This window comes from Colossoma macropomum, unplaced genomic scaffold (assembly GCF_904425465.1).
Source record: "Colossoma macropomum unplaced genomic scaffold, Colossoma_macropomum, whole genome shotgun sequence".
Classification (NCBI taxonomy): Eukaryota; Metazoa; Chordata; class Actinopteri; order Characiformes; family Serrasalmidae; genus Colossoma; species Colossoma macropomum.
This window is the reverse complement of record NW_023494786.1, coordinates 6180072-6252160: the sequence shown is the minus strand read 5'-3', so window position 1 is coordinate 6252160 and position 72089 is coordinate 6180072. Positions and strand designations below refer to the sequence as shown.

Below are 72089 nucleotides of genomic sequence, written 5' to 3'. Positions count from 1 at the left end.
GACACGATAGAGCAACATCATGATGGGTGAAAAAGTCAAAAAGTTTTTGATGATTATTTACCTAGAGAGACAGAGTATTTCTAGACCAACTTCGAAAGGTTTGCTTCAAAATCCAGAGACTAGTTTGAAAAGCATGGTTTTCAAACAGTTAACAATTACCAAAAAACTATGCATTTTTAAAATAAAATTGTAATTGCACATTTGTTTGGCACACTGTTCTACATTTGATTCATATAGATTTTTAGATGAACTTGTAATTATTTCTTAATAACATGTAATAATTAAGTTATTTTCATGACTAGCGCAGTGGCCAAATCTGTTGAAACTTGACTGGTTGTTAGAAAGTGGCTACATACAGACACCAAGTTTCATGATGATTGGTCGACGTTAAGCCTGTCAAAAGCCTACTAAATGCTGATTGGCTGATGGCGGCCATTAATTTCAATGTATCAAATTGTCCTTAGAGATTCATTTATAGTCTGTCTATTACATGCTACTTGCCAAGTTTCACTTCAATTAGATGCACGGATGCTGAGAAACAGTTAATTGGCAATTGCCACGCCCCCTAATGAGATATGCCCACCAAATGATACACTATCACAGAATCTTATCTTGAATAATCATGTGAAGTTTCATTGTTTTTGGCTGAAGCATTCTCCAGTTATAGAGTCTTAAAAGAATTTAGAATTTTGTCAGAAGGGTTAATTAGCATATGGCAGGCATACTATTTGGATTTTTTAATGAATATTAATAAACAGATTTGCAAAAAATCAAAGTGGGCAGAGCTAAATGTTCCAAATGTTGCAAATTGCTTGACCGGAGGAATCAGAATCAAGAAGAATTTTATCTCTACACAGCATGCTGTAGGAGTTAGGAAGCAAAACGTGTTTTTATGCTCTATAGCGCCCCCCTTTGGCCAATCGGGGTCATTGTTGCCTGGCGAGATGCACACAAACTACACCTACCCACCAAATTTGGTGTCTCTAGGACTTACGGTCTCTTCTCCATAACACGTTTTTAAGGAGAAAAAGAATAATAAGAAAAATCCGAGTAAATCCAAAAGGGTCCTATGCACATGCGTGCTCGGACCCTAATAATAATAATGAGAAGACGGAAAGTCCACGAGCAAAAAATCATACAAGAGATGGAGGACGAAAGGCAAGTCACAGACGTTCAACAGGATCCAACACAAAGCCTTTGAAAGACAATCAAAAATACGAGGGCTATTTCTGCAGCCGAAAGTAAGCCGGACAGCAAAATAAAACCTAGACTCCCACTTAACGCTAAAGAGAGGCCAATCCGGTGGGTTAATAGGCAGTATTTTAAATTATTCTGTAATATCTGCTTCAGCCAGCAGAGCGCCACGACCTGTAACCTTAATAAACCGGATGGCATCATTAACAGTGGCATAATACAGGAAGAATGGCACTATAGAAATGCACTCGTTAACACTAGCAACGAGATCTGAATGAGAAGAAGACATATAAAAAATAAGCCGCTTCTTGCCAGTATACTTGCGAGTAGCAACACCAGTTGAATTAACATGAAAAGGAACAAAAGGAGGGGATTTAAAAGGACCGACCAAATAACCCTTTTCAAGTTCCCTGGCCAGGAGAGCAGAAACCACACCAGGTTCATCTAACGCAGACCGGAGGTTCCGAGAAACGTAGGAAGAGGACAGTGGAGAGAGGACACCGACCCAAAACCCCTGCAAGAGCCCCGTGAACAAATAATTAACAAAACATCAGTCAGGGTGAGAAGAAAGAAAGGAGGACAGAGTAGGCACGTCAATGGGAGTGGACGGATGGCCACTCAAAATTTCTTTGACGGAGGGGCCTTCAAACAGGACAAACAGACTTCGGATGGGGCTCCTTGCATAAGCTACAAACATGCAAAAACTTGCAATGAGTATAAGAGCAGACTGATTCGTTAAAATTATTGCATAAAACACTCCCATTAAAATTAACAAGGGGGCGGCCCAGCCTATCGCGTGGAGCGCTTACAGTTTGAAAGATAAGATAAGAAAAAATGTATTGTCCATTAAATTTACATGAAATGCAAATTTGTCTTTGGCAAATCTGGCACATAAATGCATAGACACATAAAACACTGAAAAACACTCACAACAGCAATGCACATGAACTATGTAGGGGATTATTTATTATGTCCTTATTCAGAATGCTCACAGCAGTGGGCACAAATGATTTTTTGTACTCATTCTTTCTAGCTAGTGGGACCTTAAGTCTCCTGCCTGATGGCAGCAACCGGAATGATAAACGAAGTGGGTGGGTAGGGTCCTTGTAGACCTGGGTTGCCTTGTTGGTTATGGATCGGATGTATAAGTTCTGGAGTGACAGTTGTTTATCTCCAATAATCTTACTGGCCTGGTTGACCAGCTGGGCCAGTTTATTTCTTTGCTTAATTGAGAGGTTCCCATACCATGACAGAATATTGAAACTGAGAACACTCTTTATAAGTGACCTGTAGACCATGATCAGAGTATGTTTGCTGGTGTTAAAACCCCTTAGTTTCAGCACCATAGACAGCAGGCGCAGCCGCAGCAGCGTAGGTCCTAGGGCAGAGGGCAGAAGAATGACCGTGAGAGCGCGCGGTGGCCGCCAAAGTGGCGAACCAGCAGTTCGGTGTCCGTGACGGACCAGTCCATCCTGGAGTTATAAAGGGAAATATACGAGGCAGCTTTAGGCGAAAAAGCCTCGTGATATTCATAAAAAAGCATGCCGCCGTAACGCTGGCTAAAGTCCGCCATCATAGATAAGTACAGGTCCAGCTCCTGCTCAGTCAATTGAATTGAGCGGTGATCACCACACTCATCAACCACGGCAATTTTCCCATCAAAACCTCCGTTGACATTTTTACATTTTTAATGAATGATCCACACTGATGACACCTCGTCATCAGTGTTGCTGGGTTTACCCCAGTCAGGACATGCCTTCTGGGGCAATAATATTCTAGAACCACATCGGCGCTGAAAATTTCTCCAGATACCAGTTCAGCATCATCCCTCACTGCTTCTGCAGCAGGTCTAGCATCTGGTACAGGTTGAATTGTCGTTTGCGCTGAAGTGCTCAAGGTGGCTTTTCCAATGAACATCCTAATAGACAGGTTTTTGAGAAGATACCATTTGCCAATTGACAAATGGTGATCTCCCCATACTGTTAGACAAATAGACCCGCTTTTATCAGAAGCAGCATACAAAACTTTGTTCAGTGTTTTGTTTTGTTCTAACAACTTTTAACTATCCATTCACATATTGACACATCTCCAAGAAGTATCTTTGCTTATCTTTCAGTTACTGCAATTCCATTGTAAATCACATTACACTTTTCCTGTTAGGTTTTTTCTTATAAAAGTTTCATGCAAAGGACAACTACCAGCAAATTTTAAAACCCAGAACAACCATATGAAAACTTTAACAAAATTGGACTCTACTGAACAAGTTTTCAACTGTGGACTTTGGTTCAACTTTCCAGTCCTGCATTTTGTGGTCACTGGCAGGTCCAGGCAGTTGCAACAACAAATACCCACCAGTAATCACAAAATCCAGGGCTGGAAACTGGAACTAACGACCAGAGCTGAAGACCTCTGCAGAGTGCATACTCTACACAAAGTAAAGGCTCACATCAGCATAAGGTTATCTATCACTCTGCCTCCAATATTTAGCTGTACAATCACAACTTTTCAAAATGAAAGTAAAAATTTCTATATACTTACTCGCTGATATTCAACAGGATTTGCAAGTATGTCAGCCACTGTCTTTTGTTCAATTTCCTGTAGCCTTTTGGTGGCATCGAACGGAAAAGGCAAGTTGCGCAAGGAAGACAGCTTGGACTGAACCCCAGCAACAATATCATTTTCGCCCATCTGCTGACGGGATGGTCGGAAGGTGACATTTTCTATTTTCACAGGAGTTCTGAAAAATGACACATACACACCAAACACTCACAAAAATATCAATCATTGAAATTAATTTGCCTTTGAATAATAGTACACTTGGCATGTACAAATCTTACTTATTTGTAATGCTGTCATTTAACACTTAAGGTCTTTAACATAGATATTTCACATCACACTGCTTTTAACTTATACTTTAGCTCTGTCCTTTACCGGACAAGCGTGAACAATGTCCCACTTGCCCGCACCAGAAACACTTCATGGCAGTATCAGAAGAAACATAAACAGCATAGTCAAAACCATCTACATTGAATTTCAGAACCAAGTCCAAATCCTCACCATCCTTCAGAACCATGAACACAAGCCTCCTGAAGGACACCAGGTGTTTAATCAAGGCGTTCTTACAGCCGAGGGGGATCTTCCGAATGGGAGAAACAAGTTTTCCATACCGGGACAGTTCGCGAGCAATAAGCTCGTCCTTCATGAAGGGCGGCACATTAGACAGAATAATCTTTTTAGAGGGGGTGCTAAGGGGCAAGACCGGAGTCAGCTGACCGTTAATAACGACACCACTCTGAACCAGATCATTAGCGAGTTCCACCGTTTTCAGAAACAGCACAACAGCGCTGTTCATACGGGAGGCACAGACGATATTGGAGTGGCCCACTGCGTTCCCTGCAGCCAGGCAGCACTCCTCCACACTCACCCTGCACACCACCTTCACCCCGTGCCTGCGAGTCAGGCTCTCATACACTCTGCTCAGAGACGCCACTCCCGGTGAAAACACCGACAGCAGACCCTCCACACGCTCACTCACCACGCAGCTACACCTCACACACGCACTCGCACTCTCACTCACTCACTCACTCACACACACACACACACACACACACACACACACAACCTCAGAAACACAACGAATACTAACAGAAAAAAAGTTTTGGCAGAACGAGAGAGAGAGAGAGAGAGAGAGAGAGAGAGAGAGAGAGAGACAGAGAAGAAAGAGACAGAGAGAGACAGAGAGAGAGAGAGAGAGAGAGAGAGACAGACAGACAGAGAGGGAGAGAAAGAGAGAGAGAAAAGAGAGAGAGAGAGAGAGAGATAGAGGGTGCTCATGGGAAACGCTGCTGGGAGAACCAGCTTGAAGACTCTTTAAAAATCCTGGTTAGTCAGTTTGCAGATGTTGTTATTGTTTTAAGTTAATGCGACTCTGAATTCATGTGTACAGACTTTATATGGTGTAATTCCCTGAACGCTGTTCAGCCATGACGTCGTACATTAGCCAGTTATCTTAACTACCTTTCTGCAGCGGCGAGTCCTGATAATCAAATTAGTTAATTAGACACAATTATTGTTTAATGAGACACAAATTAGACTCTATTCTAGCTGACATGAAGCTGAAGTCGCTTCTTACTCACCCGCTTCTTTTTCTAATTTTCCCGTTCCACCTTAAATGGTGCAGCAGTTATTATTATAACACTTGGGCCCAATCCCATTTCACCCCTTGCCCCTACCACTTAGCCCTTAGCCCTCTTTTTTGCGCGTTCACGTCCAGGGTAAGGGTGTCCCAATTTTTGTTGAGATAGAGGGGTAGGGTGAAGTGTTAGGGCTTCATGGCCCTCCAAACGGAGATTTTTCAGAGGCTCACTCCAAACGGAGTGTTATGAGGAAAAAAGAATAACCGGCAAGATGGCTGCGCAAGCGACCGAAGAAACCCACAAATGTGAGAATTTTCTCCATTAAAAAATTATGATAACTATTGTATTATCTTAGTTTAATGTAATTTCAATGTATTATGGTCGTTTTCTTCATAACAATCACAAAAAAAAATCGCTAATAGCATGCTAATTTCTCAGTAGCTAGCTAACTTTCCCATTCCACCTTAAATAGTCCGGCACTATTGACGCCAGGAGCGCCAGAATGTAACTGCTGCACCATTTAAGGTGGAATGGGAAAATTCGAACAAGAAGCTAGTGAATAGATGACTTCAGCTTCGTATCACCAAACAATTGGAGTGGGTGATAATAAATGAATGTCTTATCTCCCTCTTTGAAAGCATTTGATGCGCTAAATGTAACTAAAGCCCAGCAGCGAGGTTGCTGAACTTCTCCCTTCTCTGCTATCACTGAAGACGCGCTGGGTCGCCTGCAGAGCAGCGCTAGTAGCCTGTTAATGAAGTGATGTTTGTTTTGTTTTGTTTTTTTTTATTTGAGGGTTGTCCCATTTTGTAGGGCAAGTTTTTAACCACTATCCCTTGTAACTCAGTTCCAAGGGGTTAGGGTGACACTCGAAAACAAGGGGTAGGGGTAAAAAGAAGAAGTGGGATTGGGCCTTGGAGCGCCAGAGTGTAACAGCTGTACCATTTAAGGTGGAACAGGAAAATTCAAATAGGAAGCCAACTTCAGCTTCATGCAGCTGATGGAAGAAGTGTGAGTGCTAAAGGAGACACACTTGCTTTATTAAAGTGATTATTATTTGAAGATTTGGGTCTCCGAGATGGACAGCGCTGTCTGACCCATCAGAAGCACAAACATTAAAGGTAAATATGATAAAAATGATTCCACATCGTTTCTCAGTTAATTTTGGGATGTTTTATTGGTAAAACTCTTTTTTGGACCCCCAACCCCAAAATATTTTCCCTTTGCCTAAAGCTGCCTTTATGTCATTGTGTAGTTTCAGCTCTGAGCTGCCCAGACGGACGTCGCACTACACTGACCAAAGCACCAAAGGTTTTGGAGGGAAACACAGAACTTTACAGTAACGATATTATTTTTGGAAATTAAATGTCTTCACTGTCATCATAATAGTTAATCATGAAGAGCAAATATGTTTATATGAATGTCTTATTAACATGTTGCATAAATCGTTCATTTTTCAGCTGTTCATTTCTCAGAATACACATTTAATAAAGTCCTTGTGAAATAACTGTAACCATGGAAACAGTGTTTATATTCTACACTTTTTAAAGGTGCTAATATTATCAGATATTACAGAATTGGTAATGATTGTTTACACAGCGACCACAGCAGGACTGTCAGATTGGATCTGTCATACGGTCGGATTCGAATTTCTTCACACTGCACTCGTTCAGACCCGTTTACATGCGGCCTGTGATTCACATAGGAAATGTGTTACTTTCAGTCATTTCAGAGCTGAAACTACAGCGTCAATGTAAAGGCGGCTTGAGGGGATCGTTGTGTGAGGATGGTGTTTATTATGAATCCACAGATCATTAAATGCAGTACACAGTGTGATTGTAAATATCTGAAATGAGAGTTGCAGTACACAGTGTGATTGTAAATATGTGAAATGAGAATTTTCTTATGAATATCTGTAATATATATTGAGTCTAGATATTAGATGTTAAAAGGCTGCCATAGTGTGATTTTAGACACTAACATATTACTGTGTCCACAGTCCAGCAGCTGCTATTCTTATGAAACTGTTTCATCATTAATCGAGTAAGGAATTTTATGTGTTTTCTTAAGGAGCGTCCTAATCACCCAAATTAGATTTTGTGATATTATGGGGGAAATATTTGATGATTGCTAGAGCATGTAAAGTTCAGTTTTTTTGGTAAAGCATGTTAAATATTTTTTAGTATCTGTTTCACAGCACTAACAGCCTTTTGGAGAAAAGCTGAACAAGGATAACATAGAAGGTAAATGGCCATTTATTATAGAGTTCCAAGGCAATTAAATGTGTAAACACTGAAACAAGAATCCAAACACAAACATAGAACAGGTCATCATGTTTACACACAGAAATTTTATTTAATTAAATCACAGCCTTTTGTGGTTATATAATCCCACTGGCTGACATCTCGATTGCGATCATGATTAATCATGCAGTGCTAGTGTCATTTTAGTTTTTTTAGACATATTATGTATTTACATATAAGGATGTACATGAATAGAAATAGTGCTTTACCAGTCTTTTAGTGCCTCATGGTAACATTATCATCCCTTTTTTAGGGGGCAGTGTTTGGGACGGCAGGGTAAGCTCTGCACATTTGCGGCATCATCAACAGCAGCACTTCTCAGGCACTATGGATTGAAGCACGGTAATTTAGGTCATGGATGTTCAGAATCCTGTCTTCATTTAAACTGTACTTACTCCTTTAAGACATGGGGTGGCCTGTGCTCACACTTACACTATATTTCCAAAAGTATTCGGTCGTTTGCCTTCACATGCATATGAACTTGAGTGACATCCCATTCTTAAGTCGTAGGGTTTAATATGATGTAGGCCCACCCTTTGCAGCTATAACAGCTTCAACTCCTCTGGGAAGGCTTTTTGACCATTCTTCCAGAAGCGCATTTGTGAAGTCAGACACTGATATTGGACGAGAAGGCCTGGCTTGCAGTCTCCGCTCTGATTCATCCCAAAGGTGTTCTATCGGGTTAAGGTCAGGACTCTGTGCAGGCCAGTCAAGCTCTTCCACACCAAACTCACTCATCCATGTCTTTATGGACCTTGCTTTGTGCACTGGTGCACAGTCATGTTGGAACAGGAAGTGGCCATCCCCAAACTGTTCCCACAAAGTTGGGAGCATGAAATTGTCCAAAATCTCTTGGTCTGCTGAAGCATTAAGAGTTCCTTTCACTGGAACTAAGGGGCTGAGCCCAACTCCTGAAAAACAACCCCACACCATAATTCCCCCCCGCCAAACTTTACACTTGGCACAATGCAGTCAGACAAGTACCATTCTCCTGGCAACCGCCAAACCCAGACTCGTCCATCGGATTGCCAGACGGAGAAGTGTGATTCGTCACTCCATCCACTGCTCTAGAGTCCAGTGATGGTGCTTTACACTACTGCGTTCGACGCTTTGCATTGCGCTTGGTGATGTAAGGCTTGGGTGGAGCTGCTCAGCCATGGAAACTCATTCCATGAAGCTCTCTACGCTGTTCTTGAGCTAATCTGCAAGCCACATGAAGTTTGGAGGTCTGTAGCGATTGACTCTGCAGAAAGTTGATGACCTCTGCGCACTATGCGCCTCAGCATCCACTGACCCCGCTCTGTCATTTTACGTGGCCGACCACTTCATGGCTGAGTTGCCATTTGTTTCACAAATGTTTGTAAAAGCAGTCTGCATGCATAGGTGCTTGGTTTTATACACCTGTGGCCATGGAAGTGACTGGAACACCTGAATTCAATCATTTGGATGGGTGACTGAATACTTTCGGAAATATAGTGTATATAGATCACACAGTTCACAGGGAAGTGAAGCCTGTGAAGTTTGCGGTCTTTGAGATGTCAAATTTGTGACTCGTTTGATCATGAAGGCTTAAATTTCTATTTAAAGCCATGAAAATTAAGCAAGGTTGAACTGCAGTGATGTGTTCTGTCCCTCCTTGGCTTCGTCTGGTACCGGGGGCAGTGGCGCACGGCCCTATGCAGACAGCTCAAACGTGTCTGTGTCTGACATGTTGAACCAGCAGAGAAATAAAGCAGCTGGACTCTGTCGAACATCATCAGCACAGTTATAGCTGCTTGTTTGTGTGTTGAGCTTCCTGAGCTTGCAGATTAAGATCGGGCTCAGCGATATCACCGCTGCTGCTGGGGCTACTGCACTGTCCACTTCATTTAGTTCACTTTAATGGAAAGATCATGGAGATTTATTACCTCCAAACAATTCAGTACAATTACTGAACAGGTTGGAGCTTAAATAACTTTATATATGAGTTATAGTGATCCACACTTCTGCAGTGAGTTCACAGCCTGGTCAGTATAAATTCCCCTGAGCTGCAGTCTCCATGTAAGGGTTCAGCCGGCCCCGCCTGCTGCCGGCAGAGGGCAACGGCGGCAGGGTGTCCAGCCTACGCCGCCAGCTGCCAGCAGAGGGCGACGGCGGCACAGGGCCATAACTTCAGGGAACTCCAATTCCCAGAAGTCCGCGGGCTGATTGGGCCCAACGCGACACACCTGCGGACTCCTCTACTTAAGGTCAAGGCAAACAGTGGTGTTTGTCACACCTTTGTAGAGGGGTGACCGGTACGGTACTTAGTGTCAGAAAAGAAACGAAACTGCCCCAAAACTAAAAAAGAAAAAGAAAAGAGGGCTGAGAGAAGAAACTGCCCCAAAACTAAAAAAGAAAAAGAAAAGAGGGCTGAGAAAAGAAATTGCCCCAAAACTAAAAAAGAAAAGAAAAGAGGGCTGAGAAAAGAAACTGTCCTAAAGCTACTTAAAGGGAAAAAAAGTCTGCCTTCCCTTCGTTCTTGGAGTGGAAGTGTTTTTTGTTTTCCTTTTATCTGTCCTTTCGCCTTTCTAGTTCAGCCTTTGTTTGAGCATGCTGCTCTCAGCGTCTCTTTTGTCTGCCGTTCGTCGTTTTCCCGCCTTTTCTTTTCCCCCTTCCTTGAGGTGTTTTTGCCAACAGTCACCTGTGCTCCTCAGTGGCACAGTGGTAACGCCACGAGGTGCCGATCAGTACATCGCAGGTTCGAACCTGGCTTTGGGTCACCTCATATGTATGTGTCAGGCTCACAACCCAGTGCCATAATAAACTCATTTTTCCATTTTTTCTGTTTCCATTTCTGCACTTGGGTCCGCCTCCCCACCGTCCCGTAACACTCCACTTTTACACACTCTGATTGATCTTTAATTAGTCAGATTAACTTTAATCAAACACTCTTCACTGTGTAATGCATCAACATCAGTTAAAACACCTCCATTGCATTAACTGGTCTGTGTTGTAACATATTGAATAAATGTGTTAGATCTGATTAGAATCAGTCATTTCTGAGACTCTAATAGTTTAATGCATGGCTCTGGCACTCTTGGTCTCTGGCACTAAAATAACATTTAACACAGAGAATTATATCCATAAATTAGAAAAATAAGAGTTAATGAACAGAAAACAACAGAACTACTGTCACGCATTCACCAGCATCACGAGACACTATGGACTTCATTTCCCAAAACCCTCAGGAAGATCACGTGACTCAACAACTTCCTTCTGACTCGGAAACCTTAACGGACTCCATTACCCACAATACCGTGGGGAATCACATGACTCCGGATGGACTATCACGCTCCTATCAGCGCTCGCGCTCCCCAGAGTACTAACTGTTTACACCTGAGTCCTATGTCATATGATCTAGGCAGTATATTTTATAAGCCCGGGCTTTAGTGAGGTTCAGTGCGAGGTATTGTTTCGTTTCGAACTTGCTGAGCATTTTCATATGATCTAAGATAAGATAAGATAAGATAATCCTTTATTAATCCCACAACGGGGAAATTTGCGGTGTTACAGCAGCACAGAAGACAGAGCAGCAGGAAATATACAAACAATATATAAAATAGAATAAACAATAAAAGTATAAAGATATATATGCACAAAGATTACAAGAAAAATATACAAGTATTAAATTTTAATTTAGAAATGTAGATATGTATTGTAGTGAGTATTGCACAGTGAATAAAATAGCAAATAAATAAACAGTAAATAAATGGAGAAATATTGCACTTGACATAATTGCACATAATGGTGGTAAACATATAGTTTGCTGTGTATTTGACCTTTGCTTTGTTTACGTGACTCTGCCTTTTTTGCCTATCCCTTTTTTGTACTTTTGCTTGTCGTTTTGATCTCTGGTTTTGACCTTTGCTTCGTTTACTTGACTCTGCCTTTTTGCCTAGCCCCTTGGTGTTTGTCCACACGCTGATATTATCATCGTTGTGTTTTGCCTTTGTCTTTTGGATTTGACCCACACCTGTTTTTTGACTAAGCCTTTGCCTAACTCTATTAAAACAACTTTAGCCCTTTTTTCTCCGCGAGCATCTGGATTCTGTTGATGTGTCACAACTACTAAGAATTCTGGGAAGCTTTTTCAGTAAAAGACTCTTCAGTGTGTAGGACTGATCCAGATTAGCTCATCTGAACAAGATTAATTTAGTAACTCAGGATTAGACAAGAAAAGGTAAATTACTCGATTTGAATCATTAATTTCAACAGATTAGTAAATAAACACAAAAAACTGAGTGAGGTCAGTTATGACGTTTTACAGGGATCCTCGGTGGGGGTCGCTACAGTGTTTAGTTTATTCTTGCAAAGCCCTGTTCTGATATCCATCCTTATTCCCAAACTGCATTCTGGATGAATAAACAAGCTCCGTATCATTTATTATTTTATTTATTAACATTTATTTAAACTCTGAGTAAATTGAGGGAGACCATCATTTACACTGTAGCCAAGCCAATACAAAAATCAGGGATTGAAAAGTTAAATAGTAGAAACATAACAAATGCTACAAAGTAATAATAGTCATAGCAGTTAAAATACAGCATACAATTACATAAAATTACAACAATATAGTAACTTCCTAAATAAGATAAAAAGATAAAATGAAATAAATAAATAAAATATAGAAGATGTAAAATAATAGCTTGTCAACATTCAAATAAATAAAAACACAGTAATAAAAATGAAACAATAACTAAAAACATACAAAAATCATCAATTTAAAACTTAACTAACATCAAGTAAAACAGTGTCAGGCTGATTGGAGGTGGTTAGAGACTAAAAGTTTAAAATGGTCATGTGACACCAGAAAGCGAAGTTTTAGAGTTTCCTGTAATAAATTCCAGCTCACTGGTGCTGCAGCTAAGGGCAGATTTTCCCAGTTCAGTAAAAGCCCTCAGCACCTGACGGGTGATCCAATTACTGAATGAGTCTGATAACACATTATTTACACAGAGCATTTCTGTGATGTATGATGGCAAACGGTCAGTGAGAGCTTTATAGATAAAAACAAATCAGTGAGTCTCCTGATATACAGACAGAGATGACCTGCTGACCTTTTTTATACAGTACGCAGTGATAGACACTGTATGGGATAGCAGTAATGAATCTTAAAGCAGAGTGGATACAGAGTCTCCTGATACACAGACAGAGATGACCTGCTGACCTTTTCATACAGTACACAGTGATGGACACTGTATGGGTCAGCAGTAATGAATCTTAAAGTAGAGTGGAGTACAGAGTCTCCTGACACACAGACAGAAATGACCAGCCAACCTTTTCATACAGTACACAGTGATGGACATTGAATAGGTCAGCAGTAATAAATTTTAAAGCAGAGTGGATACAGAGTCTCCTGAAACACAGACAGAGAAGATCAGCTGACCTTTTCATACGGTACGCAGTGATGGACACTGTATGGGTCAGCAGTAATGAATCTTAAGGTAGAGTGGATACAGAGTCTCCTGATACACAGACAGAGATGACCAGCTGACCTTTTCGTACAGTACACAGTGGACACTGTATGGTACTACAGGCGCTTTGTGCATGGTTTAGCTGACAAAACTACACTGTTACATAGGTTCATGGATAAGGGTGCTGCATTCCAACTGGATGAGGAGGCTGCATGTTTGTTTGCTAGTCTACATGCCTGTCTATTTGGGGGCCAGTACTGGCATTCCTCTGAGCAGGAGGTGAGTCTGTTGTGGACACAGGCATTAGTGATAAGGGCATTGGCGCTGTCCTCTTGCAGGTACATGATGGAAATAGGAGAGTCATTGCATACTACAGCCGGTGCTTATGCAAGCCCAACAGCAAATGAGTGACACAAAGGGAGTTGTTGGCCATCGTGGTGAGGCTGCGCCATTTCTGCCCATACCTGTATGGCGTCCCCTTCTTTATGTGTACTGATCCCATCTCATTGACCTGGCTCATGCAGTTTAAAGGGTCAGGCTGTGGGGAGGATTGTGGCACTACAGGTGTACAAGTTGACCATCAGACAGCATGCTGGACGCCTGCACAGTAATGGCAGTCCTATCCTGCTGCTTGTGTGCTGCTGATGAGTGTGGGTACTGTGTGTCTCGAAGAGAAAATGGAGACCATTGAGAAGAGCTCTGCTGCCATTGCCTTTGCTTCAGAAGACAATGGACTTGACACGATGAGTTCTGTGTTCAGCAAAAGGACTCCTGACCATACCTAAGCACCTTAGGTATTTAATGTGGGTGTAGTGTTTACTGTAGAATGAAGTTCTATGATTAGAGGTCATCCTCCATGCTATTCTAGCAGTTTTTCAGTGCCCTTTTCTGCTTTGTTCAATGAAAAAAGCATTTTTTCATAAGCAGAAATAATAGCCATCTCTGGCTGTTCTTCACCACTGATGCCACAGCATAATTTAAGTAAAAGTAGATGTTTTCTACTTAGATAAAAACTTATTTACTTATACGTAAGTATAAAAAGTTATAAAAAAGTTGGGACGCTGTGTAAAATGTAAATAAATGTAAATAAAAACAGAATGCAATGATTTGCAAATCTCAAAGACCTTTTTTTTATTCACAATAGAATATAGAACACATATCAGATGTTGAAAGTGAGACATTTTACCATTTTATGAAAAACATTAGCCCATTTAGAACTTGATGGGAGCAACACATCTCAAAAAGGGGCAACAAAAGGCTGGAAAAGTGATGTGATATGTGGTACTAATAAAAAAAACTGGAGGAGCAATTTGCAACTAACACACTGAGACTGAGTTTGAAAAGATCATTTTAGAGAGTCTCTCAGAGGCAAAGATGGGCAGAGGTTCACCAATCTGCGAAAAACTGCGTCTAAAAATTGTGGAACAGTTTCAGAAAAATGTCCCTCAATGTAAATTTGCAAAGACTTCGTTTGCTCTTTAAAAGATGGCAGTGGGACAGGCATCCAGCTTATGTGTCTCAGAACATGATGTCTTCCTCTCCCCCCACTCTTTAATAAGTACATGTGAAGTACGTTTTCCTGAGTCTGCCATAATTTTAAAGAAATTAAAAGCACAAGCACTGCTCACTGCTGTTCGTCTCACTCTGACAGGACTCATGCGATACTCATTGAGGAGGGCCCACTGAAATATCCAACTGTGTATGTGTCCTGCCTTCAAATTCCCTTGGTTCTAAATATTACGTGATTATGTAATTACTGTCTGTTAGATAATGAAGGAGGTGTTGCTGTTCTTCATTAGGAGCTAATGATGATCAGGAACAATATTATAAAGTGAAACACATGGTAACTCATAACTGTGAAATAGGGGGTAATGATCTGGAACAGTATTATAAAGCGAAACACATGGTAACTTACTATTAATTAACAAGGAGCTCATTATAGCAGAGCTATTAGTAATTTTTGAAAAAAGAAATCAATAGTAAATAAGTTGTGAAAACATCCCTGAGTTAGCTAGCTATATCATTGAAAATAATACACCAAACAAATGAAATCAAAATCTGCCGTTACTACTGAAGGAGAAAGACTGAGAGCTGAGACTGATCAGAGTATGTGCTGCTAGTACATTAATTACACATCTTTCTCTTTCATATCTGAGGCACAAAGTTTTACTGCCTATTAGCTTAGCTCATGTTAGCGAAATAAACTAGCTAGCTACCATGTACTCATAACAGAACATCAGCAGTATAACAGTACAACAGTAGTATAAAGTGAAACACGTTAACATGAGTTAACATGTGTTTCACTTTCTACTAACATGTGTAACTAACATTATACTAACATGTGTTTCACTTTAAACACAACTCCTAATGAAGTAAAGCAACACCTCCTTCATTATCTAACAGACAGTAAAAAAAATGATATATATAAAATATAATCCATTATATTGCAGAGACTGCACACTGTGTAGTGCATTTCACTACTGTTAGAAGTGTTGGAATGCACTACACCAGTTAGTAGTTCAGCAGGAACCTTGGAACACTCAGCTACTGAGCAATTAAGGTTGAACTGATAATTTCTCAGTAATTATTCTAAGAAACCATAGTTACTAAGTAATTCTATATGAGACTCTGTAGTTATTGTTTAGTTAATAGTGAACTACCCTAATCATTAGTTCACTATTACCTACTGAGTAGTTATCTAGTAGTCCTTGGTAGTTAAGAGTAGTTAAGTGTTAATGTAGTACTATTCATTTGTTCCTGATTGGTTACTTATTAACTATGAAACAGTATTGTAAAGTGTTAACAAGCATGGGTCTATGAGATTTGCAAATCATTGCATTCTGTTTTGATTTACATTTATTTACTTTTTACAAGGCGTCCCAACTTTTTTTGGAATTGGGGTTGTATTTCTGCTTAAGTTAAAGGACAAAAGTAATTGCTATTGAATGCTCTTAAATATGAAAAGTAAACATACCGTGGTATTATATTTATAATGTGGTAGTATTTTGATGAGCAGTTTCTTTTTAGGTGATCTGCGTAGCTTCAGGTAGGTTGAACTCAGTTTCTTGGGTCTGCTGCAACACAGCTGTGCTTAATAGAATTTATAAGATAATATAACATAATTGTACTAACTCTGTACTTTTTGGTGGTGTAACAGTACATGATTTGATTCATGATTTTGAGTTCAAGGTTCAGTTTTCTCACAATATCTCACTGAAGAAAACTAATCAGTTTCCATGTTGCATAATCTACTAATGAGACAATAGTTCAAAGCAGGAGGAGTCTTGCACATGATATGAACATACTAGGCTGTTGATTGGTGATGGTTTGCAAATTGTGGTGCTAAACACTGTTTGATAATTACCAAACATCATAATATAAAAACATTATAATAAACAATAGTAGCAAACAGAGATGGTTTAAAATCTTGTGAGCCCAAAGAGAAAATGGCAGCAACAATATCAGCAAAAAGATAAAAACTGAGGTGACTGAACACATAACATTTATTTGCCGTTTATTTCATTTATTTTAATAGATTTTATTATAGCTAATAGTAGACAATCCTATATCCTTCATCGCATAATATGTAGATAACAGTAGACTGTTCTATATCATTCATCAGGTAACGTGTAGATAACAATAGATGGTCCTATATAGTAAATCAGGTAATGTGTGGATGACAGTAGACAGTCCTACATCCTCCATCAGGTAACATTTGGATGATGGTAGACAGTGGTAGACAGTTCTGTATCCTCTGTCAGGTAACAGGTGGCTGGTCCTTTATCCTCCATCAGGTAATGTGCATCTTTATATCTAGGTATCAACTCGTATCATACCCGGTTTCTTACAGTATTTTGGGCTCTTTGATGTATATTTGATGTGTATTTGATGTATTTAATGTATATATCAAATATGTTTGCTAAATTATATGAAAAAAAAGTATCTGTCACACTCTCTGTGTAGAGATTATTCTATCTCACACAGTAATACTGAGGAGCTATTACAATAAAACCAGAATCCAGCATAAAGCGATTCAGTGAACGTGGCGTAGAGTGTGTGTAGGTGGTTCAGTGTGTGTGTGTTAGGGGAGATGGTGTAGAAGGACAGAGTGCCGGACCCCCAGTCCAGATACACTCCTATTCTGTTAGAGGGGGAGGGGGAAGCTGGTAGGACAGTTTTCTCATTATTGTGTTTAACAGAGAACCTGTTATCAGAGTAGATCAGACTCCAGGAGTGATTATTGTTTCCAAACACACAATCAGCACTGTCTCCTTTCCTCCTGATTCCTCTGTATGATACTGATATATGAGCTCTATCTCCACTCCACTGAACCTCCCAGTAACAGCGTCCAGTCAGACTCTCCACACTCAGAACCTGAGCATAGACATCAAATCTGTCTGGATGATCTGGATAATGCTGATCCTTCCACACCCGCTCCACCTTTTTGTTCCCCTCAGACAGAACGAGTTCTTTGTACACTGTGTTTGGATCTAGAGTGAGATCACACACATCTGTAAACAAATACACACACAGATTAGAAAAGACAAAAAACAGAGAGAATTTTAATCAGAGTATGTGTTTGTGTGTGTTACATTTCTTCAGTCCTCGTTTAATTCTGATCTTCCCTCCATGATCCACCCTGAAGAACAAACACACACATTTGTACGTCATACATATTTATATGTTATCATTAATTACATAATACATATTCACATACATATTACCATATTACTACTCCCTTTATTCACCACCTGCTCATTCAGAATGTGTTCAGATATTCAAGCTCATGTTTCATTCCAAAAACACCATCACTGTGTGTTGTTAGCAATAAAATGGAATGACCATGGACCGCTACATACTATAAGGGCAGTTTCCTGAATAAGAATAAAACCTAGTCCTAGACTACACCGGATTCTAAATTGAGATTTTCTATTGAAAGGAAAGTATAGTCTGAGACTTGCCATAATCCCTGTTTCTGAAACTGGTCCTGTAGGTAATAAAATTGGCTTATCACAATAACATGACTTTAAATAACATTAAACAGATGTGTGTGTTGTTGCAAAATATATTGCCTAACAGATCTGTTTTCTAGTGGAATTGTGACAAATGAGATTTAGGGAATCAAGACAGATCCATAAGCAGCAATCCAGAATCATAGTCAAAAAGCAGAGCAAAAAGGTCTACACAGTGAAGCAGTCCAAAAAGTTTCTGCGTATCTGTCTTGCAAGCTACTGGTGGAACATAAGCAGCACCAAAATTAAATAAGAAAGCTCTCTTGGAGGGTAGAATGGTTTGCAGTTGATGAAATGTGACTCTAGATGAGTCATATACTGTGTTATTTGACACACAGCGGTATTGACAGTTTAACAGCAGGTAAATTCAGCTCTAAATCCCTCAATCAAAAAGCAGAACACTGAGTTTAGCACATCTGTACACTGAAAACAGTGATGCACTCAACTTTACTGATTCAAATGTGTATGTGGTAATCAGGGGCAGACTTTTGGCCACCCCCTCAAATAGTGATTGCCATCCCAATTCTGCAGTCCTAAAATATGATGCAAAATTATGATAAGCAAAATATATCTAAACATACAATAATACACCTAAACACACAAAGAATGGACATGAACATACAGTAAAAAATCTAAATTTACTATTTAAGAGCTGTTCATTTGAACAAAAATACAATCAGATGCATAAAATCTACACAAGCCTCCATAAAGTTGCTCTGAACACTACATTGCCATTAGAGGAGAGATTGAGTACAGATGGAAACAGTAGCCTTTCTGTGTAAGGTTTCACCTGAAAAAAGTATACTGGATTAAACTCCACATTAGTGCCACCACACAACTACATACATGGCAGTTTAGCAGTAATTTAGTGATGAACATACACACAAGTGTGTGTTGTTAGCTAGACATATGTAGCCACCTTCTCAGCAAGCAAACTAAAAAGAATTACAATAGCTACACTGGTTTCAGTTTGTGACTACACTGGCTACAATTTGGTGCTCTTTACTGCAAAGGCTAAAATGGCTATCTTTAAATATCAAATCAAATGTCTACTTCTGCATATAAAGTCATCAAAGTTAAGATCTAAACAAACTAACAATTTCCATCCTCACAGCGGCAATATACTTTAGCCTACAATAGTTAGTATTAGGTTTTTAAGTCTGCTGTGTTGTCGTTCCTTGACATCTCAGCTGTCTGATGTTGTGTCTGTGGCGAATAGATACATGCTTAGCAGTTAAGGGTGTTGGTCAAATTTACACATTGGCTATTGTTGGCAGAAGTGTTGAAATGGTGACTGCACTGATGGGAGGCTGTAGCCTGGTGTTATGTGGACATAACACATAAATAAAATGTAACTACATTTTCACAGAGCTGAAGCTTCTGATCCATCTTGCAGAGAGGACTTACTGAAGGGCCTGCCTAAACTGGGGATGGAACAAATTAAAGTAGTAGACTCAGACACTGAAATGAAGAAGCTGCTGTTTAGCTGCTCTCGTTTCAGTGTGCACTAAGTTTAGATGGGCTACCAGCTGAATTTTAAAAGTGTTTCTGAAAAATACTTGGAATGGACTTATGAGTATTTTTACATGCTCTCTCGACAATGGAAGGTTACTGATTAGTTGCAGTATTGTCTCTTATTCCAAAAAGAGGATTTGCATCTTTTGAAGACCAGGAGAACTGTGTCACTGTTATGTACCAATTACAAACACTGTGGTAGCATGCCCTAGGAGGAGGAAGGATGCTTGAGGCAGGAGTGACAGTTGCAGCAGACATCTTTTATTTCTAACAACACAAAATCAACAGAAACCTAAATCAAAACCAGCTTCTTAGTGGCCCTTTATTCTTTGACTTTGCAGTTCTCCCATCAAAAACTTTTCTTCTTCCATCTGTTGGCCATTTTTACTCTTTTGGTGTTTCTCTTTTTCTTCCTTATCTGCTCTTTTTAAAGATGTCTGAACATGGAAACCCAGTATCAGCTGGCTCTTGTTAATGGTGTTACTTGTTGCCCCACCTCCCCATTACCTTCTGTGCTCCACAACATAGCAAACAGGGTCAAAAGCCAAGTGTAGTGCAGTGGCTATGTCACAGAACAAGAGGCGGGGCCAAGGACGCAGTGCTTTGTGGCATTCGGGCACTATTCTCACACTTCCTCTTATTTTTGGGGTTCGGACACTGTATGCTTTTACTCTGATTTATGTGTTGCTGGAGGATTGGCTCAGTATTATTTAGAGCTGTTGTTTCAGCTAGATCAACAGAAAAGTCAATGATGTATTAACTATTCTTAAGGTCATTGAAGCTGTATATCAACTTTGATGGTCTACATCTGTTCTTTCTCAAGATTTTTTGGGGTCTTACTGCGAGAGATGCATGCTTTTTTCTCTCTTCTGCCAAACTGATTTCCTGATTATGAGTACCTGTTTAATGTTGTTTATTAAATTTCTGGGTATAGCAGACGAGTTCTGGTTGGCAATGACCTCACAGCATTAGCACTGTGGCATATGTTATCTGGGCTCATTCCACCTGAAGGACTGATTAATAATGTTTAGAGAGCTATTTTTTTCCTGAGTTGGCTCCACTCGTCGACTTCTTCACTGTTGTGACGACAGGCTAGTTGAAGTTTTTGCCCGTGTGTTGGAACAACATGAACATGATTGTAGTCGGAATGTCTGAGAGTCACGCACATTTTTAACATTGGTGTAGCAATGATCAAAAATATTCCCTTCTTTTTTGCCACACATGACATGCTGTCTCTATTTGGACATTTTCCTCATTATATTTATGTGGTTAAAATTATCCAGAATGATGAGTAATAAGTTTAGATTTTCTCTTTCTACTTTCATTATCTGATTGACCAGCAGTTTCTGCGCATCTGTCTTGCAAGCTTCTAGTGGAACATAAACAGCACAAAAATGAAATAAGAAAACTCTCTTGGAGAGTAGAATGGTTTGCAGTTGATGAAATGTGACTCTAGATGATGACTTTAACAGAACCATGATGTCTTTACACCAGCATTCACTGACATGAAATCAGACTCCTTCTCTCCTAGTTTTGTTAGTAAGCTCTGCATTTCTGTCCACTCTGTACAGCTGGAAGCTGGGAAAGTGTAGTATACTATCTGAGGTTAGCACAGAAAGCCATGTCTCTGTAAAGCAGAGGGTAGATGAGGTTGAAAAGTCCCTGTCAATTTTGTTGAAGTACTTCTTCTGTTTTGTTGCATATAGATTGCAGTTCTTCTGTTTTGTTGCATATAGATTCCAATAAAGGTGTTCAAAATCTATGCAGTCTCAGGCACATGAGTGCGCCCATGTGACTGCCTCTCCTTCACCTCATCACAAGGCTGAGCAGAGCCAGCGCATCAGCTGTCAGAACTTAAAAAATATGGAACTTTTTTTCAAACTCTGGAATGATTTCAGGTGAAACATTTTTCCTGACGGTCAAAAACTCTTCCCTGCTCCAACAGACTGAGTTTGATGTATAATAGGTAACATTAACAAACAAAAACAAACACAAAACATAAGAGGCACCATCCACAGCATCAATCAATCAATGTAGTGGTTTCTGACAAAGAAGTTTATTACTGAACAGTAAAATATTTGTTAGTGTCTTGAGAAACTGTTAACAGTGAGGAACCAACAAATCATTACTGAACAGTAAATATTTTGACTTTGTATAAATTTGTATGAATGCAAACAAAAATGCATTCACAAAACAAAAACAAAGATAAGTTTAAAAAATGGAACTAAGAAGTATTCAGACACCACAAATTAGTTTTTAGTCATAAAGCCATTGCTGAACATTACAGCTTTGAGGAGACTACAGTAAGAAATAATTAATTTTTCACAGCATTCTGGTTGAATTTTGGTGCAGTCCTTTTGGCAAACCATCTTTGGTTCCCCTTTATATTAAGTGCCATTTAATGTTATTTATTAATAATATTAATGGAAGTTACTCTTACTATTTAATGAATGAGAATAACAATTCACCACCTCAACATAAAGACACACACATCTACAGGAAAACATTAATCAGTGATGTGTATAATGTATATAATTACAAGTCAGTCTGTGTCTAGAGACAATTAGAAACTTACTGCAGTTTCTCCAGTGTGCAATGTGGATCCTCCAGTAGATCAGAGAGTAGCTTCATGCCAGACTCTCCTGGATGATTATAGGTCATATCCAGTTCTCGTAGGTGGGAGGGGTTTGATGTCAGAGCTGAAGCCAGAGAACAACAGCCTTTATCTGTAACCATGCAACCAGACAATCTGCAGAAAGGAAGGAAAAAGAGGGAAAGATGATATTTATATACAGCATATAGAACAATACAGAATGAACAAAGCAATGTTGTTCATTCTGCAATGTAATTTGCCTACATATGAAGAAATTAAATAGTAATTATAGCATGGGCAAAAGTGTGAAAATCCTTTTATTTTTAAAGTCTCAAAGTGCAAAATCAATTTTACAATTTTGCTAATGAACTCAAACAAGGGATGGATGATGCAAGTATTGTGGAAAAAAATTTATTTAAAAGAGAAAACTCAAAAGGTGATAGTAAATGGATCCACTGGATCTCCACAGAGCTGTGTACTTTCAACTCTGTTGTATGTGTGGTAGCACTTTATGGTACTGTAAATAACCAGTATTTAATAGGTTTTAATAGGTTACTTTAATAATAATAATAATTTTCTGGTACATACTTTACATATAGTTATTTAAATAAAAAACTACTATGTACTTTCAGCTGTACTTATTTAGAATTTAGGTAAATTATGAAGTATTTACAAAAAAATGTTTGCATATGTACTTTGTACATACACTATATTGCCAAAAGTATTCACTTGTCTGCCTTCACACACATATGAACTTGAGTGACATCCCATTCTTAATCCATAGGGTTTAATATGATGTCGGCTTACCCTTTGCAGCTATAACAGCTTCAACTCTTTTGGGACGGCTTTCCACAAGGAGTGTGTTTATGGGAATTTTTGACCATTCTTCTAGAAGGGCATTTGATGACAGTCTCTTTGCACTGATGTTTATGACAGTCTCTTTGCACTGATGTTCTTACCCAGAGCAAGGAATGGGTGTTTTGAGGTAGCCATGATGAGTGGTGTTAGCAGAGAGCATGTGGGCAGCAACACAGACATTGGTGTGTGCACTCCAAAGGTCTTGTTTATGCACTGCTGAACCATATCAAGCCAGGTCTCATGGATACTAATGCTCCATTTATAAATAAACTGTGTAAGATGCACCATGGTAGCATTACTTTAAAAGTTGAGAAGAACAGAAAGTAAAAGGTTGTGTGGTTTACCACATGCAACCCACTTTGTCCCCCCAACTCAGCTTTCTACTTCTACAGTGATTAAGATCCCATATAGCAAATGAACATGCAAATGAAACTATATTTTAAAGGCACAGCATACTTTGTCACAATGTGTCTCCACCAATTGAAATGGACAAGTTGAACCTGGAGAAAATTACAGTAGATTCTCTGTCAGATTTGGCATTTGTTAGTGTGCAGTCCATCTAACCTAAAAATAGGCTGAAGTTGTCAATAAAGTTCAGTCAGTTTGACCTGAGTTTTTATTTTTCAAGTGCATAATCCAAGTAGCCTTGAGAACATGCAGGCAGAGGACCACTGATCATTGCACATCGAGCTTGCAAAGTATGTTAAAGAAATCACTAAAGTTTCTTTTTAATACTTTAGACTGCTGTTTCCTCATGTCATTTTTACCAACATGAACAATGATCAACTTCACTGTTGTGTATTCAGTCAGTAATGTAGGAAGCTTTACATTCAGTTTGGAGAAGTGGTGTTTGGCTCACATCAACCTATGAGATCTTGTTTTTTCATGCCACTAATAGAGTCATCCCCAAAAACAAAGTTATCTACTGTGGACACAGACTGGGGCTCTGTGGTCCTACTGGAGCCCCTACTCCTTTTCAATGTGTGTTAGGATATCAGCCCCCACTAGCACCTTGGACTGCAACCCCCTCGGACATCCCAGCCGTGGATGACTGGATGAGACGCAGCAAGGAGGTCTGGGAATAGACTCATTGTAACATCGAGGTGGCTTTCCAGTGTGCCAAGGAGCAAGCAGACAAGCATTGTGGGGAGACCCTCGCCTATTAGCCGAGAGACTGGGTTTGGCTGACGACACGGGATCTCAGGTTTGGGAAGGGTAGTCGTAAGTTGCAAGTAAGTTGTCCATTTCAAGTAGTCAAAAGAATCAGTGATGTTACTTACACACTCAATTTGCCCATCCAGTTCTGTATTCCATTCTCATTTCATGTTTCCCACCTGAAGCCAGTGGTCCCTGGGCTCTTGGACGAGGCATCACCAGATGGAGTGCCACCTGAGCCTCTGAAGATAGAGGGCACGCTGGTCTATGCCGTCCATCAGGTGCTGGACTCCCAGCGACATGGTGGAACCCTACAATACCTCATTGACTGGGAGGGATATGGACCAGAGGAAAGGAGCTAGGTACCGGGTAAAGATGTCCTGGACCCTGGGCTGGTGGCGGACTTCCACACTAGGCATCCAGAGGCAGCCCCTCATCCTAGAGGACATGCCAGGAGAAAGATCTCCAGTTCCTGTCCGGTTCATCCCAGTGAGCCGGTACACCCCCGTAGTCCGGGTCATCCCAATAATCCAGTTATTCCCAGTGATCCAGTTCCTGTCCAGCATCAGGAGGCTTCCGGGGTCTCGCCCTCTGATGCCTCCAGTCGGGTAGGTGGTGGTTATTGCGGGTGCCCTCATTCCTCAGCAGTCCTGGACTCCTTGTGGGGGGGTACACCTCCCTCTGGCACGTCTGGAACTGTAGCCAACTCTGCCACATCAGACTACCCCTTTTGCTGTCTCTTGTGACTCATGACTCCATCAGACCAATCTATCAGCGCTTAGCTTCACCAGACTACTGATCACACACACACCTGTTCCTCATTTCATGCCTGTGTTAGTTTAATATTTATGCACGGGCTTTAGTTTAGGTTATTGCAAAGTATCATCTCAGAATGAGCATACTGAGTGTTCTCTCCTGTTTGTTTACCAACTTCCGTGTATGACCTGTTTTTCTGTTTTAACCATGATTTTTGCCTTGCCCTTTTGTCTTGTTGTGGATCTCTGGTTTATAACGTTTTGCTCTGGCTTTTCAACTGTGTTTTTGAATCATCCTATTGTTATTAAAGATCTTAACAGCAGCCTTTTCTGCAAGCGTCTGTTTCTGTCTGCCACCATTATAGTTGTTGTCAAAGTGTAACGCTGGGTTTGCAAATCAGACACGTGCGGATAAAAACGAACCCGGAAGATTTATTTAAAAGGATATAAACAGGGTTAACACCAGACCAGGTCAAAAACCAGAAGAGCCAGCTACAACACATAGGAGTAGGCGAAAACGGAGTTGAAAAAACAGGCGAGGGTCGTAACCGTAGAAGAATCATACACAAAGCAACAAAGCCAAAAACAGGAGCGAGAATCGGAAACCGGAGAAAACAAAGCGAGGTCGAAACACAGAACAGCAATCAGGAATATAAACGGCTTGGTACGCACTGACGGAACAATGGCAATACTTCGCAAAGATAAGGTTCAAACAGACAGGTATATATACAGATCAAAACAGGTGGTGAGGATTAGTATTCAGGTGACTGTGATCTACTGGGTGGTTTGTGATTGGCTGGAAGAGTCTCATGACTGACAGAAGGATTCTGGGAAGTGGAGTCCTTGATGGTACGAGTGTTCGACTGAGGACCAGGAAGCGTGACACAAAGATCTTGGTTTCCTTACTATTTTGTGACTTTTTCAATATTGTAACTTCTCCAGCAGTTCAAACTAGGTCTGTCCATGTAAAGAAAACGTTTCCAACTGAGAATACTAGGTAGCTGTTTATGAAGGCTATGGATAATATGCCATGCATAATACTGTATTTTACTGCCAAATTTAATTCTAAAATTGCAAATGTTATTGATGCTTTGGCACTTGGGAAAACCAAAACAATTTCTGGAAGGCAGAAAGTGCCATTGTGATGTAGTCTGGTAGTAAAAACCCAGAAAACTGAATGCAGGAACGGGGATGCACTAAACTTCAAATTGACTAAGTTTTAAGAAGAGAGACTAAATAACTGCAACTTAGAAATATGGAAAGTCAGGCAGTCTTGCTCCTCTACCAGCATTCCCACACTCTGATACTCCTTGTGCAGTGAATACCAGTTTTGAAACTCCAATAACAAGCTCCAAAAACTTTTTTTTCCAAAACTGTAATGGGGCCTGGCTTATGCAAGAATTGAACTGGTGACTTTCTAGTTGTTAGACTAGAATACTAAGGAGTAAATCACTGGCCAACTGCAGGGATAGCTTCAAGCGCAGAGCAGTAGTGGCTTAAAGCATGATAGCAAACAGCTTAAGTAAAAAAACCAGCCCATAACAGACTGATTCTTAAGGTGACCACCTAACACGAAAAAAAATGTCTAAACTCCAAAAAGCTTGAGGTGGTTCTAGACTAGAACGAGAACTGAACCACTGACTGCTGAGATGAAAGACCAGCATGCAATACAGCATGCCACTGACAAGAGAGTGGGGGCAAGGAAACAAAGGGCGATAAATGAAAGAAGCCAAAACCTCAAATGTTTTTGAGCACTATATTATGTAATATATATATGTATATGTAGTGTAAATTTTATAATATATATTATATTCTTTTTTTTACCTTTCACGAGAGAGACCTTCTAGAAGGACATAAATACACTGAGTGTCTATCTCACCAGCTGACATATTTGTTCTTGTTTGTGACAAGAATAAAAAAAGTATATGTTCTATTAAATAATCAATTACTACAATGATCTTGTTCAGTAAATCACATAGATGTAAATATGGTGATGCATCTGCTTTTGTAGAGCTAGAATACCTAGGAAAAAAATCCAGTATACTGGATTTTGGAATGAGGAGATTAAATGATATCTTGAAATAATTATGATTACACAGTTTTGATAAAAGTCAATCTAATTGTGTAACACAGCGTGATGTAAGATTCCTTATTTTCTTTTAGGTTACTGGTTGTTATTGTATTTAAAAAGTTATTCTATAGTTCTTTTCTTAACATTTTAATCCATGATGTGCCCATTTTTAACTTTCAGCAACTGCCCCTTTATGGGCCTCCTCATGGTTTTGCATTCAAGCATGGTGTTTATGATGAGCAGCCAACCACATGAAACAGGAAGAGGAGTCACTAAAGAAGGAAAATGAAATCATACTTAAATATGTAGCATATATAAAGTATATTAAGTATATAAAAACTTAAATATGTAGCAAATAAAGTTTTTTATAACTAAAAAAGCAATGTTGTCCCCACTGCCACCAAGGTTAGATCTAACTAAGCTTAAAGTTAACTGAGTAAGCAAGAAATGCAAAAATAGACCCCAGGATCCAAAATGCTAACATAGTAGCTAACATAGTATTGGAAATCTAATTCCCTTTTATAAATGCAGTTTTATTTGTTCGCCAGTGCAGCACATTACATTGGTGGGGAATAACCTAGAGGAAGGCTAAAAAAAAAACAGGGCTGAGAGTTAACACAGCATGGTGTGATGCACAGTTGTTTTAGCGGAGCACTGTAGTGCAGAGTTTATATATAGTTATACATGTTTGTGTATATTGGGTGAAATATCACCACCATTTCTCCAACAAGGAGATGGACTAAGCTTAAGAGATGGTCACTGCCGACCTCCACTGGTAAATGAAACAATAGCCAGCGAAATTGCTTAATTTCCTTCTGCTTGTGCTAAACAGCAAAATGAAAAGGATGAACGTTTTACATACACTGGTATTTTATCTCAGTCAATATCAAGTGTAACATTTTGGAGGTCTCACTGAGATATAACGTTATTTTGCTGTGAAGCATTGGGTGAACAGACGAAAAAAACTTGGTCTTTGGATTAACCTGGAGCAGTGAGTTAAATGTTGCTTCTGGAAAAGCGCAACTACATTTGACCAGAAACTGCCAAGGAACATTTTATTGTCAGTGTTAGCATCCAAGATAAAACCAAAATGTCAGAGGAACGAGATGAACCGATTATTGAAATTGAGCAACAACTGTGTGGGTTATTGGTGGAGGAATTACACTGAGTGTGTGAGTACTGCAAAATCAATGGCAAAGATAACAGGGATATTGTGGGGAAAGGGCGACGTGCCTTGGCAAAACAAGTAGTGCAGTATTGGGAGTCCAAGGACTTAGAAGACAGAGAAGATGAGGGCATGTCGACCCTTTTGGATTTGAATGATGTACTAAAAGGAATATGCGAGGCTGCATTTGCGACTTTTGCCACAAGTGAACAAGCAGCCATGGCCGTGTCTCAGTCTCCCACTTGATGGTGATCTTGCACGGCCTCCATCACTGCCAAAAGAAGCCAAGAGAGCAAGGGCTCTTGCAGATAATCATGAGAGAGACTATCAGGCTAGCAATGCTGTACATTGGCAGGCAGCTACAGGAAAGACTTCAAGATCAGTGGACAAATTGGTGAGGCAAGTCAAAAAGAGAAACTCTTTTAGTCTAGAACACCAAATTGAAAATAGACTAAGAAAAGGATATCCTGAACTAGAAATTGTAGAGGCTGTAATTTGTGCTGTAGTCCTGGAGTAAAACTGAGGAGCTATTTAGAGGGAAAAACAGATCTAAATCTGCAGACCCTTAGGCAGGTCTTAAGAGCTAACTATGCAGAAGAAGATGCAACCAACTGTTACCAGCAACTAGCAAAGGCTGTGCAGGGACCTAGTGAAACAGCACCTGATTTCCTTGTCTGAGTATTAGGTCTAGGCCAAAAGGTGCTGTTTGCATCTGAACGTGCACAGTCTGGCATAAAATACAACAGAGGATTGGTGCAGAGCCAATGTTTTCAGTCTATAATCACAGATCTGCCCAATGACGACATAAGAGCAGAAATGAGAGTATATCTGCAGAATGTGGACAGTACTGATGAAATGCTGCTGGAAAAAATGCAAAATCGCACAATGCAATGAAAATGAGTGAGTACTGAATACAAAAGCTTCTACACGAACTTCACATAGAGTGGGGCTCAATTTGGTTGAGACACTTGAAAATACATATGCTTCCTTACAGTCAGTGTCAGTCTAGGTTCCTAAGCAAGTGAAAGTGAATCCTTTGTTTTCTAAGTTTGAAGAGAGCAGTGAAGCTATTAGAGAGCTTACAGGCCTTATAGCATTTTTAATGCAAATAATTCAGAGAGAGAGCACCAACACATCGTTGAATCAAAATTCACCCCAGGAAGACACAGGAGACAAAGGAGGTGATGCGAACAATGCCATCAGGACAATACACTTACCTGTAATTATTGTTTCAAGTGTGGGAGTGATATTCACTGGTCAAAGGGGCGCAGAGCAGGGAACACTGGAGGCTCTTTGGGAAACGGACAGTGGTCATGACTACAGGACAAGTCATGACTTCCCCAAAAACAGTGTTCCTCTGCAATGTAGACTAACCAGGAAAGACCACACAGTCCCAGCCAAACCATGGCAGGCCTGAAAAATTTACCCTCACCGATCATAATCTTTTTCCACAACAGCAAGAATCAAAACTCATCAATGCCAGCTCCAATTTGAAGAACCCACTATCCAAACATAAAGGCGTTGCTCAGCTAATTGGTAAAAAATAATATAATATGGTGTTTGTCAAACAAAGTTAAAACTACTGCTTTGTGGGATACGGGAGCACAGGTGTCCATTGTGAGTGAGGATTGGAAGTCTTGCCACATGTAAAAAAGTATTTAGCTCTTAAGTGGGCAATCACGGAATGATTTAGGGATTATTTGTTTTACGCACCAACAGTGACAGTTTATAGTGACAATAATCCACTTTTTGACAACTGTCAAAACATAGGACAATAATCCAATGTTTTGACGACTGCAAAGTTGAATGTGACTGCCCACTGCTGGGTGCCTGAGATAACAGAACATAACCCTGAAGTATCATCCTAGGAAAGTAAACACAGATGCAGACTTCTTGTCCTGTACACCACAGAATATGGAAGAAAACGTGAAGGAGTGCACGCAGCAGTCTTCCCCTGAAGTGATTAGCACAATTGTCAGTGCAGTTGAACCACATAGCAAATATAATGTGGACTGGATTTCACCCATGACATGGAACCCTGCTGTTACAGAAGTACTACCAAATCAAGATGACAGTACAGAAAGGACTGTGTTCCTACAAGAAATAAAACAAGCAGGCCCAGCCATTTCTTGGGTGTTACATCTCAAAAGGAGCAATGAAAAACCAGACAGAAAACACTGACTCAAGAACCAGCACAAGTAAGGCAGCTGCTAAACCAGTGGGAAAAGTTGCAGGTATCAGAGAAGGCCTGCTGCAGCGCAAAACAGCAAACTGTACCCAAATAGTGCTCCTGAAAAGTTGTTTATCAACATCTACATTCGGAGATGGGTTACTTGGGGGTAAAGTGAGTCTTGAATCTCAGTAGGTGGTCTGATTGCCTTGGAATACAAATCAATGAGGATCTCTCAAAGACTTTCAGTACATCCCACCTCATTAAAAAGTAATAATTCTTGTACTATCTGAGGAGCTAGAAAACTCCATGTAAATCATTAAGCACATCCCCTTCCACCTCCTGAAAATGTTCAGTGTTCAAAATTTTATATCATATTAATTCAATTGGGCTTTTTCATTTTTTCATTTTTTTTTGTTCTTCCCGCACTGCTCAAGGAGGCTGCCTGTTCAGGTAGCTCTGTGTCTGTGTGTTCTGTTTCTTTTGTTTGTGTCTTTTTACCCATTTTCTTTATTTTCTTGATAATGAGGCCTGTTCTAAAGTTGAAGTTATTTTTAAAAACTTTCATTGACTTTTTAATGGAACATTCAACGGAACTTTCAGACTACGACTGTGCTGCATGTCCTCGCTTTGTCTTCACGAGGAATCAGCTGATCGTGCTGACGAAGCCGATGGCTTTGTTTACATTGCAGCGGCCAGTGATTCCAGCAGAGCTGAGATGTCCTTACTGGGGCTGATGCTATCCCAACAACAAACCCTGGGTCACCAGTGACTTAAAGTCACTGAACCAGAATAAAAGCATTTATGGCAGGAGACAGGGAGGAAATGAAGAGGGTACAAAAAGAGTTTAAAACCTCAATTAAGAAGGCCAAAGAGGAGTACAAGTCCAAGCTGTAAAACAAACTAGAGCTGAGCAACACTTGTGATGTCTGGAGATGCCTAAAACACATCACTAGCTTCAACCAATTCCAGAAGAGGGTAAGCATGAATGGACGAATGAGTTAAACCAATTCTTTGTGCGGTTTGACAATGGCTCCTCTCCTGCTCCATTGCATCTGTCTCCTACGCAGATTAACACACCCACACAACTATGCCATGGGCTATCCACAGCCTCTCCTTCCGCCACCACAGCCATTCACACCTGTGACCATCAGCAACCACTGACTTCAATGGCTGCCTCTCAGCCACCCCCCAAAATTGGAATGTCCAGTGATAGTACATTCACTGCTAATCATGTGAAGAAGGAACTGACAAAACAGAGCAAAGACAGCAAAGCAGTGGGACCTGATGGCATTGAACCTAGGGTGCTGAAACTGTGTGCAGAGCAGCTGTGTGGAATTCTTCAGCATCTTTAATCTGAGCTGCAGCCTGAAGAGAGTCCCAGTTATGTGGAAAACATCTTGTGTGGTTCCTCTCCCCAAGAAAAGGCAACCGATAGCACTGAATGACAATCAACCTGTTGCACGGACATCTCACTTAATGAAGACACTTGAAAGGCTGATGCTAGCTCATTTGAGACCTTTGGTCAGAACAGCTCTCTATCCTCTGCAGTTTACATATCAGGATGGCATTGGAGTGGATGATGCAGTTATCTACCTGGACAGAATGTACTCTCACCTGGACACATCAGGCAACACTGTGAGGATCATGTTCTTCAATTTCTTCAGTGCATTCAACACCATACAGCCTGTGCTGTTAGGGTAGAAGCTACGGCTGATGAAGGTGCATGAATCTATCAACTTATGGATAATGGACTATCTGACTGGATGACCTCAGTATGTGCGACTGCAGAGCTGTGTCTCAGATAAGGCTGTGTGCAGTGTTGGGGCACCCTAGGGGACTGTGTTAGCTCCATTCCTGTTCAACCTGTACACCTCTGACTTCAGGTACAACACAGAGTCGTGTCATCTGCAGAAATTCTCAGACGGCACGGCCATTGTGGTCTGCATGGGGAACGGACAGGAGGAGAAATACAGGAAGCTGGTGAAGGACTTTGTTGACTGGTGTAAGCTGAACCAGCTGCAGCTAAACATCAGTAAGACTAAGGAGATGGTACTGGACTTAAGGAAGTCCAAACCTGCCTTGTCACCAGTCACCATTGATGGAGTTGATGTGGAGGTGATGGGGGCATACAAGTATCTGCATGTGCACTTGGACAACAAGTTGGACTGGAGGTGTAACACTCTCATGGTGTACAAGAGAGGCCAAAGCCATCTATAGCCATCTTTTGGTGCACTAAGGTTCTATGGACATGCTACACTGGATAAAGAGAGAAGCTAATTCAGTGCAGACTGTTACAGCTGTAATGTGTTGAAGAGCGCCATGTGAGATCTTTCTTACCCTCTGCTGTAAGGATCGAGTCTCCTTACTGCAGAGATCTTCAGATCAATAAAAATCTATCTATCTATCTATCTATCTATCTATCTATCTATCTATCTATCTACAGTATCTATCTATTTCATAAATTGTTTTTACTTTTCACAAAATATACAAATACTTAAACATTTAGATTTCCTGGGTAAAGTTTCACTGTAACTGATAACACAATAGTAGTGTGCTGATCTAATATCTGTTCAGTCACTAAAATGTATCCACTATGCTCTTACAAAAGTTCCAGAGTGGACTTTATGAAGTTAGCTATTTAAAGCATTTCTTGCATGTTCTAGGCTAAATAGTGGAGATTTATGGAGAAAAATTATACCTACTGCTGTTAGATCAAGTATGGGGTCAATGTCAAATGGGTTTGCATGATCATATATAACAAGTTATGTTCACGATGTGCTAGGGCCGCAAAGATCAACACAACACTGTGATAATAGCATGCTGATCGATGTTGGGATGTTGGTGTGTGTGTCATGTCATTACAAAATTCTGCCACCTTAATTTTTTAGACATAAATGCATATCCTGCTTGTAGCAATAAAACTGCCCTGCTCAGTATTTATCCTCAATCAAACTGTTCCCTCCCACACTCACACTAGCTGAACTTTATAAGTTTATCTCTACATAAGTGAAAAACACTGGACTAAAGGTCTAAAGACCTAATTTACAGAAATCTCACCTGAGTGTCTCTAGTTTACAGTGTGAACTCTTCACTCCAGCAGAGAGCAGCTCCACTCCTGAATCCTGCAGTTCGTTGTCACTGAGGTCCAGCTCTATCAGGCAGGAGTTTACTGATTGTAGCGTTGATCCCAGATTTTTACAGGCTTTCTCACTAAGATTACATGTAGCTAGCCTGCAAACAGAGATTGCAGTGTACTCAATGAAGAGTTTCTGAATAGACATAAAAGTACATCATATTGTTTAGATAACACACTAAAAAAGGTATCTGGGCATTTTTATTTTACCAGTAGGGTTAGAGAGTCACAACAGTATTCTAAAGCCACAGGAAGTGATAAATAAAGCTGTTAGTATTTCATGTTAGTCAAGTCAAAATTTATTTATATAGTGATTTTTACAACAGTTGTTGTCACAAAGGAGCTTTACAGAAAAATCTAGGTCCAAGCCCACATGAGCAAGTCATTAGTGACAGTGACATGGAAAAACTCCCTAAGAGCAAGAAGAAGAAACCTTGAGAGTAACCAAGACTCAAAATGGGGACCCATCCTCTTCTGGGTGACATCAGATAGCAAACAGCATTAGTATAAAATATTAAAATACAAAAAGTGAAAAACAGGTGGAGCAATGGTTAATTAGATAGTTTGAGTTTATGTAGCAGCAGCAGCATCATCAAGAGAGTCAGTTCATGAAGGTGAGGTTTGCACAGCTTTGTACTGCGTGAATCTCAAAGGTGGTCAAACTGGTCCAGAGGGCTGAATCAGTCCACAAGGCTGGCAAGCAGTGGGCACCCGATCAAGGCAGAAGAAGCAACAGCATCAGACTGCACAGGATGGGGAACTGTTCAAGTTGGCAAAGAAAAGGAAACAGAGTTAGTTCTGTAAAGAGTGACTGATCACAGATTACAGTATTAACAGCAGCACAGACTCTGGCAGGTCTAGTTATTGCAGCCCAAATAAAAGGGACATACCAGAAAGGTAACAGACACATGAGGCTCCCTGAGATGTCAGCACCCCTCTGCTCCACTGTCAGCAAACTTGAGTGAATGCATAGAGCAGTGGGACGACAGCACCAGCACTCCCAGTTTACCATAATACTCTATGTCCATGAACCCCCAGATCTGCATCTTTTATCTAACAGGGAAAGCTAATTACCAATTACCAGGCTTGACTAAACAAGTAAGTTTTAAGCCTAGACTTAAAAACTGAGGCTGTGTCTGAGTCTCAAACACTGATTGGAAGATTATTCCAAAGCTGGGGGGCTTTGTATGAAAAGGCTCTCCACCCTGATGTAACTTTATTAATTCTAGGTACTAATAGTAAGCCAGCACCCTGTGAACTAAGTAGGCATAATGGTTCATAGTGTGAGAGAATTGCACTCAGTTACTGAGGGGGTTCAAGTACGTTTAGAGCTTTATATGTCAGTAAAAGAATTTTGTGATGTGAAATTTAACTGGCAACCAGTGTAGGTTTGGTAAAATTGGGCTGATATGGTCCAACTTTCTGGTTCTTGTGAGACTCTGACTGCAGCGTTCTGGACTAGATGAAGGTTGTTAAGGCTTTTGCTGGAACATCCAGACAGCAGGGCATTACAGTAATCTAGACTTGAGGAAATAAATGCATGAACTAGCTTTTCTGTATCCTGTAGGCACAAAGCATTTCTTAATTTAGCAATATTGCAGAGATGCACGAAAGCTATTCTAGTAATATTTGTTATATGTACATGAAAAGACAGATCAGGATCTATTGTGATGACAAGTTTTTTTTTTTTTACAAATGAACCTAATGCAACTGAGAAATTGTTAAGTTTTAGTGTTAAATTAGACAGTTTGTTTCTATCAGCATTTGGACCAAGAAGCAGAACCTCTGTTTTATCTGAGTAGGAGAAAGTTACTTGACCTCCAGTCTTTTATGTCTTTTACACAGTCCTCAATCTTGCTAAGTTGAATTTTATCATCTGGTTTGCTTGATATATGTAACTGTGTGTCATCAGCATAGCAGTGGAAATTGATGCCATGTTTACTGATAATGGTGCCCAGTGTTAACACATATAATGTGAATAATATAGGTGTCCTTGGTGAATATGTATGTTAACAGTTTGTGTCTTACTAGCTTTATTTATTTTCCAATCAAGAAAAAAAACAGAAAGCTCACCTGAGTGTCTTGATTTTACAGTGTGAACTCTTCAGCCCAGCAGAGAGCAGCTCCACTCCTGAATCCTGGAGGTCATTGTTACTAAGGTCCAGCTCCTTCAGACAGGAGCTTGAAGATTGTAGAGCTGATCCTAGATTTTCACAAGCTTTCTCCCCAAGATTACAGATAGTTAGTCTGCAAAAAAGATATTAAAATTTAGTAAAAGAAAGATTTCTGAATACACTGACAGCACAATTATATCATATTCTTTAGACAACACACTAGATAAATGTGTTTGCATGTTTTATATTACTGGTAATTTAGTATTGAGATACAGTATAATTTTAATAACACAGAAAATCCTAAATAATACTGTTAGTACATCACATTAACAGTTTATTGCATATTTCCATCTTATTTTCCACTTAAGAACAAATTTCCAGAAATTTCACCTGAGTGTCTCCAGTTTACAGTGTGAACTCCTTAGTCCAGTAGACAACAGCTTTATTCCTGAATCCTGCAAGTCATTCTTACTGAGGTCCAGCTCTAACAGTGAGGAGGTTGCTGATTGTAGAGCTGATCCCAGACTTTCACAAGCTTTTTCACCAAGATTACAGATAGCTAATCTGCAAACAGATATTACACTGTGCTCAAAGAACGAATAGTGTAAAAGAATAAGAAAAGTATCGTATTGAATACAATAGCATTCTAACATTTCAATCAGAAAATCTTCAAATTTGCTGTTAGTACATCATGTTGACAATTCATGCTGAAACTTGTTTGAAGTTTGCTACAGAAGATCAAGATTCACCAGCAGGTTCCGTGAAGTCTTAAAGATTTAAAGACTTTGAGTAAAAAGATGGGCCACAATTTATTGTGCCTTATTAGCTCATCTTATTTCTATTCAGGAAGGAATTCTGAGAAAGTTCACCTTAGTGACACCAGTTTACAGTGTGAACTCTTCAGTCCTGATGAGAGCAGCTCCACTCCTAAATCCTGCAGGTCATTGCTACTGAGGTCCAGCTCTTTCAGAGAGGAATTTACATATTGTAGAGCAGAACAGAGAGTTTCACATGAATCCTTGGAAAGATTACACCCAGCTAGTCTGCAAATAAATAATTAAAACAAAATACAGGACAGTTAAAACAAGGCATATGAAACCAATTTTCACAGGAATTATGTGTTATGAATGCTGAATGAGTTGATCAAAGTGTACCCATTTTTAATGAATAACACAACAACCATAATTATTGTTATTCCAAACTACCACAGTACTGCACATCTCACTAGTTTGCTTCATAAACTACACTCTATCCAAACAGAAAGACATTGAACCTTTAAATATTCTCCCAATTGCTCTACATGAAGCAAGACATATAGTGCCCTTCAAAATTGTGACGAGTCAAACAGAATCAGACGCTCGCAGATAAAAACTACAAAGGAGGCTTTACTAGAAAAAGCGCAGTACACTTTCGTGGTCAAGAAACAGGCAGGGATCAATTCCAGAAAGCCGACAAAACACAAAACAAACATACACCAGGCAAACAGTCCGAACAGGAGAAGGCAAAAACGTGGTCAAAAACACAAGCAGAGGGTCTGAGTCCAAAATCCAGAATCAGGTAAACAATCCAAAGGGCAGGGCAAAAGACAAAGTCAAAAAACAAGGCAAAGGTCATACATGATAATCAGATATAGAAATAAACGCTCAGTAGATCACAAAAGACAGACACAATACTTTGCAACTGGCCTAGTCTAAAGCCCGGGCTTAAATACTACACTAAGTAGACATATGATCAAACACAGGTGACATTGATTAGTATTCCGGAGATTGTGAACGCGGATATGAGTTTGGGGTCAGGTGGGGAGTCATGTGACCTTCCTGAGTGTTCTGGGAGTTTGAGTCCGGCTGTCTATCTTCATCGGTTGGCTGTGGGGAAGTCAGGTGATCTCCCAGAGGACTCTGGGAGATCGAGTCCGAATCCAACAAGGCACTCGGCGGATGCGTGACAAAAATGCTGACACTTCTGGTGTAAGTTGGTTGTAAAAAAAACATTCTTCATTGTTTAACTTTGATCTTTAATTCAAAACATTGAAAAAATCTTCATTTGAAGTACAATGACTGAAACAAACAATTTATGAAATGTTTTGTTTTTTTTTTAATCTGGAAACTGAAGTATATCCCCGAGCAAACTAGATAATACAGCAATGATGTGCAAAATAAGGTTATTGAGCTGCACAAATCAGGAAATGGCCACACAAAATATCTAAGCAGATGAAAAAGCCCATTTTTACTGTCAGGCCAATATAAAAGAAATGTAAAGCAACTACAGATGTGTCTTTTCCCAGCAGATTCTTTATAGGTCTATATTGACCACACACAGAGTAAGGAGACACCAGCAGATATTGGCTACCTCTGAAAGGCTTTAACTGGGACATTCCAGTAAATCAATAATCCAAATAACACCACAAAATCAACACAAACCTCAATTTCCAAGAACTTTGAATGCTGTGCAAAATATACATAAAAACATAATGCAGTAATGTGCAAAATATGTAAACCTTATATTTATTTAAAATTGTACAAAGACAATATCATAAAATAGTCTGAAAAATGTATGTTTTGAAAAATGTATGCCCATTTTGAATTTGATGAAGTGAAATATTTTCCAATTCTTGCTTGATATAGGATTTCAGCTGCTCAACAGTTCAATATCTCCTTTGTCATACTTTTTGTTTCATGAGTGCCACATGTTTTCAATAGGTGACAGAACTGTGCTGTGATTAGAAGCTGGATGGTACCTCTCCTCTTTAGCCTGGAGGACGCAGCATCCATGATTTCCAAAAATAATTTCAAACTTTGATTCTTTGGACCACAAGGCACTTTTTCACTTTGTCTTTATCCATCTTGCATACACTCAGGCTCAGAGAAGTCAGTGGAGTTTCTGGATCCTGTTTATATATGGTTTCTTCTTTGCATGGTAGAGTTTTAACTAGTATTTGTGGATGCAGTGATGAACAATATTCACAGACACTGGTTTTCAGAAGTGGTTTCCTGAGCCCATGTAATGATTTCCACTACAGAATGATGTCTGTTTTTAATGCAGAGCTGCCTGAGCAGCAAGATCATGGCCAGCTAATGTTAGTTTTTGGACTTTTCTCTTGCCTATAGAGATTTCACCAGATTTTCTAAATATTTTAATGATATTTTGTAATGTCAATGATGAAATCCTCAAATTCTTTGCTTTTTTTAAATGTATTGCTGGCATCAAATTCATGCTGAAACTTGTTTGAAGTTTGCTACAGAAGATCAAGATTCACCAGCAGGTTCCGTGAAGTCTTAAAGATTTAAAGACTTTCTGAGTGAAAAGATGGGCCACATTCCACCTGAACACTGTGAGAGACTTGTATCTTCATACAATAAGTGTCTTGAAGCTGTCATTGCAACAAAAGGTCCTAAAACAAGTGTTATATGAATTTCAGTTAGTGTGTTCAATACTGTTTTCCTAAATCATTTCAATTTATTGCACATCATTTTTATAGTTTGGAATATTTGGAAAGTTTTTTAGCTGTGTAGTTTTATTGCGTTAGTATCAATGTCTGATCAAAATTAATGTGAATAGAAACATTGGAAATATTTTAAATAAAAATATGTTGACATGTTTGTGTGTCAGTGTCTGTACATGTGTGTTTGTTTTCTCTTCCCTCTCAGTTGCTTTCTCTCCTGTTTTTTTGGCTTTCTCTTTCCTTCCTAGGTTATCTGATATATCAATCACCACTATCTCAAGGACATCATTTGTCACCTTGCAGAGTTCCAAGAGGCAGAGCTAAGTCTTTAAAGCAGTGCAGCAGAATGCATTGTCAGTCCTGGGCATCTTGTGACATCAGCATTTTTAGCACTATATATATATATATATATAAAGCCATGGCTAGATTTAGTCCCATCTATCGTACAGCCATTGCTCACTTCTGCCCCTGCTATCTTACAGTCCTGCTAGTTGTAGCACTTGCTAGATTGAAGCTCTACAATCTTGCAGCCCATGCTAGCAGGGCCAGCTTCAGCCTTAACCAGCTTTAGAAGCTTGTTTACCAGTTTGCTTTGTTAGCTTTAAAGACTTGTCACTTCTATTAGTCCCCACTAGCTTTGTTTAGCCCTCTACCACATTGGTTCTGTTAGCCTCTGTTAGCCTTTGTTACTTCTAAAGTGACTGCACCATTTGTTGTTGGTTAGTCTGTAATGCCTGGTAGGACTGGCTCTCAATTCTTTTAAACTGGTGCTTCTCCCCTAGGAGATTGGACAGGTTAGTCTGTGTGTGCACCTACATTTACATTTATAGGTACATCATTGTCTAAACAGGCTAGTTTAAGGGCAGGTACCACCTCTATTGTGTTTTGTCAGCTTAGCATGAAGTAGCAGGTACAGTTTTCTTTCTTGTTTTTGGTTATGTAAGGTAGCTGTTTAATTGTGCGAGTAGTGTGTTTTGTCAAATTCCATTCTTTGACCCTTCTCAGATTGCCCAGTCTGCAGTACAACACCTTTATATCAAATTGTTCTTTATTTATAGCTTAACTTGTTTATATGTTTGACTTATTCAACTGCAATTTTTTCCCCCAGTGTATTTATATGTTATATTAAGGTAGATATAATACTTACCGAGCTTTTCTGTAGACAGTCACAGCTGGGATCAGTCTGCTATAACCTTTTTCTAATGAGTTGTATTTCTTCAGGTCCAGCTCATCCAAAACCCCCTCAGACATTAGAAGCAAGCAGGCTAGTGCTGAACACATTCCAGGAGAGAGCTTCACCTCTGGTTGTTTCTCAGGTTTTAGATACTCCTGAAGCTCTCTGTAGAAAGAATGATCATTCATTTCAGCCAGACAGAAGAACAGATTGATTGATCTGTCATTTGAGATATGATATTGTTTATTTTCTCTTTTTATTAGTGTCTTGATGCACTCTCTAGTTTTTTCCAAGCTACTCTGTGTGTGGTCCAGTAGACCCTGTAGGAGTCTCTGACTGGACTCGATTGAGATGCCCAGCAGGAAACGGAGGAAAAGATCCAGGTGTCCATTCTGACTCTCTACAGCTTTATAAACTGCTCCCTTCAGCAGCTCATCAAGTGGAACATAATTAGATTGCAATCTGTTCTTATTTGTCTCACTGCTGTTTCTGTTCTCAGAGTTCTCAGTGTCACTGCTCTCAATGTATGTACTCTCATAATCATGATCATCCTGCAGGAAAATTTGCAACTCTCCCATGTTCTTGCTCTCATAGCAGTGAAACACATAAACAGCAGCCAGGAACTCCTGAAAGCTCAGATGAACAAAGCAGTAGACCTTCCTCTGGTAAAGCACACATTCCTCCCTAAAGATCTCAGTGAAAATCCCAGAATATACTGAGGCCTCAGTGACATCAATGCTGCTTTCTCTCAGGTCCTCTTCATAAAACATCACATTGCCCTTCATCAGCTGTTTGAAAGCCAGCTCAGCCAGTTTCAGAAGAATGGTTCTGTTGGACTCCAGCAGATTCTTTGGGTTTCTCCTCTTTTTCTCCTCATACTTCTCGTTCTTCATGTTTGTCTGAGTGAGCAGGAAGTGTGAGTACATTTCAGTCAGAGTTTTAGGGATTTCTGTATGACGCTGTTTGATGATTTGCTGAAGAACAGTGGCTGAGATCCAGCAGAAGACTGGAATGTGGCACATGATGTGGAGGCTCCTCGCTGTCTTAATGTGGGAGATGATTCTCTTGGCTTGGTCTTCATCACTGATCCTCCTCCTGAAGTACTCCTCCTTCTGTGGGTCACTGAATCCCTGAATTTCTGTCACACGCTTGATGTATTTAGGAGGGATCTGATTGGCTGCTGCTGGTCGGGAGGTTATCCAGATCAGAGCAGAGGGAAGCAGCTCTCCTTTGATGAGGTTTGTCATCAACACACCCACTGATGATGTCAGGGTGATGTCAGATACTTTCTCACACTGTTTAAACTTCAGTGGAATTCTACTTTCATCCAGACCATCAAATATAAACACAGCTTTGAGCTGATCATAAATATCTGGGTCCAGATCTTTGAGCTCAGGATGGAAGTCACACAGAAGTCCATGAAGACTGTATTGATCATCTTTAATCAGGTTCAGCTCCCGGAACGGAAGCACAAACATGAGCTCTACATCCTGATTGGCTTTTCCTTCAGCCCAGTCCAGAATGAACTTCTGCACAGAGACAGTTTTTCCAATTCCAGCGATGCCTTTAGTCAGAACACTTCTGAGCTCTGGCTCTTTTGGTCTGTTATCTTCTTTTCTTTCTTTGTGTCTGAGACTGTCAGCCTTCACAGCTCTAATGTTCTCTTCTAGTGTTTCTCCTTCAGGACCTTGTAGAGGTTTAAAGATGTCTAAGCAGTTGATTGGAGAGTCTTGTACGCGTCTCCTGGATGTTTTCTCCATCTGCAGAACCTCATGTTCTTCATTCACTCCTTCACTCTCTCCCTCTATGATGTAGAGCTGTGTGTAAATCCTGTTCAGGAGGGTTTTATTCTCTTCTGTTCTGATTCCCTCAAATAAGCTCTCGCACTTGTTCTTCATGCTGGTTTTGTGTCTCTCTAAGACTCTGTGAAGGACGTCATCCACTGATTGGTGAATATCTGCCAGAGTGTTTGTCTGCAGTGCTGTTTGTGTGGAGTGCTGCCTAATCAGGACCAAAACACAGTAACATAAACATCATTAACACAAATACCCAGAATAATATTCTGATCATTTATTATAATTGACTTGAGATTTTTTATCACTAAAGGTTTCTTTTGGTTGACCTCAGACTCCCAGGACAATCTTTATGGTAAATGTATTGCACATTTGATTTTTCCAGTCAAAAACTAATAAGAACAAATATTCATAGACAACTGTAATATAGCATTAATAGTCTTATTTAAATATTGCATGTGTGGGAATTCCTGTAGCTACTCATGGTTAAAGGTTAATAAACATGCACTGTTTTCTATATATTTACAAAAAAAAAAAATACACTTCTCACATTTTTCCAATATTCACAAGTCAGCAATTGTGACATGATTGGAGTTTTATTTGGTAATGTCACAAAATATTATTACACATAATGTTAATGCCCTAAATTGCATGTAAGCACATGTTTCATAGATGACCCCCAAGTACTCCTGTGGAATTCCATGAGTTATTTGTTTACTAATGATGGCTGATAACCTGTACTACACTGTTACACAGTGACAAACATCAATAATTTACATAACCATAATAATCTTCTGATCATTTATTGCATAACATTTGAGCTAAATATGTAAGCAAATGTTTTTATAGATGACCCCCAAGTACTCCAGTGGAATTATATGAGTTTTATGTTACTATATGTGATATGATGATTACATGTGATAACATAACCTGCACTTCACTGGCTGCCTGTTACCATCACAACCCTGAGAAAGTGGACAGACCAGGATGAGGAGGCTCTGCACGCTGGACTAAAGGAGACACACTGGAACTTGATAGGATCCTCATATGGAGAGAACACAGATGAACACTGACTAAACTGTTTCCTCAGTAACTACTCCATTTTCCATAAACCCCCAGTTTTAAAGGGCATCATCATGGGCTACTTGAACAGGCTAACATCAGTTCGTGAGTTCAGGCCATGCCTGGTGGTAGTATGTGGGGAGACTGATTGGAGGGGGAGTGGACTCTGAGAACTTGGGCTGGAGTTCTGGGCAGGTTCTGCCTGTAGCTAGAAGGCTGGACCTTCATAGCTGTAGTAGTACTGAGGAACAGGGAGGATATGGGGTGGAGGTGGGGATTGAGAACACTTTGACACTGTGCTACCTTATCAAAATGTTCTCCCGTAGCGCCTATTTACAGGTAAACCCGTAAATAAAACCTCTAGGTATGATATTTTGATAGGCTAAAACTCCTTATCAAAAATACCAGTGTTAAAACTACAAGGCTGAATTTAACAGCATTTTGCTTGAATGTTCCTGTTTCACCTTAAATGGTGCAGCAATTATGATTAGCCATCACAAACATTAGCAAACAGGACAAAATACTGACTTATTTTTGCCATTTCACAGAACCAACAAGTTAATGTTACTCAGCTGTAAAGTGGAAATAGAGAAACCTTCTCATATCAGGCCTTTCAACTCTCCAGGAAGCTGAAGTCTTGCTTTTTCACCAGCTGCTTGTGTGAATTTTCCCGTTCCACCAGACAGTATAAGGTGATGTTATGAGTGGTCAGTCTATGTCTATGTAACACTCAGCACTGGATTCACCTCAGATGGAACTCAGTCTACAGCTCACATGTACTAATACTGTAAACAGTAATTAACTGGGTGACCTCACTCTGATTAACAACAGTGGCCAGAGAGGCGGCCATGACTCACGCTACAATGGCACTGATCACCCTTTGAGTCCACTCCTGATCAATAAACTATAAATGACTGCAAATGTAAAGGTAAATAAAATGTAAAATTACATAGTTTATCAAAATAACAATAAAACTTCATCACACTGCCCACCAGGCAGATTTGACATCTGCAGTTACCACAGCATAAACTTCCTTTCTACTAACAGCTCCAGTGTTGAAACCTAAACTCTAACCTTTACAGCCCAGGAATATGTTTACAATGATTCACTGTCAGAGCTGCTGTTTACTGGTAGCAGATATTTACCCTGAGTCAGAGGATCCTCTCCCTCCACTGGACTGTGCTGGTAACATCATGGACCAGTGACTCTTCATAGACACACAGCTGGGTTCTCCTCCTCTGCTGAGTTTAAGAGGTTCCCCCATGGACCAGTGACTCTTCATAGACATACAGCTGGGTTCTCCTTCTCCTCTGCTGAGTTTAAGAGGTTCCTCCATGGACCAGTCACTCTTCACAGACACACAGCTGGGTTCTCCTCCTCTGCTGAATTTAAGAGGTTCCTCCATGGACCAGTCACTCTTCATAGACACACAGCTGGGTTCTCCTTCTCCTCTGCTGAGTTTAAGAGGTTCCTCCATAGACTGGTCACTCTTCACAGACACACAGCTGGGTTCTGGAGATCCTGCACGCTTCACTCTGAGAAAAGTTTATCCACAGTGAGATTAAAGTGCTGAGTAATTATGTTCTTCACTAAGACTCATTTACTCTGATCATAAGTCACGATTTCCTCTTTCTGTTTAATCAGATTAAGAGCTGATATAAAGTTACTCACTTTGAGTCAGAGGTTCTTCCTCCACTGCTGGAGTGATGAAGCTCCATCACTGCGGTTTTACTCTCCACACCCAGCTGGACACTGGAGATGCTGCTAAGAACAGTTATATTTCATAAAAATGCATAGTTACTCTTTGTTGACCAGTGAGTTTGTTGTTGACACAGCAGGAAATGTTTTTTCATTAAAATGATCCAATCCATATTTATCATTATGGAAGAAGTTGAAGCAGACAGAGGAAACAGGCTCTAGACCTACTGATCACATCTGCTGCTGCTCCAGTCTTTATTAATCATAATCAGTCATTATATGATACTGATCTGTAGTGAAGGCTGTGTAGAGCTCATACTGTCCATCATACAGAACTGCACATTAGAAGGTTTTTTATCACTTTGTACAGGAATTCTGGACATTAGAAAACTTCAACGTAAAAGACAACCTAAATGTTATAAAAGATGATTTTACATTAAACTGAGGTGAACAAAGTCAATTAATACAGATGAAGTGTGATACAGGGTGATGGAAACAGAGTTTTGAATAAACAATGATGTTGTGGAGACATAAATCTCATATTTCAGCTTCATCTGATCTCCATAATAATAAAAGGTCTCTGTGTAATATTGATCCAGAACTGTGTGGTCATTCTCAGGTGGACGCTGTTGGAGTGGAACAGTAATCTGATCTCTCAGTAAATGGTCCATCACTCTGAGCTGCTGTAGTTCAGCCGTCTACAGATGACCAATCTACTCAGAGCTAATAGAGGCTCAGACTCTCCATTAGGCTGCAGTTAGGTTCTCTTTAGTTCCACAGGACTAATCCTGTTATGGCATCTTAAGGATCTTCATAGAGTAGCTGATAGAAACACTCAGAGACTGATGAACTGAGCTTTTAATAAACTGTATTTACTGATAGAATCTCAGTATAAACAGACAGTAGAACTGATCACCTCTATAACCCTGATAGTCATGATCAATAACGTTACTGTCTCTCTCTGATCTCTCAGTTCATTATTAATAAACTGTATTTACTGATAGAATCTCAGTATAAACAGACAGTAGAACTGATCACCTCTATAATCCTGATAATCTTTATCAATAACGTCACTGTCTCTCTCTGATCTCTCAGTTCATTATTAATAAACTGTATTTACTGATAGAATCTCAGTATAAACAGACAGTAGAACTGATAATCTCTATAACCCTGATAATCTTTATCAATAACGTTACTGTCTCTCTCTGATCTCTCAGTTCATTATTAATAAATTGTATTCACTGATAGAATCTCAGTATAAACAGACAGTAGAACTGATCACCTCTATAATCCTGATAGTCATGATCAATAATGTTACTGTCTCTCTCTGATCTCTCAGTTCATTATTAATAAACTGTATTTACTGATAGAATATATACTGTATTCATGATGATCTGTGTTTATTCTAACACAAAGTATAGTGAATCTCATCTGTGATGAGAGGTTATGGCAATAATGCTGATGTTATCTGCACTTCTAATCACTTTTATTGATCTATGAAAGCTTCCTGGAGGTGTTCTATTACAAAGTGTAGAAAACTAGTGGAGCTGCTTTAGTTTCTACACAGACAGCATCAGGAATTCACTTCCTCCTAAAGTCCTTCACCCTCAACACTCACAAGGGCATTAACACCTTATTCACTTTAGATTTTAATGAACTCCTATAAAACTTTATATATTTATTATTAGAGTTTAATGAAGTGTATTTTTATTAAGTTTCTTGTTTTGTGCATACGATTTTGTTTTGCAACTATTCTATTTCTTTGAGTATTACTCTTTTATTTCTAAGTCTGAATTGTTTTTATTATTACTTTTTAATCAAAAACATACTGTTATTGTTTTCTGAATGTTCTTGTGTATAAGCTCTGTGAGCTGCTAAGTTTAAAGCTGTTATTATAATAAATATCATCATTAATGCAGATCAGAGGACTCCTCAGTGATATCTGTGAGGAACTGAAAGCACTTTTACCTTTTCTGAGGTTTGTCTAGACGTCTTCAGTGAGAAAGTCCAAGTCCACCTTCATCTGTGTTCATTTACAGCAGATCTACAACAGAAACATCACTGACCACCAACACAGACACTTCATCTCCATTTCAGTAGAATATGTTCTCCCACTGGAGCCTTTAGAACATTAGAGAGCTGAATTCTCTCTGTCTCAGTCCAGACTGAACCAGAACACGGCTGAACTTTGTTTTCTTTAGAACCAGAGAAACTGGTTGGAGCTCATTTCAGTCTCATTACATCACCAGAGGATCTGAAACTACACTCTGCTGCAGATGTCACTGATTGTCCCTCACCAGCAATGCTCTAATTATTACATTATTATTATTATTGTGTGTGTGTGGGGTGCAGTGAGGGGTCCACATTTTTGTCTCCAGTTAAAGTTCAGACTAAAAGTCTTCATTTCAGTTGCTCTGACCTTTCACCCATAAACTGGTTTAACTGGTCTTACTTGTGAGAGGCAAAGAACCGAACACATTTTAAAGGAGTCCCATGGAAGTTCCAGTATTCATGAAGTCCAGTCCATGTTTCAGCCAAACATTCATGAAAGAAGGCAAACAAATAAAAATAAATAAATAAATAAATAAATAAACAAAAAATAAAAAAAATGTTCACTGAACTTGATTTACTGTCACAAAGCCTCAAAGAACTGTGTTGCTCTAGTGTCTGTTGCAGCTCTGCAACTGAGCAAACTAATACAGTACTGCCCCCTAGTGGAGCACAATATTAACCAGAACCAGCAGTACTTTCTTGTTCATTCCAAACATGCACTACAACTTATGCTGAACCACAAACCAATAAACTGAGAATAACGATAACTCTCAGCTGTCAGTCCTTGTCTGTTTGATGTCCTGTTGTAACAAACACAGCTTATTCACAGGCCACTCCAGCATGTATGTCTTGGTTTGTAGCTTGGTTTGGTGCACTGGTCCACTGAAGTCAGGTAAGGCTTGGTTTGTTTTTTCGATTATCTAGTTTTGTGGGGATGAACTACATACAACTATTACAGTATCTCTCTGCTTCAAGCTTCTTCTTGCTCTGGATCATTTCTGGTGCTCTTGTAAAAGTGGCAGGTATTCCCAAGTTCATCTGGTCCATGTAAGAAGCACTTTAGTCAGAGGATCATATTTATAGTCTACACCAAACTTCCTTCCAGCCTCTATACACACACCGCTCATCTCAAAAGCAGCCGGTTCTCCTCAGTGTTATGCATTTTAATGTCTTTGGGCTTCACTGAAAAGGCCGGAGCAGCTTTCTAGCACGTACTAATGTAGAGGCCCACCGATGCATGTGCACCAGCTGGAGGACCACCATACGTCCTGGGGTCATTGATGTCAAGGTGATGGATGTTTTGTGCTGCCACGTTTCCAGGGTTTTTCCCCTCTGCCTGATGTCTACCTGAACCTGGAGGGGTGATCAAACAATAAAAGAAAACAGATTCAGAGTGATGATGTCATTCACATCAGCTCCTGAAGGAATGACTCATAGCCTACTTCCCCAACGTCGCCTGACAGAAGCATCTAATGGACAAGAAATTAAAAAGAAAAAAGTTACCTGGCAGGTCAGACGTCAGTTTTGTGTATACGAGACGCTCCATTTGTGTCTCCTTTATCTTTAAAGTGATGTGTATAAAGTTTTAAAACGCTTTGAGGTTTTAAAACTTTTCATGCGCACACAAAACACACGGATCGGCATCGGCTGAATAAAGACCATTAGAACCATTAGAGTCCTTTACACTGTGATATCAGCCCATGAGGAGAACACTAAACACCATTAGTGCCTACTGGACACCACCAGGAACCAGCAGGCCCTCTTCATGGTTTGTGTGGCTGTTTTCAGCGGGGGCTGCTTTACTGCGAGTCTCAGCGAGACCCCTGCAGTGAGAAGGTAAAGAAGCAGCGCTCCAGCTCGCTGTTTATTCACACGCGCTGCCTCCGCGCGGATAGTCTTGCCTTTCATTTCGGCGCCCAGGTTAACAGGACAGCGCGTGCACACAGGCTGCGCGAGACCCAGACACGCAGCTAAATACACTGAAATAAGCCGTGAAGATCAGTGAAGGTCAAACAGAGAACCGTGTACAAACTTTACAACGCTGCTTTTATTTAGTTCATGACGAAACACCAGTCAGTCATTCTGAGCTGCAGACAGATTTCCTGACCGGTCCACCAGGCCTGAAACTCTCTCCTCATCACAGTCAGAGCGCTGTGGAGGACAGACAGACAGACAGACAGGCCGTGCACTTTTATGAATGATGTGTTTATTGATCAGAGTGACTGATGTGTCCGTCTGTCCGTCTGAAGCAGGACTGTCTGTGTATCCGTCTCTCTGCAGCTCACACGCTGTCTGTGTGACAGACCAGTGCGTTCAGCTGTAGGAAGGCGCAGCTGGACATCCAGCCCCGCCCACATCTGACCCGGCCTACCGCACGTCACCTCACGAGCCTGTCAATCATGCTGTACGTTCAAGAACCACGGCGTAGCGCTTGATTTACGCATGTGGCGCAACATTGTTTACAGGTTTTCCATCATTGTTAGACTGAACATTGCTTCTCTTTTCAGTAAGGATATCTACTGAACACATATCGACTCTCGTTATCAACAATCAGTAGATTATTATTTTGAATTGTAGAGTCTTTAAGTAATTGGCAGCCAAAATCCCCAAACTTGTCAGTACACATTGGCTATGTTTACATGCAACGATTTTTGGCAATCCGATTGAATACAATCCGATTACAGATTTAGACTGAGGTGTTTATATGCACACTCTATTTAACAATCTGATGGAAAATCTTCGTTTACATGCTCACTACAAGTAATCCGATGCAAAATGACGCGCATGCGTGGAGTAGCGCTTAGAGTAAACGTTACCATGACAGCGAACATCACGTGAGGTCCAGACCAGTTTCTGCTCCGCCATGTTGAGCGGTGTAAACTTTCGCCGTGACGCGACGCACATGCGCAGAACACGTTCCGATTGGAATGTAATCGGATTCAGGCGTTTACATGGCTATTATTCTTCTATTTAACGGGTTATTTAGTTTACCCACCTCGTTTAATCGGATAGAAATTGTATTCCGAATGGCCTCAATCGGATTAGACTATTCCGATTGAGGTGTTTACATGGACGTATTCTATTCCGATTGAGCTATTAGTCGGATTATTAACGGATTATCAGGCTGCATGTAAACGTGGCTATTGTAAAATGGTCATTTCCAATAAGTAGTAAAACCAGCAGATATCAGTTGAGTTTAATGCTATACATGTACATATGAATTATGAAGTAATTTCACTCTGGCATTTTTCAGTAATTTGTAGTCAAAATCCTCATAATTGTTAGTCCAACTAAATAATAACTGAAATTTGAAACTAATAAAATAACATTAATGGATATCAGTTAAGAGTCATTTCTATTATGCACCTAAAGTTATATGAAGTGATTCTACTGTAGTATTTCAAGTCATTAGCAGTCAAAATCCTCACCTTCATCAAGAAGTCATTCTGCATGTTTGACTGCAAAAGGTCAGTGAGATGATCGACTCAGCCATCCACTTCAGTTGCAGGAGAACGCTCTGAGTTGCCAAACCAGCAGCTGGTCTCAACCATTTCTATAAAGAATCTTAGATCTCCCTCAGTCTGACACTGTATGAACTTAATAATGCATAATGAATAAATTAATAAATGGTTGATTTATTAAAATGTTTATTTGTTCAAATAAGTTAAATTGTATCCAGTGGATTGGTTTTGGTAATTTCAGATGAATACAAGCTCAAAACATGCAATAAATAATACTTTTCATTTTTTCTGATTTCTTTGTAGTGAAACAAATGTTAAAATTCTCTTTGGTTCAGGTAATTTTACCTTGTTGGAAGACTCCATACTTAAAATGCACTCTAGACAAGCACCTGTTGCACAGTATTGTTAAAAGATTGTGGAAATTTGATTTTGTAAATGCATTTCAAATTTGCGTATGTAATAAAAAAGGAGATTAGTTGTAAATTTTACGTGTTGCAAACTAATAATTCTACTGGTTTCATTTTCATTTAAAGGGTTTTTTTTTAAAACATTTTACGCTGTTTCTGGTTTACAAATACAAATATTCTATCTAATCTTCCTCTTATTTCATGTTATGAATCTGTTTTTACACTATCCTTTAGAATCATCAACAACCTTTGTAAAAAGAGCAAGTAGTCCAGGAATTAAAGACAACAATGATCTCTTAAATCTTCTGAATTTATTTTTTTTTTCTCTCCAATACAAACATATAACAGATTTTGGCACACTTGCATTTCACGACACTGAATTTTGTTTTTTTTGTTTGATTTCTCTTCAAACTGTGCATTAATTCTGCAGATGTCCAGCTCTTTTGGTTGGACCCCATGTCCTTTTAATGACATGTCAATGGGTGGATGCTGGGTGGATGAAAGATTTTGCCACTGCAAACACTCTATTTGCATAATCAACACACTGAGCATTGAGGTGTTTCTGTGCTGTAATGTCCATTTTGATGGGGGCATGTCGTGGTGGGAGTGACTAAGGCACTTCTGTTCTGGTGGTCTTTGTTTCACTGCTTCACTGGGATACATGATGTTTAAACTGGTCTTTGCATATTGTTGTTTGGCTGCAATAAAGACAATGAAATTGCGCTGTGGATCTGCATTCATTGATGCATTTGCAGATGAAGTAACCTGTAAGAAAACAACGCCAAGACCAAAGTTAGCAACACTGCAGATGCAGAAACGTATACAAAACACGCAAACAAGAAAATTAGCTTATAAATATTCACATCACTTCAGTGGCTCCCGCTAAGAAATTAGCCTACAGCTCATCTTGTTTATCTTGATAGTAAGATGCAAGTGCATTTCTGTATATCTATCTATCTATCTATCTATCTATCTATCTCTCTGTCTGTCTGTCTGTCTTCTACAAACATTTGTGAAAGAATGAGTCACTCTCAGGAGCTCAGTGAAATCCAGTGTGGTACCGTGATAGGATGCCACCTGTGCAACAAGTCCAGTCATGAAATTTCCTCACTACTAAATATTCCACAGTCAACTGTCAGTGGTATTATAACAAAGTGGAAGCGATTGGGAACGACAGCAACTCTGCCACGAAATGTTAGGCCACGAAAAATGACAGAGCGGGGTCAGCGGATGCTGAGGCGCATAGTGCGCAGAGGTCACCAACTTTCTGCAGTCAATTGCTACAGACCTCCAAACTTCGTGTGGCCTTCAGATTAGCTCAAGAACAGTGTAGAGAGCTTCATGGAATGGATTTCCATGGCCGAGCAGCTGCATCCAAGCCTTACATCTCCAAGCGCAATGCAAAGCATCAAATGCAGTGGTGTAAAGCGCCGCCACTGGACTCTAGAGCAGTGGAGACGTGTTCTCTGGAGTGACTATTCACGTTTCTCCATTTGGCAATCCGATGGACGAGTCTGGGTTTGGCGGTTGCCAGGAGACCGGTACTTGTCTGACTGCGTTGTGCCAAGTGTAAAGTTTGGTGTGTTTGTTTTTCAGGAGTTGGGCTTGTCCCCTTAGTTCCAGTAAAAGGAACTCTTAATGCTTCAGCAGACCAAGAGATTTTGGACAATTTTTGCTACCAACTTTGTGGGAACAGTTTGGGGAGTTTAGCCCCTTCCTGTTCCAACATGACTGCACACCAGTGCATAAAGCAAAGTCCATAAAGACATGGATGAACAAGTTTGGTGTGGAAGAACTTGACTGACCTGCACAGAGTCCAGACCTCAACCCGATAGAACACCTTTGGGATGAATTAGAGCGGAGACTGCGAGCCAGGCCTTCTCGTCCAACATCAGTGTCTGACCTCACAAATGCACTTCTAGAAGAATGGTCAAAAATTCCCATAAACACTCCTAAACCTTGTGGAAAGCCTTCCCAGAAGAGCTGAAGCTGTTATAGCTGCAAAGGATGGGCTGACATCATATTAAACCCTATGGATTAAGAGTGGGATCTCACCCAATTTCATATGCGTGTGAAGGTAGATGAGCAAATACTTTTGGCAATATAGTGTATATAAACACATGTTGGTACATCTTATGCTGCCTTCTAGACAACATCTTTGTCCACGAGTTTCAATGTTCTGTATGTCTTACCACAGAATGGCAGCATAATCAGAGGGTGCTAGACTGACCATGTGAAGTTGTTTGTTGCAGATATGTTGAGCTGAATTGTTTTTACTGTTGCCAGATTTTGAATAAAGCAGTATTCCTTTCACTCAGAATGGCCCCTTCATAATTTTACACTCTTTTAAATCTGCAAAGTACATTTTATATTCAATTTTGATGTGAACTCAGAATTTTGGTTTTCTATTTTTACCTTTTGCGTGAAGTTTTCATTGGAAATTTAAATTGGTGTTTTCAAATTCTTCCATGTTTCAACCTTTAATTAGACTTCATTGAGCTGTGGGATTAAAACCAACATCCATTATTGTACTACCATTTTTTAGCTTACTATAACTTCACTGTCATCATAAATCAAGCTTTAATTACAAGATATGACACATCATTTGAGACACAAGTTAACCTGTTCTGCTGTTAGTAAACAACCATGTGAGAAAATAGAAGTATCTGGAAGTTAGCCTACTCTTTGTTTACAGCATTCTTTTAGCATTTCTTGTTGTCAGCATTTTTAACTTTTAGAAGCTATTGGCAGTGAAAACAAGAGGATGCTGTAATTTTATATTATTTTTATTTTGTCATTCATAGCTCATTGAAACAAGCAGTCTTAGTGCAGACACTAACCTGTCAATCAATACCACAATTGTTTTAGTTTATAAGTTTAGTTTTAAATCTCAAGACTGAGGGAAAACTGATTGTATGGATTGTACTATCAGTGTATGCTCACTGATTATTCTCCATTATCAAGTGCAGAATGTTATTTTTTGAGATTTGTAAAGTAAAAATGCTTAGATTGAGATGTAAACTTTAATTTATATTAATGTGTTTGAGAAACTGTCTAATACGTGGAATAAAGAACTGGAATTGTGCATAACTAAACTAACACTGAGTCAGTGGGTTGCACGACTTGTGTGCTGCCTTTCCTTCCAATGAAACCACATATATGTCACATGTGTCTCCTCAGCTCATTATTACAGCTGCTCTGTACAGTGAAACAAAGACGATGAAGCTGTTCAGAGCAGGTAAGAAAACTAAATTAATATTTGATTGATTTCATTTGATTAATGTTGACTTTGTTACCATCACTATTAAGAAATTGGCAGTAATCAAGAATTGATTTATCTATTTTTATATTTTCAAAAGATTAATTAATTCTTATGCTTTTTATGTATCCACAGTTTTTTACCAAAGGGATACAGCCTGTGTGTCTGTTCTGAAGAACAAATGCCTGCAGTATAAAGGTAAGAACTGTTTGTAAGTTCATGCAAGATTAATGTGAATATGTTTAGGAGAAAATACACTAATAAATGTGAGTATATTTATGAGTGCACATCACACTTTTACCTAATAGAAAATGATTGGAATAAGTGGAACAAGCATCTAGAAAAGATTGGTTACATTTGAGTATGTTAAGAAGTGGAGAGCGCAGCTTTATTTTGAGTGCTGTCTTATAACATCTTAATTATATGAGGAGACATAAGAAACAGGAAGGAGACAGACAGATGATGAGGGTAGCGCAGATCACTGCAACTACAAAAAAACAAAAAAAACAGGAAATCTGCAAAAACAGAATGTGACTGATGTGGTTAGTGCTGCTAGAAGGGAGTTAAGCCAAGCAGTTTTGTCTGGGAGCTCTGAGGGTTTTGTATAGTCTGGATGCATTTTATTGCAATAATATTTTAACAGTTAAAATTAAGGTTAGTATATTTTATTAGCTGTTATATATGAAAAAATCATGTCCTGCCGACATTTAGGGGAGAAAATGTACACAGGACAAAATGTGTTGGTTTTGGAGCATTGTTGCTTCCCATGGGGCGCAATAACAGCATTTTCAACAACAAAAACAAACTATTTAGACCTGGAGTTTCTGATATGGACAAATCCAGAGTTCAGGGCTGTATTGCGTTTAGGCCACTCCCTTTAAAACAAGCCTTTACCTTCAGCACAATTAATGAGGCTTTACGGTCATCATTCTATAAAAGGTCTGAAGGAAACAGCATTAGTCCCTTTAGCTCTCCTAAACAGAGGATCTGAAAACATTTCAGTTAAACTCAAAATTTAAGATATGATTCAGAGCATAAGGAGGTAAACTACAAACTAGCACAGCTTTGAAAATGTCCTTTAGTTTAAAAAGACACACAGGATGATGCTGTTCTGAAATAAAATCAATCCCAACATACTAGTGTGAAAATGACAATAATATCTGAGAATGAAATGAGAATGAATTATTTATTCTATAATGCAGTATTTATATATTTATTATATTTAATATTGGCCTCAGGCAACATTTCAGTGTTTTACTCCATATTTTACATCACCCATGTGAAATTTTGTGGCTACAACAAGTGGTGAGACAGGTTCTTCATGGTAGCGGATATTGCGCAATAGAACAGCTCTTCACTTCAAAGTCTGAATGGTGGGCAGAGCTGAGAGACGCCTCTGTTTTGGTCAAACTCCTCCCGCTGCGCAGATTAATGAGGATGTATGCATTATTGTTTTTGGTGAACTATTCTCAGTCCAGCAGTGACACTGAGGTGTTTAAAAACTCCAGCAGCACTGCTGTGTCTGATCCACTCAGACCAGTGCAACACACACAAATACACCACCACCACATTAGTGCCACAGAAGACTGAGTGAAATTGCATTTCATTTAAGAAATTAAATAGTGCCAAATTATTAATTTTAATAAGACATAAATATCATAAATAAGACATCAACTGTAATGTTTAAATTCTCAAAAATGTGGTAGCATACATTATGATTTTATGGAACAAATCAGTATAAAAGCTGCACAGAAATATTTTTTACAGTGCCTTCAAATATTGGCAGCCCTGGTGAACATGTGCAAAATGGCTGTAAACAATACTCTTTATTGCTTATCCTTTTGATCTTCAAAATATGAACAAAAATCTTAAATCTTATCAGAAATAAATATTTTTCTCCAATCTGTGTGTTTAACCCTTCATTTAATACTTTGTAGCCTCCCTTTGCAATGATCACAGCTCTGACTCCACCTATTTATGCTTAATGAGACTGAAGAACACATGACAACTGATCTGAGACCATTCCTCTATGCAGATTCTGAGCTCCACACTGTGGACTCTCCTCTTCAGCTCCTCCCACAGGTTTTCTAAGGGGTTTAGGTCAGGGGACTGGGGAAGGCCATGGCAGAACTTTAAATCTGTGGCCTTTGAACCATTTTTGAGTTTATTTTGAGGTGTGCTTCGGATCATTGTCCTGCTGGAAGATTAACCAGTTTAAGCTTCTGGGCTGAGGCAGTCAGGTTTTGATTTAATATCTGCTGGTACGTTGTAATTGATGGAGTTGATGGCCTGATTGATGGGTTGAGGGCCTTTGGAAGAAAATCAGCCCCACAACAACAGGGGTCCATTACCATACCTCACAGTGGGGATGAGGTACTTTTCTGCATGGCTATCTTTGTGTCTGTATCACTTGAACCATCCTCCTCATTTTGCATGCAGTCAGTATAGCCATACATCCTTCCTGACAGATTCTTAACATCTCCATGTTGCTTATTAATTATTGCCCTGATAGTGAATATGGGCATTTTCAGCTGTTTAGCGTTTCTTGCAGCTGTTTCCTGATTTATGCAGCTCAACATCCTTTTCTCACACCTTATACTATATTGATTGGAATTTATCTTAATGATGGATAAAATGGGACTTTACCCATGTGCCACCTCATATTTATACTCTAGTGAAACAGGAAACCATGGCTTACCTAATCAATCAGGTGTAAACATAAAACATGAACAGAAATATTTTCTAACAGTACCAACAAATGATTTATTTCATGATAAGATTTAGTTTGTTTTCTTTCAATCACTGTACTACAACTAAAGGTTAGATTTTTGTCAGTATTTTGATAGCAATGAAGAATGTTTTTAAGAGCCTGTTTTGCTCATGTTTGCCAGATGTGCCAATATATGTGGAGGCCACTGTAGAATGATAAATTAAAGGCTAAAAACTTTCACTAATAAAATATAGTTATTATATTTTGTTCAAATTTATAAGTAGTATAGTAGTATAGTATAGTAAGTGGTCAACACAGCAAAACCGTCAAGCTCTGATTCATCTGTCCACACAGTTGTTATTAATGTTAAATGTTTTAACAGTCCTCCTATTGTTTATTTAGTTTTTCAGCAAGGTTTTCAGAGTTGAGCTACCACCGCCTTGGCAGGAGAGCCGGATAAAAACCTTAAAGGAGATTTTACAAAAGGCAAGAAATTAATTTGATCTTCTGCTCAAGTGACTCAGTGTTTCTGACACTTACAAACTTAGGTGGCTATAAAAAGTGTCTGATTTATGTCCAAGATGAGTTGTAGATGTCTAGTTATGGGGACAAAGGGCCAGTGCACCTTACGTGATAAGCAGGACCTTTATGGTGCTGCATCCTCACACTTTAGTTAATGTTATGGTAAGTAACTCGTATTTAACTTTGCGCGTTTAATATGTTACAAATGTAAGAAAGAGCAGGTATAGTTCAGCATTTAATGCTTATAAAATGATGGCAAGTACCACAAACTACTTCAGTAAATACATACATACCTGATAAAGAAGTACAGAGTAATATAGAGTAAATACCTTTATCTAGTACATTAGATGATTCCATATTAATTGATACATTTATAAGTAAGGCCTTGGTAATACATACTATGTACTTTGTATCTGACCAGCAAAAAATACTTGACATTAGATACTAGATGCTTGTTGTACCATAAAAGAAAGTGTTTTTTTTGTTACTTTTGTTAGACAATCCATTAATTCTACATATATTCGAATTCTGAGTTATGACACACCTTCTAATTCACATTTATTAGCCACAACTGAGTCGTTTGTCTTTGTTATTTAAAAATAATTAATTTAGTTGTATTGGTTAGTAATTGGGAGAAGTTACCAATGTATATTTAGGTCAGGAAAAATAGTATTTGTTGACAAAACTGTGTTGTAAGAATGAGACGGTGCTCATTTTAAATGTCAACATGCTTTTCATCATTATTTATTCTTAAACTCTTAAATATTTTGACACCAGTTTGGTGATAATTGGGCAAAAATCAGTAGCAGTAGCTCATACTTTTTTCCCCACATTTTGCTAAATGTCTAAAAATGTGCTTTGGAGCTAAAAATGTATGCAAAGTAGTTAAGACGATTTTATAGGCAAATTAATTAAGTGCAGAAAAGCTTGTTCTTGTCTATATAACTCTATAATAATTTGTAGTTAATAATTAATAACTTAGTTGCACTTCTAGTTGCATGCATATAGTCAGTTGTATACTCATTTTTATAAATTATTTGTACACAAAGTGGAGAGAGGAGCTGCCGAGTGCCTATCCTCTGTTGAGTCACTCACTAAAGAGTTCCAAATTGCCTCTGGAAGCAACATCAGCAAAAGAACTGCGAGTCAGGAGCTTCACAAAATGCACAGTGCCAAAAGGGCGAGGTGGAGTGGTGTAAAGCACACCACAACTCTGAAGCAGTGGAAACGTGTTCTGAGGAGTGATGAATCACACTTCTCTTTCTGGCAGTCTGATGGATGAGTCTGGGTTTGGCAAATGCCAGGAGAACATTACCTGCCTGACTGCATTGTGCCAGCTGTAAAGTTTGGTGGGGTTGTTTTTCAGGGGTTGGCCTAGAACCCTTAGCTCCATTTTGAAATCAGATGAATCTTTTTGAATCACCCTGTAGTTTATGTTTCAAATGGCTTTTATTGTTACTGAGTTTGAACGAATTTGTAAAAAAAATAAAATAAATAAGAGCACTGTATTGCTTGCGGCTGTTGCAGCCACAGCAAACAAATGGTCTTGTTAATATTTTGGATATTACTGTTCCCTAAAATGCTACACACACTACAACCCCTTTTCCAAAAAAGTTGGGACGCTCTAAATAGAATGTAAATAAAACCAGAATGAAATGATGTGCAAATCATTTAAACCCTATAATTAAAAAAAATTGTACAAAGACAACATATCAAAGGTTTCAAAAAAGTTGGTACAGGACAAGTTTACCACTGTGCTGCATCGCCTCTTCCTTTAACAACACTCTGTACCCATTTGGGAACTGAAGAGACAAATTGGTGTAGTTTTGAAAGATAAATTTTTCTCATTCTTGTTTGACATTTCATTGTCTGCTTTGTGCCATTTTTCATTTCATAATGCGGCAATAGTTTTCACTATGTGAGAGGTCTGGACTGCAGGCAGGTCAGTTTAGCACCCAGTTTAGATCAGTTTTGACTCTTTTACTACAGAGCAATGCTGTTGTAATACATGCAGACTGTGGTTTAACATTATCTTGCTGAAATAAGCAAGGCATTCCTTGAAAAAGACATCATCTGGATGGCAGCATATGTTCCTCCAAAACCTGTATATGTTGCTCAGCGTTAATGGTGCTTTCACAGATGTGCAAGCCACTCATGCCGTGTGCACTAACACACCCCCGTGCCATCACGGATGCTGGCTTTTGAACTGTGCACTGATAACAAGCCGGATGGTCCCTCTCCTCTTTAGCCCAGAGGATGCAGTGTCCATGATTTCCAAAAAGAATTTTGATTCGTTGAACCACTTTACCCCTTCACCTTAGTCCATCTCAAATGAACTTGGGCCCAGAGAAGTCATTAACGTTTATGGATCCTGTTTATATATGGTTTTTTAATTGCATGGTTGAGTTTTAACTTGCATTTGTGGATGCTGTGATGAACAGACAGTGGTTTTCAGAAGTGTTTCTGAGCCCATGTAGTGATTTCCTCTGCAAAATCATGTCTGTTTTTAGTGCAGTGCTGCCTGAGGGCCCGAAGATCGCAGCCAGCCAATGTTGATTTTCAGCTTTGTCCGTTGCATACAGAGATTTCTCTGGATTCTCTGAATCTTTTTATGATATTATGTACTGTAGATGACGAAATCCCTAAATTCTTTGCTATTTTACTTTCAGACTTGTTATTCTTGAATTGTTGCACTATTTGATCGTGCAGTCTTTCACAGAGTGGTGAACCCCTCCCTATCTTGACTTCTGAAAGACTAAGCCTCTCCGTGATGCTCTTTTTATAGCCAGTTATGTCACTGACCTGTTGCCATTCAACTTAATTAGTTAATTTGTTTTTTAGCATTACACAACTTTAACAGTCTTTTGTTGCCCCTGCTGCAGCTTTTTGGAAACGTGTTCCTGGCAATAAATGTTCTGTTCTGTGCTTGTTTCTCTGTTTCTGTAGATAAACTCCATTTTCACAGATCTTTTGGTTTATGCAAACTCTTCACTTGGGTCCTCTGACTGCAAGTACCAGTATGGAAACTGCAGAAAAACTCGTCCTGTCTGCCGCAACCAAGATGCAGGAGTTCTGGCGCCTGTGCTTAGTGTCTGACTGGTTAAGTGCCTCCCAAGACTCAAAGGTCAACATCCATGAGGTTCTAGAAGACACACTGTCTCATATCACAGCTGAGACTGTGAGAGCTGTGACTGACTGTTTGCTGAGCATCTGCAGAGAGGAAACATCAGAGGATCTCCAGGAGTTCAGTTCAGATGCACCTCTGTGTAACTTCCTCAAAGCTGTAGCTGACAGCATTAAGGCAGAGAGTTCCCCCAAAGCAGCCACACCAACAGAGTCCAGTAGTGCAACTGGATCCAACATGGTTGAAGAACCTCCTTCTGCTGTACCTCCACAGTCTGATGTGGCTGAAAAAAATGACGACTCAAGTGGTGTCCCATCTGATGATGATCTTTTTGAATCTTTTATTTCCCTTCACATGAGGTTTTCGCCTTGGCCACATCTGGATTCCAGGAACACCTTAAAAAGTAATGTGAACCTCACTGCAACATTAACGGGGGAGCTGCAGAGAACCATTAGTACACCTGCTGTCTTACAAGGACAGGACAGGAAAATAGACAGCGCAGATCAAGAGGAACCGGAAACTGTAAAGAGCATTACTTCTCAGCCACTAGAATTGAGGGGGCCTCGGCCGTGCCACTCCAGAGAAGAGAGCAGCCCAGTTGCCGTCGCATCTGATGATGAACCTCCCCATCAATTGGCTAATTCACTTGATGGTATGACTCTTCATATTGCTAGGAGTGAACCAGCGTCCTGGCAAAGTCAAGCTCACATAGCAACGGGCGATAGATCTTCACCACCTGATCTGTGGATGATTCGGCCACCTTCAGATACAGAGACTAATGCTGTGGAGACCCCAGGCCAGATAAGTTTAACTGGACAGTCCTTTAAGACAAGCTAGGAACCTAAGGCAGGTGTTTCTCCCCATTGTTGTGGTGATATGCAGAGTTATAGAAAAGGAAAACCTGACTGTGAGAGGATCTTGGAAACAATCCTCTCTAACTGCATCAGTGAGGATGATGTCTCAGCTTTCCAGGTTGAGGCCTCAAAGCTGGTCAGCAGTATCCTGATGAATGAGGCCTCAGAGATGGTCATTTCCAATGCAACCAAGCATCCAAGTATAGATTTGAGGACAACCCCTGTAATATCTTCTAGTGTGGAAAGCTGCACATCAGCTGCATCCTCAGCAGTAGTAAACCTGCTGACCTTCAAGTTAAAGAACTATTCTGATGAGGTGTTTAAGTTAGCTGACCCCTCTGTTAAGCCAGCCTTGTACACATATCTGCTCAAGCCGGTCTCTAAACTGATCCTGGACTCCACCAAAGCTAAACTCAGGAAGATTTTAGTGATGAACCTCCTCATTATATGTTTTAAGGTATGAATCATTTCATTCATATTTTCTTATTGGCTGTTTTCTATGTTTTTTATGACTGATGGAAAACCACTGATTTCCACTTTGATGATTCTTCTTATTAAAAGTGTAGCTGATCATTCATTGATTTCACCTCCACATCTTTTAGAACAGTTGAAACGCAACTTTTATCTTCTCTTTACAAAAGCAGAAAAACAGGGAGGAACCAATGACTGTCCTTTCCGAGAAGCAGACTGAGGAGAATCCTGTTCCAACTGGTAAAGACCTGGGTTTCTATATTTTAATTATTTTATACGTGTTATAAACAAGTAATGATGAAATGCCTTAATTCTGAACTTCTGAATGTAGCAAAAATCAATTAATTTAAAATGATCATGTCAGTTGAGACATTTTTTTTATTTAACATGACAGAAAAAACACACAGTAACACCTGTCACACAATGAGACACCAGTGACCTACATACGACAAAAAATCTTCCAAATCTAATTAAGAAAGTGAAACTAAATTATTACATTTGGCATAAAATCAAAGGTTATCATTGATACTTAATGAAAACACTAAGTAAAAGACATACGTCATAAACAACAATTTAAAAATAAATAACTTTGTTAGAAAACTGCTAAACCGTCCAACAAAGTACATTGTCTAAACTGCACTTCTCCACTACTATTTTATGTCATGCTATGTTACAAGATTATGATTAAGAAGAGTAAAGTGGAACAGTCCCCATTTTTCATTTTATGGTTAGATCAATTTCAAATCTTCATGTTTTAAAATAAAATCTTGGCAAAAAATTGTTTTCAGAGAATTAAATGTATATCTAATCTCAAACAAGTTATATACAAGTTTCAGTCAGGTTTTCGTTCTGAGTACTGAGACAGCTTTGGTTCATGTTGTGAATGACCTTAGGCTCAGTGCTGATGCACAAAATCCTTCTATTCTGGTCTTATTGGATCTTTTGAGTGCAACTTTTGATGCTGTTGACCACAAGATTCTAATACATCTTGAATATTGGGTCACCTCTCAGGTACAGTTTTAGAATGATTTAAATCATATTTAGGTAATAGACAATTCATGGTTTCAATGAGAAATCATTCATCGAAAAAAAAAAATATTTTTCTGATAATCAAGGATCTGTAGATAGCTAATGTTGCAAAATTCTCTACAATTAAATCACAAAAAATGGATAATACAAATCTTTGGTACTAAAATTCAGAGAAAATGCTTTATGAGAAACTTGGTTCTGTAGTTATATATACCATGCATTTGTTACAAGCAGACTTGTTTACTGTAATGATCTTCTTACTGGACTTTCTAAGAAAACAACACATCCCTTACAACTCATACAAAATGCGGCAGTACAGATCCTAACAAAAACAAAACAGAGGGCTCATATCTTATGTTCAGCTCTCTTCTACCTTTCACTTAAATCATTCATTCCCTTCATTTTTTTTTGTCAGTGTCTCTGGTATAGCCATGTTACTTTCTGCAAGCATTCTGCTCTGCACTCAAGATCAGCATCCCTAAAGAGATCAACTAAAAGCTTCATATGAAAAGATTATTGTAGTTAAAATTGCAGAAAAACACATTTTTTACCTTAAAATAGGGCCCTCAGACATGTCTGAGGGGACATGCACTTCCACTTGGCATTTTATATGATTGTTTTAAAAACCAGTATTGCTAAATTGATTATTCAAGAAGGTGTAATCATTAAAATAACCTATTGTTTTATTTTAAAATATAAAAAATGTAACCCTAATGTGTTTTTCAAGTGTGATTTATCTGTAAAGGCTAGGGACACAAAAAAATTACGTTTCTGTAGAATGACCCTAGTATATAATGAGCCTGAAATTTTAAAAGGTTAACTGTATATATACATACATATGTTAATAAGACAGTATGAAACTTTTGAAATATTTTGTTGTTTATTTTATTATATATTGGATTGTCTCCTACACTGAAGAATGTCAGAGAGTCAACCAGAGCTGAGGACTGTACAGATGCTCTGGGTGCAACAGAATCTGCTGGAAAAAACAACCCAGCTGGTCAGTATCAGCAAAATGCTACATCAGTCATTTTCAGTACTGATTTATAGTTTAGATCAGTGTTTCTCTGTATAGTTTTCTCTGCTCTAACACACTTTCAGCTCAAGAAGGGACTGATTAGCTAATGATATGATTCAGATCTGTTAGAGCAGGAAAGCACAGAAGTGTGCAGTGGTTGGTTGGTCTCTAGAACTGGATTTGGGAAACACTGCTTAGCATAATTCATTAAAGCTGAGATTTAAAACAGAATCTAAATATCTCTCATTCTTTTCTCTGACTTAAAGGCCCAAAACCCAAGAAGAAGAATCGAGTCAGTGCCTTCTTCAGACGAGCGTGGCAGAGAGTCAAACTGACCTGCATCTGTTGCTGCTACACCAAGATTCACCCTGCTGATTAATTTTCCCCATTCTGAAATTTTTATTTCTCCTTTCCTTCCATCACTCTTTCCCTTAAATTATACAGTTTGTTCATTATAATCAGTTTTATAACTCATACAGTAAGAATGGGTGCTGATCAAACAGTATATGGTTCCTCCTTCACTCTTCCCTCAGCCTTCACTCTGAGAATTGAACGTTTTATCGCAGTAACAGTGATACAGTTTTGTTTATTTGGCTCTGTGATCCAGAACACTGAATGAAATGAAATGATGATGATGAAGAGCAGAATGTCGGCTTTAATTTGAGGGTATTTACATCTATACTGGTTGAAGCACATTTACAGCTCTTCTAAAGCTGGTAGTCTGCACTTTAACCTCATAGTCATGGTTTTATTCACTATGTCATTTCTTACGGAGTGCAGTGTATTTACAGCTGATCTCAGGCCTTTATATGAGCTGAGCTCCATCCTTATAGATGTTGAGCTCCTCATATAACAGGAACTTTGTTCTGCAGTTCATCTAAAGATGTTCATAGACTACAATGTAAAAATATTTATCCATAATTGCAGTTTGCTTCAGTATCACTCAGTACTGTCTGTCTTGTGGTGGAGCTCCTGTTGTAGATGACTGCATATTGGAATTAAGAGGAACAGATGATTTATGATCACTCCAATTAAAATAACTTCCAAAGAAATTTCCTTAATAACACACTGTAAAGCTGAGGAGTAATATAGTTTAGCTTATTTGAGGAACCAAATAAACAGCACAGTTAACCTTTGGCCTTTTATTAAATTATCTACAGGTTTTGTTAAATCACCTACACTTTTTATCATTTTCCCTTTTCACCTGCTTTTTCCTTTCTCTTTATAGCTCCTTCTGAAATAATCTTTACCAGCTTTCTTTTATTCACACCAAACCCCTTTACTTTTCTTATAAATAAACTTTTTGCAAATATTATTTGCTGTATGTTCATTGAAAGTACTGTCCAGTTGGAAAAATCACATAGACCTTTTTTTAATGTTATGACCAAACTTCATAGTCTGGAGCTACATACAAAACTATAACCTGTAGTTCTGGAAACAAACTTCCTGAATTAAATATTTCAGTTATATTATGAAATATGATAAAGTTGTTTATTTGATGTCATCCAGGGGGAAATGTGTTGGCCTGTCTGGTTACATAAAGACAATAGTATATTGCCAATCAATACATTTTGCAAATGTGTCATATGGCATGACATGAGGTTATAGTCTATTGTTCACAGACAGAAGTAAAACAATCAAAACAATATTAAAATTGTTCACACATTATCTAGGAACCTGGGTTAAAGTAAACCCAACAACCAATTATAAAGATCCAATTAAACTGATTAAACTTACTTTTAACAATAACCGCTAATCCTTTAACACTTCAGTTCACAACTCCCGGGTCCTAGTAAAGTGGACTGTAGTTTGGCCTTTAAAAAATACAATAATTGATTAATTAAAAATTACTGGTAAATTACTCCATTAATAATGTCATTTTCCCCTGTGATGGACTGGCGACCTGTCCAGGGTGTATCCTGCCTTCCGCCCAATGACAGCACCCCACCGCGACCCAGAAGGATAAGCGGTTTAGATGATGTAATAATGTCATTTTTAGTGACAGACCTGCTGACCATCAGCTCCTTAAACGTTAGCTTACATGAACTCATAGTAGTGAAGCTCTACAGACAGTAAACATTACATTCACAGCCTTCAAACTGTATAAATGATCTGATACCTGTTTAGTACATTTCTACCATTAAAATCATCATCAACTACAGTAATTTATCCAGTGTTGATTTTCTTTACTGTGTAAATTCTTCTGGTAATCATAATAATAACTTCATACACAATCAGATATTTACTGTTACTTTATTTGACAGTTAAATTTAAACAGCCTCTCACACAGTTAAAGACAAACACGAAGGCCTCTTTTCCACTGCAGGGCTGAACAGTTCTGAGCACAGAGGGTCACCATTCCAGTGGCATTTCCACACAGACACCCTTCAACCATAGACTATATATAAGTCTATATACGGTCTATGGGTTTGATAAGAAACACTTAAAAACCAGACTCAGTGTTATTTTCTCTATATGATTAACTGACCTTGCTCAGGGTCACAACCATTCAATAGCATGACATAACAACATAGCTATTCATAGATTGATCACTGATTTGATCGCCAAAGCTTCCATCTTACAGCAATTGCTAAATGTTAAACACTAAGAGAGAGGATCTGGTTAGCATCAGCTTAGCTAGCATGCTGCCATCTCTGTTCACCACAGAACAGGCTCGATTCTGACTAACAAAAGATTTACTGAGGCACGTTTAGTTGATAATGACTCAACTCTGGGGAAGTGAAGTCAAGCGGGTGGTGTTTGAGGGACAAAAAGCTGAAATTAAATCTGTTCTGTGGTGTTTGGAGCTGTGGCCTTGTGTCTAAGCTAATGCTAGCGGCGTCCTCTCTCTTAGCTTAGTAAATGAGATTTGAACACTCCAGTACAGGTTTGATTTGTCTAACTGGTGCTCTGCTATCAGAAGAAGGATACAAACTTGTAACAGCGAGAGCAAAGTCAGCTGATTGGTGTTGAGGTGACACAAAGCCGAAATCGAACCTGTTCTGTACTGTTTTACAGAGCAGCTTGCTATGCTAAGCTAACGCAAGTCTATGATGCCCAGTACAGACAGTACAGGCTCGACGTTATACAGGCACAGTCTTTACAGTTTTAGTCAGGTTAGCTACAAGGCTAAAAATAAGTTTTCCCTTATCAGTTCTTCACACTTTTAGTCAGGTTAGCTGCAGGGCTAAAAAAAAATAAGCCTTTCTTTTAAGAATTCTTAACAGTTTTATTCAGGTTAGCTGCAGGGCCAACAAGTAAGCATTTCCTTTAAACAATTCTTCACACTTTTAGTCAGGTTAGCTACAAGCCTAAAAAAAAGCTTTTGACCTGAAGGAAACCATAGTTTTTTCATTCAAGGTTAGCTTGGATATTGTTGCTAAGTCATAAAGCCTGCAAAGTGGTTGGTTAGTGGGAAAATCAAACCACAGAGCCTCTACACATAAGAAAGATTTTAACTGGTAGGTTTATTCCACTGGAGTGGAGCCATATGTTGAGTTGCTGTCACCAAAGATATAAAAGATAAACCAAGATGGTTCCTGTCTGTTTACATCTTGCATCAACCGCTTCGCGCCGCCCCTGTGTCCCGAGGCAACAGCAGTAACTTGTGCTGAAAGAATGGGCAGCGGGCTGAACAACCAAAAACAAAATTGTTTTTTATTCTGATCAGCTCATCTTAAATGCATGTTTATGCTCAGAATACTCACAAGACCCTCACATTTACAAAAATGTACACAAACTTCACTGTAATCATAAAGGAGGGGGAAATAATCACCAGAGTTTGGTGAAATGGGCAGAATTTCCTGCTGGTGTGAATGGGGGCATTATCCAAATTAAAGAGGCTCCAGCCTTGTGATGAATCTCCACACTCACTATTCCCCAAGCCTAACTTCTTTATTTATTTATGGATTTGTTTGATTGACTGATTGACACTTTTTTTAAGTTTACGAGTTTTGTTTTTTCCCTGGAATGTTTTCTCAACACTCTGTGGATGTCCACAACCCCAGTGTGTGGCCAAGTACAGAAGCGCCAAGAGCGCTTATTTATGCAGTGGTGGATGGTACAGTTGTGGTTCAGGGCCTCTAAGCCTATAGTAAACTGTGCTCTGTGTGATGGAGAGAGTTTGCAGTAGCCCACTTAAAGGGGAGGATTATTACCGCCTTGAGGCGGGCCAGTCGAATTACATTAAAAAATACACACTGACTGAACAATACAGTCAAGCCAGATTGTTTTTGATGCCTTCCACCACTGGGTTTAAAGCTGGGGAGGTCAGAGTCTCAAGCGACCTGTAGACTAAATGCAACCATGCCGTCCATCCACCCTCTAAAGAATACAAACACGACATGGGAAGGAGCGATGAGTGCTGCACTCTACAGGGCAAAATCATCCAAGTGAGTATTGATAGATTAATTATTTATAATACAAAGAAACCCACAGTTTCAAATAAATAATATAGAGGCACTAATAAAGCTGAGAAATTGAATTAAATTGCTTAAAATCATGGTTTGTTGAGTATAATTTATTATAGCATAACAAACAGGCACTTGTGGAATAAAATAATCAATTGAAACTATTAGAGGTTAACAAACTTATGGTTTCCTGAAAAAGTGAAGGAGAAGAAAATATATATATATATATATATATATATATATATATATATATATATATATACATATGACATCATATTTTCTCAATATAGTACATAAATTGCAATTCAAATGACATATGCATACAACTGGCAGCACATTCATATCATATTCCTGACTTTTTCAAATTGAAATGAAAATATTAATTAAATTGTGTATTTATAGTCATCAGCCTGGTAAGTGAGTGTTAAAATGTCACGCAGTGTTTAGTAATGCTGGCTCTGTGTTGTCTTACACAAACATCCAGCATCTGCTCCAGAGCTTCCAAGGTTTAGACTTGTCAGTTTCGTGTAGTTAGTATTTTAAAATTTGCATTTGTAACTGCATGACATAAAAGTAAAATGTAGGTGTTTTTTGTAAAGGCATCCCTTAAAAGTAATATAATAACAATAATGATATGTTTGTGGCTGAAGACCATTTTTTGGCTGCCTGTAATATTTTCTAGAAATATTTTTATCTACATATAACTATTGATACATCTGAGATCACATAAACATCACGCATACACACACACACACGCACACACACAACACACTGACACACAAATATTCTGTCACACAAACTCACACACACTATCACACACACTACGAACAACCCACTTACATTCAGTGAATGACACCCGTCCTGTGTGCCTGTTCAAACATGCAGGCACAGACACACAAAAGCCCCACACAAACATAAACCACACATACAGATCCACACACACGCTAGTAGAATCCAATTTGCTTGTATACTTGGCTATCATCTGCTGTAGTTGCGAATCCAAATTTCTCAGTGTTTGAATAGATAACAGTGGCGCGTGTGCTGTGAATGGTAAAGATGACATATGTTAGCTCATCATACATGTTAGGCCAGGGCCCACCAACCATATCCACAAAGGGCCAGAGTGCTTTCATTCCAGTTAAGCAGAAGCACACTTGATTCTACTTGTTCAGCAGGTCTCAGTCTTCTAATGTTTTATTAGCTATATGCTCCTGTTTGATTGAAATGAACAGTAGCAGCCACACCAGCCCTTTTGTGGATAAGTTTAGTGTTAGATCATGGAATTCAGTGACATTTTATGTCTAAGACTAGACTAAGAAGTTATAGACTTGAGTCATCATTTATTGTCTGTGTATTAATGAAGTTATTGTTATGTTAAATAATATTATGGCATTTTTTTTACATTCAATGAGTGCAACAAGGCTTCAAAATGCAAAGACTGGTGCTGTGCCGGTATGGACCACAGTCACATATGCAAGCATTTTGATGTCATTCTTTGGAGGGAAGCTGCTTTGTCTGACATCAGCCTGTCTCAGATGGTTGCAATTAGCCAACTGAGAAAGGAGGAGCTGAAATTCTACTGTAAATTGACATGAAGTTGATTTTTATTTTCATTACTGTATACCAATAAAGACCCTCGTGTTTCTCAAAGCAAGATCTTTCAATAAGCTGACTTACTGGGTCCGTGCTGCTCTTTTTTTAGTGCTGCATTTTGTTTTTTGTACCCTGTGACTTTTTTATTATTCAATCTTATACCAAAGAGGCAGTGTGACTACAAGTTTTCATTCCGACAAAGACTTTTGGAATGAAAATCTGCAGCTACACCAGCCCTTTGTAGATAAGATTGGCCACTCCTCCTATAAAAGAATGAACTTTGGATGGTAAAAATATTTTGGTGCTTAAACTTTAAAAAGTAAGCTGCTTGATTTCAAAATTTTGAAAGTAAGACACAAATGACTGTTCGGAATATTTTCTATTAGAAGTTTAATAAACAGGTTTTTTACAGTTCACAGCATTTGTTGTGTAAAACATTTTTATAGTCCATAGTAGTTGAAAATATTGAAAAATATTCAAACATGCTGAGCAGTCAGATAATTAGTACTCATATTGAGTTACCCTACACCCGATATTAAATATTCTAGAGTTAATAAATATTATAATATATTAAATATAAATATGACTGTAGTTACCTTCATGCACACCAGTATGTTTTGTGTTGTTCACAGAAACTAGAGAGCGCTGCTGTCAATGAAGAAGTAGACATCATTGGGATCTCTTCCAGTGCACCAAGCACCGTTATTTTAACATCAACAATGGAAGAATTTACACTTCCACCATCTGTGTGGAGCTGAGACATTGAGAGCAGAGTGCGCTGCTTCATTAAGAGCAGCAATTAGGAGGGAGGGAAGAATAAGTTCCTCCATATCCTATCCTGAGTTTAGTGAACTCTAAAGAAGTGGTTTGGCCTAAGTAAATCAAATAATTACATTTCAAAGATTTAAAATAGTTTTTACTTTCAGCAGTTTAAAATAGTTGTTGATTGTTTTTGATTATTTAATTAGATTTATATAGAAATAATTTGTCGGTAGATTTGGGTTGTTTATATTTGTGATTTTGTGTTTTTTGTTTTTTTTGTTATGGGTTAATTAAAGTTAAGCATGTTACTTTGAAATGTTTACAGTAATACAGTCTCCATTTCAATTTTTTAAAATTAAGTTTAGAACTCCAGTTATTTATGTTTGAGTGAATGTGTAGTTAGTATGAGTGGATGGTTTGTGGTGTCTGACTGATTAGAAAAATACAGTTGGAAACAAAACAGTTTTGGTTTCTGACTTATTGCTGCTCTCCAGCCATTGCATGAGTTTAATTATCTTCTAATGAAGAACACAGTAACAATTCAGCCATTAGTAATGAGTTACCAGGTGTTTCACTTTATAATATTGTTGTACATCATCATTATCACCTTATGAAGAACACAGTAACAGCTCAGTCATTGGTAATGAGTTACCATGTGTTTCACTTTATAATACTCTTCTAGATAATTATTATCTGCTAATGAAGAACACAGTAACATTTCAGTCATTAGCAATGAGTTACCATGTGTTTCACTTCATAATACTGTTCTAGATCATGATTATTTCCTAATGAAGAACACTCTAAAACCTCAGTCATTGGTAATGAGATGCAATGTGTTTTCACTTCACCAATCCCTCCTCTGCTGGATTTCACCTCCAGTAACCGGTTCGAAGCCCTCAGCTCTCCACCTGCTCCAGTGCCTCTGCCTCAGAGAGAGAGTGTTCTTATATCTCATATAATTTTAGACTGTGTAGTGAGACATCTAAAAGTAGCTGGCTCTAGAGGTAATACTTCTGTCTCTTATTTTCCAGGCGCCGGGTCTTGGATATTTCCAAGCGTTTTCCCACGGCTCTGGGCAAACATGGGGACATCAGCATGCAGGGGTGAATGGCATCTCATCCTGTCACAGGAGCATTTCAGATTACTTCTAGACACTGTTAAGAAGAGAGCCAAGGCCAGGGTCGTCATCTTGGGACCGCTGCCCACTTAATGCAGAGGAATTGAGGTGTTCAGCAAGCTCTATGTGCTGGACTGCTGGCTCTAAGTCTGGTGTAAGAACAACAGCATCAGCTACGTAAGCAATTGGAGTGCTTTCTGAGAGCGACGGGCATTTTACTGCAGGGACGGACTACAACTGAGCTGCCGTGGGTCTTTCAACCTGTCCGAGAATATAGAGAAAGTACTGCATCAGGCCTGACTGGACTTAACGGTGGTAAACAACGGATGTGTAAGTAGTATAAACAGCAGACAGGTATGTGCTTTTTATGATATAGACAATGCCTCCTCCATTTCTACCATTCCCCTCTGTTTCTGCTGCTTTAATACAAAAGCTTCTGCTAGCTGTGTGGGAGAATTTGCTCCAAAAATGTCATTAGAGTCATCAAACCCCATGTAATTACTAAATCAAAGGAAAAAGA

At 39.1% G+C, this 72089-nt stretch overlaps 1 protein-coding gene and 1 long non-coding RNA gene across 2 annotated transcripts; one reads left to right on the top strand and one right to left on the bottom strand.

The window, feature by feature from the left end:
* Window positions 1-16450: 16450 nt before the first annotated feature.
* LOC118797380 (NACHT, LRR and PYD domains-containing protein 12-like) lies at window positions 16451-46957 on the bottom strand. The gene is made up of 11 exons (XM_036556721.1): window positions 46750-46957; window positions 44755-44847; window positions 44229-44618; window positions 40202-42229; window positions 36482-36655; window positions 36003-36176; window positions 35572-35745; window positions 33423-33596; window positions 22171-22344; window positions 17661-17707; window positions 16451-17579 (listed from the first exon to the last, which is right to left on the bottom strand). The coding sequence occupies exons 2-11, from the start codon at window positions 44799-44801 to the stop codon at window positions 17035-17037; spliced, it is 3927 nt and encodes a 1308-aa protein (XP_036412614.1). The 5' UTR covers window positions 44802-44847; window positions 46750-46957; the 3' UTR covers window positions 16451-17034.
* Window positions 46958-53900: 6943 nt separating this feature from the next.
* Window positions 53901-60455, top strand: LOC118799093. The gene is made up of 3 exons (XR_005006092.1): window positions 53901-53939; window positions 54096-54158; window positions 60139-60455. It is a non-coding gene; the product is annotated as an uncharacterized LOC118799093 (long non-coding RNA).
* The last annotated feature ends 11634 nt before the right edge of the window (window positions 60456-72089 follow it).

Excerpts from the sequence above, each read along its gene's own strand:
- LOC118797380 (XM_036556721.1), bottom strand. The coding sequence starts at position 44,801 with ATGGAGCTTCATCACTCCAGCAGTGGAGGAAGAACCTCTGACTCAAA. Across the intron at positions 35,746-36,002 it reads TGTAAACTGGAGACACTCAG|ACTAACTATCTGTAATCTTG; the intron begins GTGAAATTTCTG and ends TCTTTTTTGCAG. Across the intron at positions 17,708-22,170 it reads TGCACACTGGAGAAACTGCA|GGTGGATCATGGAGGGAAGA; the intron begins GTAAGTTTCTAA and ends TTTGTTCTTCAG.